The sequence below is a fragment of the Aethalodelphis obliquidens genome, unplaced genomic scaffold, assembly GCF_003676395.1.
Source record: "Aethalodelphis obliquidens isolate GAN/ISIS:26980383/991018 unplaced genomic scaffold, ASM367639v1 scaffold30, whole genome shotgun sequence".
Taxonomy (NCBI): Eukaryota; Metazoa; Chordata; class Mammalia; order Artiodactyla; family Delphinidae; genus Aethalodelphis; species Aethalodelphis obliquidens.
In genome coordinates this window covers 20146234-20216839 of record NW_020837974.1, presented here as the reverse complement: position 1 = coordinate 20216839, position 70606 = coordinate 20146234, and the positions used below count along the sequence as shown (strand labels likewise).

Sequence of the window (70606 nt, the reverse complement as noted above, 5' to 3'; positions counted from 1 at the left end):
AGCTCTCAAGTTTCTTCTGTTTTTATCACTTTCCTCCATATCTAATTTCAATCCCTTGCTGTCTTCCCTTTTTTGTTTTGGAAATTTTCAAACCTACAGAAAGTTGAAAAATGCTAGTGACCACCTCATGCTTTCACCTGGGTTCATCAGTTGTTAAACTATTAACTCCATTTGCTTTCTCTCACATACTTTATTTTGCTGAAGCATTTGACAGGCATGCAGACATCATGGCATTTCACCTGTGGATATTTAAGCAGCATCTCTGAAGAATAAGGCCATTGTTATACCTAAGTATGACACGGTTACCTCACCTAAGAAAACTAACATCAATTCAGCAATATCATCTAATATACAGATGATATGATGTTAGTAATATCACCTAATATATCTTCTAGAACTGTTCTTTCCAATCAATAATCCTTATGTTTTTGAGTCCTTCTCCCAAGTCTTGTATTTTTTTTTAAATGGCTTTTTTCTCTCACTTTAAAGTAATCTCCTCCCATATGTTTTTAATCTTAATTTCACAGTGACCCCTACTCTCTTTCGCTTCCTGTCATGAGTCTTGTACTGTATGTTACTGCAGCTTCTGGAGCTGGGGTTCAGGAGGAGGTTGTCAGGGAACTCGCGCCCCCGCTGGGTAGAGTCGCCTTGTCTTCTGATCACTCTGGCTTCCCTCCCACATCTAAGTCTGAGATTTAAGGACCCCAGGGGTCCGTGACTGAGGACTCTTGGTTATTGGTGACAAACCCAATTCACATGAATTACGCAAGAGGGTTTGGCTCATGTAACCAGAAAATCCGCAGTGTCAGACCTAGGCCTGTGCAGGCGCTTCAGTCTCATCAGGCGCCTGACCCTCCACCTCCTGGCTCTGCTTCGTTCTCTCCTGACTTAGCTTCTACCAGACTTGCAGCCCCAGGGGAAAGAGAATTGTTTTCTTCCGCAAGAATTCCAGAGTAGAAATACCACACAGGGCTCTTATTGGCTTGTTACTCTGCCCTCCACAAACACACAAACATAATAACCTTAGTGTCCGAGACGTGTTAGTTGACTTCCATTCATTGTGAGTCTGGGGCTTTCGGGTGAATACTGCGGACTGTAGAAAACGGCAGCTGTGGCAGACCACCCAGCAGGGATTGGACCTCTTGCTGTGTGCCAGGTAAATCACTTGGAAAGGACCTTCTTTAGGGCTCCAGCCTTGGTGAAGAGTGGGTTCCTCTTCTGGACCCTCTCTCCACGGGGGACTTGCTCTTAAATACTCTGCCTGCAAGTCCCGTAACGTCAGCTCCTTCACTGAGTCTGTCCATTGGCAGGCAGTGGGTCAGGTTACGCACACGCGTTACGTTGTCACCACTCCACCATGTCCCTCTTGTCAGCCCCACTTTACCCATCGGAGGAAACTTAGGCTTAGAGAAGTGACTTAGCCAAGGTCATATGCTTGTCAGTGACCAGGGCTGTGATTCAGAACCCAGATTTGCCTGATGCCAGAGTCTGCAGATGCTCGTGGTATTGAGAACTTAGGAAAGAACTTGGCTACTTCTTGTTTTGCTTTCATACTTTTTCTTCTTTTCTCTCCCCAGTTTAACGTCTTAAGGGCACTAACTTGTGTTTATGACTTGATTTTTAAACTTCAACCCTTGACATTTATTGCTTGGCTACCATTTAAAAAACTAAGACAGTAAGTAATATATGCACTTGATAGAGAGATTTCAAGGGGTAAGTCTCACACAGTTCTCCTAGTTTCTCCACCCCGGCTCTTCTGAAGGAAGTAGAATTCACTTTAGGCTTAAGCACTAAGAGGCCATCTCACGAGTGGAGGGTCAGTCATTCCCACGTAAATCCCTTATCAGAGGGAGAGGGCATCTGCAGTGGGAACTTCGCAGTAGCGGGGAACAGGCCCAGGCAAAGCATCTCACAAACACTCTGACTCCAGCCCGGAGTTTTTCTTGAGATCTGGCTCATTATCTGTCATCTGCTTGGGTATCCCACAGAAATCCATCGTCCCAAACTGAAATTATATCCCTCTTCTTTTTTTTTTTTTTTTTTTTGCGGTACGCAGGACCCTGACTGCCGTGGCCTCTCCCGTTGCGGAGCACAGGCTCCGGACGCACAGGCCCAGCAGCCATGGCTCACAGGCCCAGCCGCTCCGCGGCATGCAGGATCCTCCCGGACCGGGGCACAAACCCGTGTCCCCTGCATCGGCAGGTGGACTCCCAACCACTGCACCACCAGGGAAGCCCCCCTCTTTTTTTTTTTCAACTTTTTGGCTGTGCCACGTGGCATGGAGGATCTTAGTTCCCCGACCAGGGAATCGAACCCACTCCCCTGCAGTGAAAGCATGGAGTCTTAACCGCTGGACCGCCAGGGAAGTCCCTGTCTCCCTCTTCAATCTGACCCTCCTCTATTCCCTGTTTCAGACAGCAACTCACCCAGCACCAGTAGCCGAAGCCATAAGCTTGAGAGATACCCTAGACTTAACTTCCTCCGTCATCTGACCAAGTACTGCTATTTTTATCCCCAGAATATTTTTGCAGTCCATCTCTCTTTATCCCATCCTCCAAATCTGTGTCTTTCTCTTGGGTTCTTCTAGTAACCAGCAGACTCATCCCCTTCAGTCCACCCTCTGCCGCCAACCGCTGAGCTCAAGTATAGCTGTGTCTTCCCTGCAGAAAATCCTGCACCCACTGCCAACAAGTTCCTTACCAGACAGTAGGGCCCTACTTCGTGACCTGATCCCGGCCACAGCTTGAACCACAGGTCACCCCACCCATGAGTTCACGCTCCAGCCATATCCCTGCCTGAACAAATGACATCTGTGCACACGGGGCGCTTCCATGTCTCCTGCTCTTGCCATGGGGCTGACCCTGGCAGAGCCTTAGAAACTCTGCTCAGGCTTCACTGCCCAGGAACGCCTTTCTCAAGCCTCACTCCTCAGCTTCTGCTGAACTACTCTCAGTTTTCACAGATTTTTAATACTTCTGTTTTTCGTTTATTACACAAAACATGGTATTTATAATTTAGAAAATACTGATTAGTGAAAATAAGCCAATGTTATTTCTACCACGTGGTGGTAATCTTTAACATTTTGGTATGTGTTTTATGGAAATGGAATCATGCTGTTTATAGTCTCTTTTCACTTAAAACACCAATCTTTCATTGTGTAAAATTATTTCTATTTAACCAATCCCATATCATTGGATATTCAGTTGTATGCCATTAATATACTTTTTGTTACATGTATGTATCATGTTGAATTTTCTCTTTATTTTGACAAATTTCAAACAGGATAGTTGACAGTGGTACAGTGAACGCCCATATACATGCATATACCTGTCAGCTAGTCACCATTTGTTAACAGTTTTGCTACTGTTCTTTTTCCTGAACCATTTGAAAGTCAGCTGCAGACATCTTGATGCTTCAAGATGTAGTAAGTATGCATCTCCTGAGAATAAGGTTAGTTTACTACATAATACTGATTATATCTAAGAAATTTAACACTTGTTTTATCACCTATGTAGAGTTCAATTGTCCTCAAAATGTCTTTTTAAGTTTTTTTTCCCCCAAACCTTTCAAGCTTCACATTTCCCATGAAGTTGATGTCTTTGGTCTCCTTTAATTTAGTTACCCTGTCCTTTTTGTCCCATATCATTGGGTTTTTTTTTAAAGTCCCACCTTCTGGATTTGTTTCCTCATCAGTTTTATCAGCACCAGAGGTGACATGTCCTCAGTTTATCACGTCAGGTATTGGTGATGCTGAATGTGAAACATCATGTGGATTTTAACTGTCTCCCTTATTAGATGGCGAGCTACCTGAGAGCAGAGGCAATCTTATCCTTGTGTACCGAGGCCCTGCCTCGGGGAGTGTGCCGCACATGGTGAGCACATCGTTGTTTCACTGGGTACATGAGTGCACGGGCTGTTTGGGGGAGACAGAAGAGCGACGGGGCCACACACAGGTCATGACAGGCCTCCCAGCCACCCTCTCTCAAAGGGCCCTGCCTACAGCAGACACACTGATCCTCGACGATTGAAAACTATGCACACAATCCCATTTATTCTAATTCACGCACTTTGGAATGCTACATTTGGCCAGTTTGCTGCCTATGTATAGTGGCACACAGGTCTCTCAAAGAACTTTGCAGCAAGTTTTTAGACGAGAAAGGCCTCTGCTGTTGTCTGAACACCCAGATCTTTAATAGCATCATCAATGAGTGATGTGTGTGATTCAGTGAGCTTTTTTCCTCATTCTGGCTCCCTCGGGACTTAGAACAGCTATAGAATGATGTGAATGGGCTGTTTCACTGCAGGTGTATGGTTAAGAGGTTAGCAAGCAGTCATTTCGGTGGCAGTACTGCTAGACTTCATGATCTTAGGCAGCAATAAACACAGATGCAATTTTTGGTAAAATGTGCAGCTGCCATGGAGGTTAAAAAAATAGCGAGAAGGACATTTACCCCAGATGTTAAATTATGGTACATTCCCAGCAAGGGAGTCTTGTGCAGCCTGTTTTGTTGCCTGTTGGACCTCTAGTGCCTAAAAAGCACTCAAACTATTTGCTGAATAAATGCAGTTGTGAAAAAGAACAAGGCAGTGCCTTACGCTCCAATTTGGCAGTTTTCCAAGAATACCTTGTTAAGTATCAATATTAAAAAAAATGCAGTATAACAATGAATGCTTCCTATTACTGAAAAAGGCCAGAAATACAGCTGCCTGACCTTGTCTGTAGTAATTCTAGAGTGACACAGAAGGAACTGGCAACATTGGGTACCTCCAGGAAGGAGAAGCAGGTGGGAGTGTGGCCTGAACCCCAGACCAGACTGCAGAATCTTGCCATGTCATCCCTCAGCCATGAAGCTTCTCTGCTGGCTGAGGGTCACTCAGCCAGTCCCTCCACCTCTGTAACGCTACTTCCCACTTAACTACAAGACCTCGGTCTCCTCCCTCCTACAAACTAGAAGTTTCGGGAAAAGTAGAGAAGTATTTTATGATAGGTCTCTCAAGTTAAATCTCATCAAGAGCTAGGCAACTGCCTACATTAATTCCAAAGACCTAACGCAGTGCTAGGAATAAAAGGAGCACAAGTTAATACTGATATATGACAAACAGACACAATGTCAAAGTAATCTTCTAGGAGGAAAGAGAACCTTTTATCCTCCAAAATTGCTAAATTCCATTAATTCAGAAATGGATCCTTAGGTCAGGGATGAAAAATTAGTCCCACACGCTGGTGTCAGCTGATATATGGAATAATCAGTAAACTAATGGAGGCATAAATATATTTGAGGCAAAATGTTTTTTATCACTAATTCATTCCTCATGCTGAAGGTGATGTCTCCGGAGAGCAACTTGTTTCAAGTACCCTGCTGGAAAGTCATATTTTTGATATGCACGAATACCAATGACAAATCAGACAAATCTCTAAAAATGCCAAGCAACGTCAATATAAAGCAAGCACTTTAGAGACGTAATTAAAAAACTGAAGACAGAAAAACGTTGGTTTTATAGATTTATTTTCAACAGGCAAAAACACTTAAGACAATTTAAGTACAAGTCTAAACAGAATTACTCTGTCCAAGTCAGCAATGATGCAGAGATGCGTTCTCACTTCCAGACACTCGCCAGCATCTTCTGAGTCTTCTCTCAGTGAAGAAAAGGGGTCTGGCAAAAGATAAGTTCAGTGTTTCTCTCTGGTGCTACTGACTTTAAGTGATAATCTCTGAGGTGCTAAATCCAGGATGACTAAAGTTATAGACTCTAATAAAATGTTTTATTTTAAAAGTCTGATCAGTTGATTATTCTACAGCCTAAAGAACAATAGCCAATATTTATCATGAGGCTTCTTTACATCAAGCGTTGTATTAAGTGATTTACACACACTATTCAATTTTACCTTCACAGAAGCCCCAGGTAGGTCCTATCATTATCCCCATTTTACATATGAGGAAACTGAGGCCTACAGAGGCTATGCAGCCTGCCCAAGACCACAGGCTTACAGAATGTTGCAGAGCTGAGAATAAACTCGGGTGTCTAACGCTAGAGTCCATCCTCTTACTCACAAGGCCTCTCCTGCCTAATTAAGAGCCAGGCCATCTCAGCTTCCTGGACAGTTACCCTTGGGTGGGTAACTGAGGGAGGCAGAGGTCTCTGCTTCTGGGTCACCTTGCTCAGTTTTTTGTACGAGGCTGCTTTTACGAGGAGGGCTGACAGCAAGAGAGTCCTGTCCAGGAGTGAACTGCTGTCAACACCTCTGGAGGAGAAAGATGATCACTAGGGCTGGCCTCCTTGGAGTGGCAGATAACCAGAAGGTGCCAGCATTTTATAACCAGTGAAAATCTGTCAAGCACTTCCATTTTTCCATTTCTTCCCAAGTCTGTCTTTATTGAAGAACCACAAAGGGGTTAATTCTATGGGAGAACATAATTCCATAAATCAAATTATTTACCTGATATTTTATTCATATACGTCCTTCTTATCTGCAATGTAATCTACAATTTCTTGTGGGCACATTAACTTCTCCGCATCTATATCAGGAATTTCAAACCCTGAAAGTAAAATGTGCAACAATGCGTTAGTGTAGGAAATGCCAGTCCTTTAGAACTGAAAGTATCTAACACTTCAGCAATACCCAGAAGTACATCAAAAATTTCCAGCAACCCTGAATCCCATTTAAGTTGTGAGCCTGTTATGTTTCCAGGCAACATTTTAGATATAATTCACATATTAGAAAATTCCCCCATTTAAAGTGCAAAATTCAATGTTTTTTAGTATATACACAAGGTTGTGCACCATCACCATCATCTAATTCTAGAACATTTTCATTACCCCCAAAAGAAACCCTGTAGCCCTAACCAATGCCATCCCTCTAGTTAGCATACTCTCTGAGGAACGGTAAGTTCTGCTCTGTAGGAAGGCACAGAAGTCCCTTGGCTTCCACTCAGGCAATTCACCCCCAAAATGGGCTGTGGAACCTTGTAAAGGTCTCATTTGCACAACTAACCGTCCCAGACAAGGGTAAGTTGGAGTGTGCATGGGAGGCACTGCAGGAAACCAAAGCGTGTATGAGTCTGTGCACGCACACGCCCTATCCGTGGCACACCCAGCACTTCTCTAGACATTTAGGCCTAGCTCATCGGGGAGGTGGGGAGGAGGGAGATGGTGCACCGAGGTGTCATCAGCTTCTCCACAGGTGAGGCTATGCCCTCATCTTGGAGACCCACCTCAAGAATCTCCGTGCCACACTCCCCCAGGCCTCTTCCGGTCGCTTAGCCCTTGGTATTACACCAGGCACTCTGCGGACCTGCAGTAAGTGCTCTCCAAGTAAGTGCACTGTCCCTAATAATCACTTCCCCCGACAGTAAGCAGGGGTGGGGGAGGGGTGGGCACGACTGTTGCAAACCCCAATCAGGCTCCCAGCATTCCTCTGCATTTAATCCACCGAAATCAAGAGCCACGACAGGCAGGTCCAAGACTCAGCCCGTGTGTGTTACCAAATTCGTCTTCCATGGCCATGATAATCTCCACTTGGTCCAAACTGTCTAAGCCCAGGTCTTTCATAAAATGGGAATTTACTGAGAGCTGCAAGAAAAGAAACACCAAACGCAAAATTCAGTCTGTGAGAGCGTTTGTTTCTCAAGATAACTGAATGGTGAAATATCAGTCATTATACAGAAGATTTTTTAATATAAAAAGGCCATATTTTAAACATAAAGAGCCACAACTAACATTATACATTGAACGTGTGCCAACCCATACTTGGCGTGCTTTATATGTTAACTTACTCTACCTTATTTTGAAATGGTTAGCAATATATATAAAGCTAATGATGAATTCACTTTATATATTTTATGATGATCTCTGATCACTGTTCTGCATGACATCTGAGAGTCTGGTTTTTCTTGCTGCCTTACCACTAAGACACCACACCTTAGAAGTGAATTCTGCTCCCTCAAGAACAGCACACAGTGTCTATTATCACCCTGTCTTTAATTTAGACCTCAAGATCACCAGGAAGAATTCTTCAAAAACCACATCAAAAACAAACTACCCTACCCACACCACAGATTCTGTTATTAAAGAAGGAATGTTTTAAGGTAGGACTGTGAGAAAAACTCCAAGAAGAGTTAAGTTAAAAAAGCAAGGTGCACAACAGTATTTACAGTGTACTACCGGTTGTGTTTTTTTAAAAGGTTGGGAGATATAGATCACATAGTACATATAATATACATACATGTACTTGTGTGTGTGTGTGTGTGTGTGTGTGTGTATATATATATATATATATATATATATATGCCCTTCCATATGCACTGAGAATCTCTGGAAAAATACTCAAGAAGTCAGGTCAACTGGCACCTCCCAGAAGGAGAACTGGGTGCCTGGGGCGACTTTTTACTTAATGTCCTTTAAACCCTTTGGATTTTGTACCATGTGACTAAATACTCATTTAAAGAAAAAACATTTAAACCACATCAATTACCTTTTCTGGGTCAATCTTGTCATAGAGTTTCAAGACGTAAAGAACACGGTCCTTGATGCCCTCTAATGTCAAAGGGGGTGCATCACTATACTGGCGGCACAGCGGTGTAACTCCACCTGGAACCTAGACCAAGGGAGGGAAGCACTGCTGTTGAGCCTGAAATGCCTCTAAGTAAAGGCATTGGCCTACAGATGTCTTTCACAAAGCTTTCATGGGGTTAGCAAACCCATCTCATCTGATTCTGTGGCCATTGGGACACACCGAGGCCTCATGCTGGGTAGTGTCAGAAGCCCTAGCAGTTCAAGAGCATAAAAATGGATCTCCTTTCCCCTCAGAGCCAGGACCGGCCCCCTTCTTTCCTCTGTTCAGCCATCAGGCTTTGGACATTGGTTCCACTCAGTAACACTGCCACTAAAACCATCTAGGGCCTGCAGAAGAGCCTAAGGCTTCCCATGGCATCTTAAGCAGTGCACTGCCTCTGTAAGGCACTGCCACCTTTAATACCCAAGTCAAAATAACTCATGCCAAGAGCTGTCAGGGTGAACTGAAAGGCAGCTCACACTGAAAACCATACACTGGAAGGATCTAATTTGGCCCCAGCAGTAATTACACTAACTTTGGCCAAGACAAATGAAGCCAGTACCAACCCAAAGAAGAGGATGATGGAGCCTGACAGGCATACACTCCAATCTATTTTCCTTCCAAGTGGGCTTGCCTTGTTGCCACCAACTAAATAATGAGCCATTCTGATCTTTGCCATGATGGAGTAGTATCTCAAATCTCTCTCCCGCTGTGGAGCACAGGCTCCGGACGCGCAGGCTCAGCAGCCATGGCTCACGGGCCCAGCCGCTCCGCGGCACGTGGGATCCTCCCGGACCGGGGCACGAACCCGTGTCTCCTGCATCGGCAGGCGGACTCTCAACCACTGCGCCACCAGGGAAGCCCCACACTGCTCCTTTAACTCAACTTCAAGGTGACACTTTTAACCTTTTGATTCATCGATAAGACAATGCCCCCTGAATGAATCCACTACACTGTCAGTAAATCTTGACACTGGCTGCATAAAAGAATCACTGGCAACTTTCGAAAACCGATGACCAAGCCCCACCTCTAGAGATTCTAACTGATTTGGCCAGGGCATCCTTAGTTTTTATTCTCATATCTTAGTCAAGATTGAAACCACAATTACATGAAGTCCTGGAGTTTGAAAAGGGAATTCTCAACTAAACCTTGGGAGTCTATCCTACTTTAAGACGATAGTTCTTAACCTTGAGGCGCTTCAGAATCACCTGGGGAACTTAAACAAAAAACATGTCAGTGCCTCACGCAAGAGGAGTAAATCAGATGGGGAGGGGGAGAGCCCACGAGGGATTTATTTTTCTTTCTCTTTCATGCTACCCAGGTGACTTGAATGTGCAGCCAGGGTTGAGAATCACTGACCTAAGGAGAGTTTCAGTCTCAAAAAGGTTTCATCAGATTAAAAAAAAAACAAAACAAAACTAGATACTACTTGTTTCCTATCCTTCCAAGAGACCCAGAAACAGGCAAAAGGAGCCACAGGGAGAAATCCAGGGAGAGAACTGCTGTGAAGAAGGCTGTAGGCCAGGGTGTCTTCCTCTCTGCACCCCGTCATTATTTTTTCCTAGAAAGCTATCACGGTATTTATCATTATCACTACAATTAACGGCAACCAGTATTGTGAGAGCTTACCAAGCACCGCCCTCGGTACTTTACCTGTATGATCTCCTCTAAACCTCGCTGAAACTCCACAAGGTAGAAACTAGTATCCCATTTTTACGGTTCAGACTGAGGCTTAGCGAGGTTACAAGGCTTTTCCAAAGTTCCGGGGTCAGCTTTCGAACCCAAGGGTGTTTGACTGGAAGATCTGTGCTGTTGCCCGTAATGGCTAGGTCACCCGGGTCCCGGCAGGGATCAACCAAGCACCTTTAGGCAGTGGGACGGAGAGCGAGCAGGCGTCCCCGGGTCACCCCCGCCAACAGCAGCCACAGTAGCTGCGGCCCAGCTGCCTGGCCCGTCCCCACCACCCCGAGCGGGCCCGACGCCTGACCCCAGCCAAGCCCCCCCAAAGTCACCGCGAATCACCTGCGTGAGCACCGAGGCCGGATGCGGAGCCCAAGACCTCGCTCTGGCCCCCGCGGGGAACAGGGTAGTGCAGAGTGACCGGGCCGCCGCCAGCGTGGGGAGCCGGGGCAGCGGCGCGAAGGCGGCGGGCAGTCGGTGGACACAGACGCAAAGGACACGAGCCGCCATGGCTACGCCGACCCAGGAGACACTGCGCCGCGCCCTCCGGTCCGCCTCCTGAGCTCCGCACAGGTGACGCATAGAGAGGCACTGTCGCGAGCCTCCCGCGGTAGCGGCCCCTGGCGGCTCGTGGCTGCACTGCGCCCTCAGGGCGTGCACTGTCCTGCCCTCCAGGTCTGGAGGCTAATGGCTGCTAGAGCCAGAGCTAAAAGGGCGAAGATGTTCTTTCCCTAAACACTATAATCACTGACGCAAGAAAGGAACTTATTTTTGTTTATTCTCTGAAAGTTCTGAAATACATTTATTTAAAAGTTTTGATGCCGGGAATTCCCTGGCGGTCCAGTGCTTAGGGCTCCGCCCTCTCACTGCCGAGGGCCCGGGTTCGATCCCTGGTCGGTAAATTAAATCCCATAAGCCGCGGGACACGGCCAAAAGAAAGAAAAGTTTTGATGCCGCGATTCTTCCATAGAAGAATTTAAATTAATTTAAATTAAATTATTAAATAATTTAATTTATTTAATAGGTCAAAACTATTAAAATTATTTTTTAAATTATTTAATAGGTCAAAACTCAGTATAAAATAAGAATGTGAAAATATGAGTTGATGTAAATATATAACTAAGACTAATAAATGTGGGAATTACAATAAAAGCAATATACATATTTTAAAACTTGACAATATAAATAATATAGCTCACAAAAATGGGTAAGTGGGAGAAAGTTTAAGCGTGCTAATTCATTCATATTTCTCGGCAGTGAAATCCAAACATATAGAACAATGGCTCCAAACTCTGAATACTGCCTGGATGAACAATTCAACAATGCCTTCAGTTTCTTTTTACTTTTGTTAAATTCAAGTAAAATAAAAGGTAGTGCCTTTAATTTAAAATAGAATGCATACTATGATCCTACTGTTGTAATTTCTATTTATGTATTCATTAAAATATCCAGAATCTGTTATGTGCTAGTTGTTGAGGCTACAGCAGTGAGCAGGCCAGACTGGGCAGTCTATTTTCAGATTTTACATTCTAGTGGGAAAATGTACAATAAACAAACAAAAAAAATACAACCCCCTACCCCCCCACGGAAAAAAAAAACCCTCCAGGAAGTAATGATAAGTACAATAATGGACAATAAAACAGGGAAGGGGATAATGAGAGCTATGGGAGGCATGTCATTTTAGCCAGGGTGGTCTCTGAAGGCCTCTCTTTGGAGGTGATACTTGAGCCAAGACTTTCATCAATCAGGGGGATGGAAAAGAAACACCCCGGAATCACCCTGCTGTTGGTGATGCCAACCAGAGTCTCTATGGCCGTGCTAGCAGTCCACCCCAGGCTTCTGCTGCAGGCTGATTTAATCACCACCACTTCACTGCTTATTAAGCAATTGGAAGAGCAATTGTATCACCTCTTTGGAATGGTCAGTGAATAAATGGCCAAGCTCCACCTCAAGTAGCAGCCTTCCATTTCTGCAGAAAACTGGTGCCAAAAATCTGACTGGAGTCCAAGGATTAGGGCCGATAAGATCTGCTTAAGTCACCAGTGACACAAAAGCCTCTGATTACACCTTCCTGGCCATGCTCTGTGGCAGACCCATGGGCCAGATCTATGATGGTCTCAGAAGGAGCACTCAGGAAGAGCTTGATAGCCTACCAAGTTCATGTTTGGAAACCTCTCTTCCCATAACCTCTCTGTATTTCTGGATAACATTTAATTCTTTTGGTCAAACATAATAAATCACCTCTTTTAAAATGACATATTTTGGGAGAGCTACTTTTCCCTTCAGCAAACACATAAAGAGAAAATGTCAACCTAGATGGGCTGTAGGGGAAAAGGTTCATTATTAAGGTTGAGATCAAGTCCTTAGCAGCTGGGGAAGATTTACGGGAGAGCGCTGGTGCTTTTCAGTAGCACTCCCATCAAAGGATGTGTAAGCATAAACTATGTCAGCTTCTTGCACACATCACCCCACCAGCCCACCAGTCATCCCTCCCTCCTCCCAGCGCATTTGCACTACTGTCACATCCCTTCCTGTTCCCCCTGGGACCTTGTACCACCAGTCCTCTCTTCTACCCTACATCTTCAACCTCTCCTTTGCTTCTGGCTCTTTCCCTTGAGCCCATAAACATGCCAGAGTTTCTCCTAGCCTAAAAACAAGGCCAGAGACCTCCTCCAGTAGCCTTTGATGTATCTTTAATATCACCATTCCTCCTTCCTTTCATAGTCAACCTTCTTGAAGGAATAATCTGCTCTTTCTTTAATTCCCCACTTCCTATTCACTTTTTTTAAATTAATTTTTATTGGAGTATAGTTGGTTTACAATGCTGTATTAGTTTCTGCTGTACAGCAAAGTGAATCAGTTTAGATTCTTTTCCCAAGTAGGTCATTACTAGGTATTGAGTAGAGTTCCCTGTGCTATACAGTAGGTCCCCATTAGTTATCTATTTAGTATATAGCAGTGTATATAGGTCAATCCTAATCTCCCAATTTATCCCTCCCCGCCTCCTTTCCCCCTTGGTAACCGTAAGTTTGTTTTCTACATCTATGACTCTATTTCTGTTTTGTAAGTAATTTGTCCTATTCACCCTTTAATCCACTGAAATCTAGATTTACTTGACCTCCCACCCCCAGCACTAAAACTTGTCATAAACCTCACCACTGCATCTTAATTTAAGTCCAATAGACACAACTTCTCTGGCCATTCCTTTCCTGCCTTCTTCATGGCTTTATTTCCTCCGTTCATCATTTAAACATTGATTCTGGGGGTCTGTCCTTGACCCATTCTTGACTTCAAACATATAAGTTTTCAGAATTGATTCACTCCAGAGGTTTTAATTGCTACCTGCATCCAACCTGGCCTCTTCTCTGAGCTTCATAGTCCTAGATCCAATTGCCTATTGCCAGATGATCTATAAGCACTCAGATCAGTTCATTCCCCCTTGTGTGTTCCTTATTTCAATTGCTGACACCATCACCCCAGTAAGACAGAAACTGAAGACTCCTTCACCTGCTGCCTAATCATGCATTCACTTAGTCCTCCTGCTTCTTTTCCCCGCTAAATCTCTCTCTGATTCAGCTATTTCATTCCCACTGCCCCTGCCACAGGTCAGGCCCTTCTGGGCGTCTCCCTGCCTCTACTCTTGGCCTCCATAAATCCGTTATTCACTGTGGCTACAGTGGGACCTTATCGCCTCACTCCTCAAACCCTTCAACAGCCCCTTCACCTGCAGCATAAAGTCCAGGTTTGTTAACATGCCTCACAAGCTCCCTGGTTACCTTTCTAGCTTCCTAAGTCCATTCCCCATGGCATAATCATCTGGTAACCTGAGTTGTTTGTAGTTCACACCATACTGTCCTTGCTGCCTGGAATATCCTTCGCTTCTGCTCTGACCTCCTCACCTTGCAAGACTCAGCTAAGTTGTCATTCTTCATGAAGCTTTTCTTGAACCCCCTGTGTTGTGCTTGCCCATTTGAGCTTCCACAGCCGAACTCTGAACACACCCTTTCAATTTAAAACACAGTATTTAAATTAAATCACTAACCTGTGCACTTCTGAGGGGTGGGGGCCTCACGGCAATCATTTTCACACCTACTATGTCAAGTACGTACTCAGTGTTTGTTCTACTGTTACTAACTTAGATTTACTCAGTTTTCTTACCTCTTAAAATCAAGATAACATGTTTCCCAGGGTTCCTGAGTAAATTAAATCTTTGTGAAAGTCCATCTATTATCTATGATGTGCTTGCAAAGTATTAACTCATTTGAGGTTAGAGACAGTGAGAAAAGAATTAGTATAGGAGAGAAAATTAAATCTTTTATTCAAATGTATTAAAGGGTAGTAATGAAGTTAGCGAAACCCACTACAGTAATAGCATAAAAAGGTATCTTTAAAAGAGAATGGTGCAAGTAGTTACCTTATATAGATCATGAATACATACTCTTAATATACTCAAGAAAGTTAAGCAAATAAATACTTGTAGATTGGGATGAAGTTTCCAATGATACCACCAGATTAGGACTTTAAAACCTGCCGTCTCTCAAACCACTTAGGCAAAAGTGAAGATGATGTACTCAGTAAAGCTGTGTTGTTGACTCTAAGTGACTTGTGAAAATGCAGGCACTGGTATCAAGGGTGCACGTGAGAATGAAAAAGCACAACAGCATTTCTAAATTAGCGTTTCAATAGGCAGATATGTGAAAATAAAGTATTGTAAGTAGCATAAAAAGTAATTGCGTATTAGTATACTGAGTTAACTGAAATTTACTTTTACTATGCAAGCATCATTGACTAAATATTCTAGTTGTAAAATAATTAGTTCTTGTTTCTGAAAATGATCTTTATAGGATAGGAAAAAATATGCCAAACAGGATGTATCAAAATAAATATTTATTAACATTTGAAGCTTTATGTAGATACACCTTTAAAAGCAAACGTGCAAATGTGAGGAATTACAAAAATCAACCTAAAATCCGTTTCTCCCAAATAAGTATAAATGAACATTCAAGATTAGTAGGGCCCCTACCAATGGAGTAAAAAGTCTGTCTGAATGAATACAGGTAATTACTTTAAATGACTTCCAAATAGTCTCCTTTATAGTAACAACTCCAAAAAGTACTAAGAGACCGAAAATATCCAGAACACGGTGTTTCAACCTTACCCTAACTCAGTAGTAGCGGTATACAAATATATTTCCATCTTTTTGTCCAGCCAGCAAATGAGAATCTGCACCCGACCATTTAACAAAAGACCAGTTCTGGTCAGAGACAGGTGGAAGGAGAGCAGTGCAATGACCTAGGAGTAAGTCCCAAATGGCAATGGTTCCAGAAGTTAATACTGCTGCTGCAAAATGATCTTTCACGTCACCTTCCAGGAACCTAACAGCAAGCAGAGAAAAGACAATTCAGACCACATATCAAAAAAACAGACAAACAGAAAAAAACATGAAAAAAAACAGGCCCAAACCATGCTCTCAGGAAGAACAAAATTACCTGGAAATAGGAATGCCTGTGTTTGCAATCCAGGACTGCTGGCTATAATCACTAGAGACCCTGACTGTCTCTCTGATGCACCTCTGTATCCCCTGCACACCAGCTCACAGGGGCCTGCCTCCCACTCCTCAAACCAGCTGAGCTCCGTCTCACCTAATTGTCTTCGCTCTTGCTCTTCCCTCTCCTTGGCAGCTCTAACCCCAGAGCTTAGCCTGGCTGGGCTTTGGTCATCATTCAGGCCTGTCACCTCCGTAGAAAGGTCATACCTACTCAGAGATCTGAGAGCGCACACACACATACACTCTGCTCCCTCTCTATCGCAGCACCTCTGTTTATCTTCACAGCACTCCTCACTATGGGAGATTCTCCTATTTCCGTGTTTGGTCCCACACAAACATCATAAACATCATAAAACAAATCTGGTTGTCTTTTTAAGACAGGGCTCTGCAGTCAGCTACCGGGGTTTGAATTCTAACAAAGTAAGAGATGTGCAACCCTGGCAAGTCATTCCACTTCATCAGTAAAACAGGGATATGATGATATGAGTACCTACTTCATAGGATTGTTGTGAAGTTTAATGAAACAGTTGATATAAAAAGCTTAGCACAGTACCTAACACACAGGAAGTGCTTAATAAAAATTAATGATTATTCCTTACTGCCATATCACCAGCACCTTGCACAGAGCCTGGTACACAGTCAGCCCTCAGTGAATATTGTGAGTGAACTGAATGATATATTTTATCTCTGGCTCGCACCCAACTTTGTATAGCTGATTCCTAGCCCTTCTTTTGAAAATCCATCAAGTTTTCCTTGACAGTCTCTCCCCAACCCTCCACTGCCAATTAAGGTGCCTTTCCATCCTTTGTGCTCCCCAAAAGTGCAAGCCTCATGGCATTGTGTGCCCTGAAGAGCAGTCACTAGTTGTTTCTTTTTTGAACAGAAAAAGGTTTATTGCAAAGGCCAAGCAAGGAGAACAAGTGGCTTGTGCTCAAAAACTCGAGCTCACTAGGTTTCTCTTCTAACTTCCATGAGATTAGAAATAGTAGTGCTTCCTACAGGATTGGCACCAAATAGGCTTTCAAGATTTACTAAACAAATGGGTTTGAAAAGTGACAAAGGAAATGTTTGACCAGGTAGTTATCTGTATCCTCAATTTCTAGGCCAATGACTATGGTTCTCTCTTTATATCCAAGAAAACAAGTATTATGCAAGCATATATTGCAGATGAGAGTTCTGAGGTTCTTGTTGACCTAAGAGCATTTGCAGAAATGCCACAGCTGGCTAAGTACATAGGGAGAGAGACTTTAAGAACATGCCATGATCTTGCAAGCTTTGCACAAGATCCAAAGAAACATAGAAATATACATTGTAACTATCAAGGTTCCTTACCCTTGTGAGTTACTAAAGCTAAACTTTGTGATCCTGATTTACCAGGTCTATTTTCAAACATTAATAAAGGCAGTCTTTATAAATGATACCTTCAGATGTTGCTCGGTTCGCCTAATATCAGCACTACTTCAGAGCTTTACATAGCTCAGAAAACTGTTGGGATGACAGTAACTGTGGCATTGGGAAATAGATCTTCTCATCAGTCAACAGATAAATATTTATCAAAACATAAGTATCAACTGCCTCCATGATGGAGATTCAGTCAAGATTTCAAAGTAAAGGTGTCTTTGTACATTTAAAACTTCCTTGATTTAGGTTTCATGAAAAGAACATAAATTATAGTAAGTTTTTTGTAGAGAATATTAATTACTTTGTATTTGAAATGTTTTTGGTATGGGAAAAAACAGGGCTTGAAAACACATAAGATACCTATCCAGTGCCATACGAGTGGGGATCATACGATGTAGGGAATCTGAGGTTTGACTCAGATCTACTAAACTTCATACTTCATCCCACTTCTTTTTTTTTTTTTTTTTTGGTAGTACGTGGGCCTCTCACTGTTGTGGCCTCTCCCGTTGTGGAGCACAGGCTCCGGACGCGCAGGCTCAGCGGCCATGGCTCACGGGCCCAACCGCTCCATGGCATGTTGGATCTTCCCGGACCGGGGCACGAACCCGTGTCCCCTGCATCGGCAGGCGGACTCTCAACCACTGCGCCACCCGGGAAGCCCCCCATCCCACTTGTTAACGTTCTTTACTATGATCTGTAGTATGTCATGTTTCCATTCATGTCAGTGACACAAAAATATCTGGTTTCTGTATTTGCACAAATGCTTCTTAAAATGTCATACTCATTAAATGGCAATAACACACTTGCCTTCCAGCCTGCCCATGAGGAAGGCAGTAGAGCATCACGCCCACACTCAGGGTCGTCTTTGGGTTAATCACAATCAGCTGAAACACAGGGCTTCCCAACAACTTGCTCTCTTTGGCACAAGGGTGACTCAGAACAACAAACAGGAGCCCCTGATTTAGGAGAAAAATTAATAACCAAGTGAATCATCAAGAGTATGTGGGGAAAAAAGCACTGGCAGAGACAAAACTAAAGAATTACAGGAACGGTCAACAGGCTCTTAAATTTCCAGGATTTAATCCCTGGCTCACTCTTTTCCAGGCAGAACTGTTGAGGGTATCCCTGAGCTGGACTTCTGGCTTCTCCAGCAGAGGGCTCCCCATGACATTACAGCCAGTCTTTGCAGGCATGACTAGCTGACTTATCAGCTTCCTCCACTTTACAGCCTACTAACATCTCATGCCATCTCTTTGGGAAAATGCTGGCATAAGAAAAAAGGGCATATAAACACACGGAGGGAGTCCTCAGACTAGAAATGTTCATCTGTAAGTTGGTTTTTGAAACTTCAGAAGACATTTTCCCATAAAAACAACCTTTTAAGTGGTGGCTGCATTCTCAGGCCAGTCTGCAATAGCCTGTTTATTTATAGAGTAAAAACGACCAAGAAAAGACACCATCACCTATAGTTGTTTCTGTGGGAGAATGTGGTACAGACCTCTCCTGGCTTTAAAATTACATGTTCTAATAATAACATTATTGTGTGTGAAAATATATGTCACACATACATGTATATACACATATATATGTATGTTGTACATTGAAAGTAGTTATTTTGGGGGGTAAAATAGGGAAAATTAATTATAGGGCCATCTTAAGATTAATAACATTCATTTCTAATTCATCCATTTCTATCAATAGAATGACTGAATTCTGAGAATGAATTACCTTTATAATTAAAAAACAACCAAGAGTCAAAAAATGTTACATGCTATACACTTAACTAGGGGTTGGCAATCCGTGGCCTACAGGTCAAATCTGGCTCAATGCCTATCTTTGCATGGCTCATGAGCTAAGAATGATTTCTGCATTTTGAAATGGTTGGAAAAAAGAGGAAGAACATTTTGTGCCACATGAAAATTATATGAAATCCAAGTCTCAAAGTTTTATTGTCCAAAACGTTTTATTGGAACATAGCCACATGATTTGTTTACGTATTACCTCTGCTGACTTGGGGCTGTAGTGGCAGAGTAGAGTAGCTGCAACAGAGACCATGTGGCCTGCAAAGCTGAAAATATTCACCATCTGGGCGTTTACAGAAAACGTTTGCTGATTTCTGTACTGAACTATTATTTCTGGAGGTTGGCTTCATGGAGAAATTTTACTTCCTATCTTATACATTTCTGTGTTAAATGTTTTAATATCAAATAGGTATTAATGTTGTAATAACAAAAATGTAAAATTATTTAAATGCCTAGTAGGTATATTTAAGCATTCCAGAAATAAATTCAACCCTCTTATTTTAAGATGAAAAAAGTTAGCCCCTGGGCTTCCCTGGGGGCGCAGTGGTTGAGAGTCCACCTGCCGATGCAGGGGACACAGGTTTGTGCCCTGGTCTGGGAAGATCCCACATGCCGCGGAGCGGCTGGGCCCGTGAGCCATGGCCGCTGAGCCTGCATGTCCAGAGCCTGTGCTCCGCAACGGGAGAGGCCACAGCAGTGAGAGGCCCGCGTACCGCAAAAAAAAAAAAAAAAAAGTCCCAAGATAATGTGATAGATTATCTAAGATCACACAACATTTTCTTTGTGGCATACGGGATCTTAGTTCCCTGACCAGGGATTGAACTCATGCCCCCTGCAGTGGAAGCGTGGAGTTTCAACCAATGGGCCTCTAGGGAAGTCCCTAAGATCACACAACTTTTGAGTTCATTTCCACAGATGCTGCTAGACCAGGGAAAGATGCATCCTTTGTGTTCAGAGCTTCTGGGTGCTGATGCTCACAGAGCTGCCACTGCGGCTGGGCCGGTCAGTCTCCACACAGCGCTGAGCTGGCTGCTTCTGCCTCTGCTCATGGATCAACAGTGGATACTCAGGCAGTTATCCCTGACTCCTGGACAAATACCTTCACCCTGTTCAGATGTTAACACTGGACCGTAAGCCAAATCTATTAATGCAATGGCTAAGAAGCTGTGTTGAGTTCTATATGAGAATCCTAAAGCCTCAGAGAAAAACATGTCTAGGACCACTTAATCATCCTTCCTAAGGGCATGCATTCACATCATAAATCATTTATGGCAATGTGGTTGGGAGCCAGGTCTGATAATAGGCCTACTATTTCCAGGTACAAATTCACAGCTGGAAATCAAGGTTTGCCCTTAAGTCATACAGCCAGAAATTTTACCCAGTCATATTGTGCCATCACTTATTTTCACTGATAAATTTTAAGAAAGAACAAACACTGCTATCCAATTTTGAAAAAATAATAGGCACCAGGAAGGGTCAGGTAATTACTACTTACTAAGTTATTGTTCTCACTCAGTGAGGCCAACAGTAACACACAAAGTGGTCCCAGCAGATCATTACTTACCATTTCAGAATAAGCTTTGTGACAGACTGAAGCTTGGTAGGAATCACCAATGTGCATCTTTTTCAGGAGTTGACCAGTTTTTAAATTCCTTGGACACAAAAAATAAATAAGTTGTAATATTCTTCCAGCAAATTGGTTTTGACATAATGTTCTCTTATTTATCACAGAATCCTTTAGGAGGTGACCAAGGGAAAAACTAAGAGACACGGCACCTTAGTTTTGTTTAGCCACCAATTTAGCTAAAAATAAAACTATAGTTTAACTTTGCCAACAGTGTAATTTAATAGTTTAGCTTTAGATCGAATCTGCTATGCCACGAGGGATAAATCTTTTCACATTCCATGAGAAAAGTTTTCCATTATCTCATTTTACTTGTATTGAAATTAGGCACATGGCATAGCTCTATTATTAGGATTTTATCACTCTTCTTGTTATGCCTATATTTTCCATGGAAGACAATGGTCAGGAAACCAAATTTGGTTAGGGGAGAGACTACACCTAAAATAGACTTAGAATTATGTCTCTATAATATATGTTTATACTAGAGCTAGACCAAGATAATGGAGAGAAAAGATAATGTGGCTAGTCCAAGACAATGGAGAGAAAATGGACTGAGATGGGATAAAAAATGGAAAAAGGAAGACAGGAGAGGGTGAATACAAAGAAGAAAAAAATAAAGTTTGTTGGAACCACTCCTTAGCTTTATTGAGGATTTGTGACACTGATTAACTGTTCTACCATGTGACTCTACTGGTGAGAAACTTTCAATTGGCTCCCCGTTAGCCACAAGATAAAGTCCGAATTCTTTTTCATGGTACTTATAACCCTCGTGAATCCAGCGCTGCAACACTATACTACTCACTGCTCCCTTACTTGAAAGCTTCTCATTGTCTGGACAAAATATTGTGCATATTCCTGGCTCTATATCCTTGTTCAAGCTATCCCTCCCAACGCGCTCCCCATTACTGACTAATTCTCATCCCTGTTATTGACAATGCCCATCTATTCCTTAAGGCCTAGATTATGTCCCATCCCCTCCCAGCTGTATGAGCTCAATTTAGATTCCATCACTCCTCCCAGTCTGCACCAGTCCACAGAAATCTCCTCTCCTCCAATTCCCTATAGTACTATCCATAGGCCTCATTTTTTATTTAATATATACTGTAATAGGGTATAATATATTCATTCAACAAATACTTCTGAAGTTTCTATGCACCAGGTACTATGTATAAAAACTGAAGAAAGAAAACTAAATTCTCATGTACTTATGCAAGGTTTTCCTCATATAAAGAACACCAGAATGGTTTATTCCTTACAAAGGTTAGTACAAGTTCCATATTTAGTAACTGCGTTTTCCCCAAATCCCAAAGCACTTTGTTTAAATCTCTATCACTTTGACCTTATGTAAATTGTAAAGGAATTATATACTTTGAATTGCAAAGCAATCTTATTTCCCTACTAGATTTTAGGGGGCTTGGGACCAAAATTCATATCTGATTCATATCTGCATCTCTCACAGAGAATGGTACATAAGTAGAGATTCAAATACCTAGTAAATAATTGAAAGATGGGTGCTCTGTTAATATAGCTTGATCAAGATTAAATATTTAGACCTTCAGCAATAGTTTCAAAAAGGACCACTGAACCTTGATTATAACATGAATCACTTTAGACATCTAACATATCAGGTCAATAGGGAAGGTGAACAACTACTATATGTAAATGTAAAGTTATACAGAACCCAAAAGGTAAATGATAGATTTTGATAGACATCTATGAGTAACTACTCTAAGCAAGGAGCTAAGACAGACACTGAGAATAGATATAAGATACAGTACCTATATTCAAGGACTTTCATAATACAAGGTAGTATATGCTAAGTTAAAAATAAGGGCAATATGAACTCAGAGAGGAAAACATCAATGAGGGCTGAGGTGCTACAACAGAACTTAAGGCAACTTAAGGCAACCTTAAACTTAGAATTTAAACTGATACTTACAGGTTAAGTAGAGAGGTCCCTTCCTAGCCTCAAATTCCACTGTGATCCCTTATCTATGAAATGCCAAAGGCTATTATTATTAGAAGGGGGGAACTGAAGGATGGAATGAAAAAAGGGAGTGAAGGAATAGGGAACAGGTGGAGAGGAATTTTTGTGAAGCATAAGGGAAATGAAAGCTGCAAAAAGCAAAATGGGCCCCCATTGAAGGTTTTATTTTTGGCGGCGGGAGGTAGGAGGACTGCGAGGACGAGTATTTATAAAGTAATAGTATAAAAGATGATCTGGGGGCTTCCCTGGTGGCGCAGTGGTTGAGAGTCTGCCTGCTGATGCAGGGGACGCGGGTTTGTGCCCCGGTCCGGGAAGATCCCACATGCCGCGGAGCGGCTGGGCCCGTGAGCCATGGCCGCTGAGCCTGCGCGTCCGGAGCCTGTGCTCCGCAACGGGAGAGGCCACACAGTGAGAGGCCCATGTACCGCAAAAAAACAACAGCAACAAAAAAAATGATGTGGAGGTTGAATATTGATTGAGGGCAAGGAGACCAATTACTAGATTATATAAATAGTATAGGAGCCAAACAATGAAAGTCCAGACTACAGAAAGAGCAAAAAGAATAGAAAAAACAAGTTTTATTAAGAACACTGTTCTCAAACAAGACCTATGTGTGGAAACCCTGAGGAAAGTGCCTAAAGTGGAAACCTGCTCCTTGAAGACAGCAGGACATCTGAAAACAAAGTCTTCTGGCAGATTAGGTCATGGTCAAATTCCAGAGGCTCCCTGGTGGGGAGGGGACAAAGTTTCTCTCAGGGGTCATGCTTTCCTCGTTTATTCCTAGAGGGTTAGGACTGGAAAATGCAGAACAGGCAGGTAGCAGTGACACTAATATCTTAACTTTCTTTCACCAAGACCCATTCTGGCCCCAAGGGAATAGTTAATGGCGAAGCCTTCTGAGAAAAAAAAAAAAATCAACTTCTTCTCCTACTACAAATTAACCTTACAAATGCCTGTGGCCGGGTGTGGTTCTCTTCCACGGTCAGGAAAGAGAGGTGGCTGGGGACTCTTCGACTTCAGTTACCCTACCACAAATGTGTTAATTTGAATCTTGAAATCATGCTTTATACATCTAGTAATTCTGGATAGTATTCTAGACATTATGAATGACACATCACATAAACTCTACATTCTGTTAGGTTCCTCTGAAAAATATTGATTTTTTTCCCCCTAGTAAACAGTGAAATTGGCTAAACTCAAATTCCAAATGCCGAAAACCCGGTTCAGTTCTTTTTGCTTTACCTGGGCTGCTTCAAGTCTGTCCTGCATACATGCAGTTTAAAGGTCAGCCAGATATTTAGGTAGAGAATATAGCCAGAGTTTAGGGCTCCTTCTCTGGTTCTCTACTTTTTGGGATTTTTCTTCCTCGCTTTCTAGCTGCTGTAGTTACCTTGATCTCTATCCTTCAGTCCTTTAAGCCAGCAGGACAGAACATTTTCTATCAGGCTCTTAATAACTGAGTGTGCAGACTGGGGCCTGCCTGCTGAACAGGAGATTCGCCCAGTGACATTTCCTTCTTCTAAGTATTGAACTTCCTCCAGCATATTTCTTTTTTTCTTGCTCTCTAGTGCTTTCAGATAGTTGATTTTTATATTTTGTGCAGAGTTCATAGGTATTTTAAGTAGGAGAATTAGTCTGAGAAAGCTACTCAGCCATTAACTGGAAGCAATTTTTTTTTTTTTTTTTTGTATTTTGGCCGTGCGGCGAGGCACGTGGGATAGTTCCCTGACCAGGGATCAAACCCGGGTCTCTGCAGTGAAAGCGCCAAATCCTAATCACTAGGCCACCAGGGAACTCCCAGCAGTAGATTTTTGTCAACAAAAAAAAATTTCATTTATTTTAAAATTGTCTGCTTGGACTGTCTGAATTAATCTTGTTAAGACAAGTATATAGCATTTGATAGTAAACAAACAAAAACACAATCATATTTACAGAGTCTCTTATTTAATCTTAATAACCCTGTGAAATTAGAGGTAAATCCTTATATTACAGATGAGGAAACTGAGGCCCTCGAGGGAAAGCTTACCAAATAACAATGTTGTTCATTACAGTAGTACCAAGCAGAGCTTCCTGCATCCCTTGAACCTCAGCAAAAGTTAGTATAGTCTCTTCAGGGTGCATCAAAAACTGTTTTTCTTTGCTTCTGCATTAAAAACAGTATTAAAAATCAGCACTTTCTACCAAAGCAGTTTCTAAGCAGCCCTTCTACATTATTATTGAACTATGCATAATAAACACTAACCTAATGCCAGAAAAAAAATTTCAGCCAGAAAACACATGTATTCTAAACTTTCTACAATGAACATTTATTACTTTCATATTACCTACCTGGATATATTGCAAGCACCTCAAATTCATCATATCCAAAATTAAACTCACCAGCTCTCTCTTTAAACCTTGTGTTTCTTTCTGCATTGCTATCTCAACTAACCGTTCCACCACCCACCCAAGTGAGCAACCCAGAAACATGGACTTTATCCTTGTGTCCTTCCTCTCTATTTACTCAATCACCAAGTCCTAATGACTTTATCATCTCATCTCTCTCAAATCCATCTGTTTCTCCCCATCTCCACTAATGCTTTCCTAATTTAAGCAAACAATTATTTATCTCTTGCTTATTTTACTGCAACAGGTCATGGATTAAATAAGACAAACAAGGTCCATGCCCTCCGTTATTAGGAAAGACAAATAAATAATTACAATAGGGCTTCCCTGGTGGCGCAGTGGTTAAGAATCTGCCTGCCAATGAAGGGGACACGGGTTTGAGCCCTGGTCCGGAAGATCCCACATGCCTCGGAGCAACTAAACCCGTGTGCCACAACTACTGAGCCTGCGCTCTAGAGCCCGCGAGCCACAACTACTGAGCCTGTGAGCCACAACTACTGAAACCCGTGTGCCTAGAACCCATGCTCTGCAACAAGAGAAGCCACCGCAATGAGAAGCCCGTGCACCGCAACAAAGGGTAGCCCCCACTCGCCGCCACTAGAGAAAGCCCACGCACAGCAACAAAGACCCAACACAGCTAAAAATAAATAAATAAAATAAATTTTTAAAAAATCACAATAAAGTGTAACAAGTGTATAACAGACATAGAGGATGCTATGAGTTCCATTTTTAGCATGTTGAATTTGAGGTAACCACGAGATGTCTAATAAATAGGCATGCAGGTCTAGAGGTTGAGAAAGAGCTCAGAGTTAGAAATATATGTTTGCAAGTAGCCAGCATCCAGATGGTACCTGAAGCAATGGAAACTGAGTTTGTGAAACCAGAAAAGGGTATAGGATCTTGAGGTATTTGTAATACTTAAAGTATACACAGAGATGTCAAGGGAGACTGAAGAACAAACTACACTTGCTGAGCCTCTCTGCTCCACTGCCTTCTTCCCTGCCATGTCTGGCTCCATTCCTCTGAACTGCTTCTATGTTATAGCCCAGTATTGAGGCAGAACCTGCTATACTACACATATAGCAGAGAAAACAAGATGCTACTGATTCAACTTTCTCTGAAACCCTGTGATAAAATCATTCTTGATCTAATAGTTAAAATCAACCAATGCTTTTCTTACCCTCCATCTTCTGCAAACGTCATGATTTCTACTTGTTGATCACAAAGGGTCCCACTGCTACTGACTAGCCTCCTCTTTGTCAGGCCAAGCACAGCTTTTATATTTCCAGAACTCAGGAGCACTTGCTTTTCACTTTTACCATCAGGAGAACAAAGTAGTGCCCTAAACCAAATATAAGGAAAAATGTAGAGAAGTCAGGAGTAAGTCTTTAATATTAAAGAACTAGGTTCAAACCTTAAAAGGAAACTTCAGTTAGGGATGTCATTGATAGTTTTGTTTGTTTGTTTTTTAACAAATCTCTCTTTAGACTAAATTTAGATTCTTTCAAGACTGAAGACTAGGTTATAACTTGTGCTCAAAACAAGCTGAGGGGCTTCCCTGGTGGCGCAGTGGTTGAGAGTCCGCCTGCCGATGCAGGGGACACGGGTTCGTGCCCCGGTCTGGGAAGATCCCACATGCCACGGAGTGGCTGAGCCTGTGAGCCATGGCCGCTGGGCCTGCGCGTCTGGAGCCTGTGCTCCGCAACAGGAGAGGCCACAACAGTGAGAGGCCCGCGTACCGCAAAAAAAAAAAAAAAAAAAAAAAAAAAAACAAGCTGAGAAAGATCAAGGGAAAGAAAAGAATACTCCTTGAGAATTACATACCTGATTTCTCTGATTTCCAAGTTTCCCAAAGCCACACACACAAGATTACAAACATCAGGCACTAGAACTATCTGTAATACTGGGACCTAAATAAAACAAAACAGCCAAAAATTATATTTGGTTGTTTCATCTTTAATTAATCTAAATTTTCCAAAATTTGTCACATTCCTTTCTAGTGTCATTATACCAGGATAGTTTCCAACATCTGAACAAATGTGAAAACGTTCAGCAAACACCCTCTTTTTATAAGCTTAAATCCAAATAAGCTATGTGCATAATAGTGTTTACTGTGGCATTTATTTAACACAATCTATGCTCTAGCAATGGGAGAATAATTAAATAAATTCTGGCATGTGGATGAATGGAACAATCTGTAGCCATTTAAAGTAAGTTTATTCACTGAATGAATATTTATTGAGCAACACTCTGCAAAGCACAGTGCTAGAAGCCGGGGTATACTGGAGAACAAGAATGAAATCTGCCAAGACAGTAGTAAATCTTAAGCATTCTCACCAAGAAAAAAAAAAAGGAAACTGTGAGGTGATAGATGTGTCGATTAACTTGATTATAGGAATCCTTTCACAGTGTGTATGTATATCAAATCATCACATGTGTACATCACAAATGTACACTTTAAATATATTACAATTTTATTTGTCAACTATACCTCAGTAAAGCTGGAAAAATAAAATTCAAAATAAACAAATAATTAAGTATGAAGAATATGTAGAAACCAGGAAACATGTTTATATGGTAAGAAAAGGCAGGCTTAAAAATTTTAGGCACACTAAGATTGCAACCATGTAAGATACGTACAAAGGTAGACAAGGACAGAAGAAAGTATATACAGAAAAAAAAGCAGAAATAACATTTTGGTGAGAGGTAAGGAACAGAGGTATCAGCAAGTTTAGAAGTCAGAATAGATATGAAATTCCAAGCTCCTCCAGCAGATCTAGCATAAAAATGCATCTCTGGATAAATATATGATAAAGCAAATAAAGTACAGTGTTAATTGTTGAGACTAGATGCTGGGTATATGGGTGCCCCCTGCACCACTTTTCTGTATGCTTGAATATTTTCATAATAAAGTGTTGGGGAAAAACCGCATCTCTCTGCTCTGTCTTGCATAGTCATAGATCCCATATTTTTGGTAAGCTGCACATCTATATTACCATGCAAATGATTGGAAAGATCTCTTTCAGCTATAATATTCTGACTTACCTCTGCGAAGTGCCAGGAATAAATTTTTTCCCACTGCCAAGTATCCAGAGGTTTCCAAAGAGAAACTACGTATTCACAAGCAGTTATGATACACCGTTCTTTGAAACCAGCTATTTCCCACCACATGGCACTCACATCCACAGAACAGGAACCTGAAGGATTCTAACACAGAATGGCAACAACAGTTATGTTAAAGGGATCCTTGGGGGCTGCTTAATAAAAAGAATAAGTATGAAAAGTAATGGATTACAAGGATTAGATGAAATACCAACTACATGTAATTAAAATTTTATGCAGGTCAAAAGAAAGAGCTTTGTGGGTCTTACGGAACTACAACAGTTGTCCATACACACTTACAATGATAGATTTAAAAACATGTAGCTCCAGACTGGAAAAGATTCAGATTTAACCACAAAAAAACAGACCATAAGAACTAACTGGAACATTAATTAGCTCCATAAGAACCTTTGGAAATGAAACATTCTGATGAAGCACCCATGGGTTGAAGAGGGAACAAAACTGAAAGAACATATTATTTCTAAACGAACATGCAGAATCTGGTGGCCAAAGCAGTATGCCCCAACCCCCCGAAACAGAAAAAAACACAAAAACCTATAATTATAAAGGTATTTACAAAGTAAGCAAGCAACTCAAGAAGTTAGTAAAAGAACAATGAAATAAGCACAATGATAAACAGAAGGAAGGACTTACTAAGGATAAAAACAGAAAAAAAAATGAAATAGGAAATCAAAAAACTCAATTAACAATCAACACAACCAAAACCCAGTTTTTTTGGAAGACCTATAGGATGGACAAACCTCTTAAGTCTGATATAGGAAAAAAATACTTTTATATAGAAATGGGGAGTGAGAAGAGAGAGGCTTAACTGCATATACACAGACCAAAAAGCTGTAAGAATAATAAATAACTTTTTACCTACAAATTTGAAAATACGAATGAAATGGTTGATTCCTTTAAGAAACTAAGTTATTAAAACTGATTCATGAATAGCTTTGAAACAACATAGGTATCATTATGTGTTTTTTATAGAAAAGGAATCTGGGGCTCAGAGGCTAAATGATTTGTCCCACGTCACACAGCCAGTGATCCGGAGAAATAGTTTATGTGGATTTAAAGCTCTTTCTTCTACACCAGTTGTTCTCAACTAGAGGCAATTTTGCAACCCTCCCCTGGGGGAGAGTTAGCAGTATCTGGAGACACTGTTGGTCATCAGTACTGGGAAGGGGGTATTACTGGTAGATACCAGGGCTGTTGCTAAATACCATACAATGCACGGGCCAGTCCCCTACAGGAAAGAATTATCCAGCCCCAAATGTCAACAGTACTGAGATTGAAAAACGTTGCTCTACACCATCCTACTTCAAGTATAAAAAGTTAACCAGGACAGGGGTCTAATCCACTTCTCTGGATTTACCAAAATATCATTAACAGAGTACTATAATTTATATTTCTCAGAACCATATATAACACATAGCATATGAAAATTAACCATTCATTATGTCATAACCTAGAACTGCTACCCATTTTCTTACAAATCACCACAAGTGATTCTTCTAGAAATACTATATCATTTGGGTAGGAGAGTCATGAATGACCCCCCTCTCTCTCTGTCAAAATACCTGATTTAAAATTTAGATACAGAGAGTTAAGTTGTTCTTGGCAATAGCTTGACATATAAACTTCTTCAGAAGATCTCAAAATATATTCACAGGTAAATATTGTGGAAAACAAAGAATTTAAATCTGTTTTTCTGAATCTATTCTATCAAGTTTTTCTAATGATCAAATTCTTCTGCATTTTCCTATCAATTCATCACATTTTTCACATGTAAGACACAAGACATATTGTAAGTTAACAGTCTTCCGACCTTTAACTTTGAAACCAATTGTAGGGTGCCTGGGTTTAAGCTATCACAAGCAGGAACGTCTGCTATTTCAGTCTGTGGAAACAAAAGTCACATAATTAATTTATACTTTATGTATGATATCAGGCTGCATCACTCACTCATCAAACTATTTCCTATGTTTTATTTTCTATGGTAACAGCGGCAAAGTTCCAAATGCAACAGCTTCATTGATAACAAAGAGAACAGGATCCCTTATATTTAAAAATATATATTTTTTAATTAATCCTAATTTCCCCAGAATGAACTTAATGTTTATAGTGAAGCCATATCACAGAAACATGTTAAAACATTCTCAAACACTGAGGAACTGATGTGTAAGGTGGTCACGCTGTCCATATTCACTAAGATACTTCATTTCTTCGGAGAAAATTTCACAAAGGAAGCAGTCTGTACCTGTTCAGTGGAATGTTTCCGTAATTCCTGGCACATGTTTCCACGGAGCTGATTTTCTTTGTAGGTTGATGACTCGATGGGTAGAGCTGTTGCTTGCAGACCAGAGTCACAGTCACGGGAAGGCTGTCCTTCCCTTCCTGCCACATGCAGGCTGCTATCTAATTTTGGTGGGCTGCTCCAAAATTGTTTATGGTCACTAGCAAGGCTGACTGCGGCTTTTAAGTGAGAAAGCTGGGGTGTAGAGCAAGCTTGTCCAACAACCTCTGCAGACACCTTTTCTCCATGGGCTTGGGAGCCAAAAGCTGGAGTAGAGCCTAAGACGGGGAAAGCAGGTGAGCATAGGTCTGCTGTCGGTCTGTCATTATCATCAGATGCAACAGTATTTACAGGAGTGAAAAGTAAAATGGATGAAGAAAGGCCCTTCTCCTGCGGCTGGCTTTTTTGGTGTGGCATTTTAGGATGTGCCTTTCTTGGCAGGATGATCAGTTCCTCTTTCCCATCCTCCTTCTCTATAGTGATTTGTTTAGCGGTCAGTTGCTCCACAGCAACACAATTTCCCCCTTTAAGATGTCCCTCTCCATATATTTTTGATCCAAAAGGCTCCATCAGCTTTTCTGAGCAAGACTTCAGTTTTTCAAGCTTAAGAGGCCCAAAGTCTTCATCAGGTAACTGGAAGTCTGTGATTTTGAGAAAAGGCGACAGATGCTTTAAATTTAGCGTTTCACTCTTATGAACTGGAGAACTGAAAGCATCATCATCCAAAGATAAATACACGTAATTACTGTAAGAAAGGGAGTCCTCTTTTTGACAATGACCTTCCTTCTCTAAAACAGAAAGCAACAGAATACCCAACAAGAGACATTAATTCCCAACGAAGAGTGAGATTCTAAACTCCAATATAGTGCAGAGTTCATCACTTTTCCCACCCATGACTCTGAAATCTCAGTGAACAGTTCAAAAATCAGCCATAGGTTAGTGGTTAACTAGCAGCTCCTCCTGTAGGAGCAAAATCAATGTGGTGCTGACAGCACTAGCTAGAAGGGAGATGGGGGTGGAGTCCCAGCTCTGCCACTGATTCCCTGTGTTACCTTAGGCAAGTCAATTCACTTCATTTTCTTTGTCCCTCCTAGGGGAACTGGACTAAGAATCTCTAAAGTCCTTTCTGATCCAGAACTATGATTCCAACAGGCTACCAGAGTACAGTCTACAAAATGCTGGCCCTTCTCACTGAGGAAAACTTAGTCCCCTTTTCAAGCAAAGAGTAATTTACTAGACTTAAAGCGACAGGAATTCTGTATCACTCAAAGTGTAGCTGCATCCAACACCTAATAAACAGATAAGAAAGCTGTGGTTCATGTATACAATTGAATATTATCCAGCCATAAACTGATACAAGCTACAATGTGGGTATATCTCAAAAACTAGCTAAGTAAAAGCGGCCAAACACAAAACGTCACATATTGTATAATTTCATTAATATGAGATACCCCCAAATAAGTAAGTCCACAGAGATAGAATACAGATTGGTGGTTGCCAGGGACTGACGAGAGGAAATGGGAAGACACTGCTTAATGGGTATGGGGTTTCCCTTTGGGGTGATGAAAGTGTTTTGGAACTAGATAGCGGTCATGGTGACACAACACTGAGAATGTACTAAACGTCACTGAATTGTTCACTTAATTTAAAAAGTTATTAACTTTATGTTATGTGAAGGTCACCACAAGAAAAAAAAATTTTTTAATGTACCTGCAGGTTACTGAAATCACAGCAGATTATTTCAAAGTATACAAAAGAACATTTCAAGTTTATTATTAGATTGCCCTACATTCCCATTCCTTTGTTTTCTTGTTGGCCTAAAATATGATGATAAAAAAGTCATGATTATTATTTTTAAATTAATGAATCGTAGCTCATAGACCAAAGCCTGTGTCCAGTGGTATAGAGCAGCTGGCTGCCTGTTGTGTAAATAAAATTTTATTGAGACGACCACATTTACATATTGTCTATTGTTACTTGCACACTATACTCATGTAGCTGTGATGGAGCACAAAGACTATACTTCGTATCTGGCCCTTTACAGAAAGTTGCTGAGCTCTCACACAGAACTGGAGTGAATGATCTAGATTTTGTGCTCAGCTTATCAGATATAACTCCTGAGTAAATGAATAAAGAAGTTTAAATTATAACATGTCACTTGATATCCTTCAAAATCTGTGTCCTACAAACCTCAGAGAGACTGTATTAGGTATTTTACCCCCAAAAGTGGCTCAGAACAACTTCATTTTGCTAGACAATCATCCCCAAGAGTTTGTCAGGGGACTCTTACTCTGACACAGATTTAATTTTATTTCAAAAACATTTCCTATATTAGTTACTTCTCCCCATGGATAAAAGATTGTATGGTACCTCAATAAACACTAATTTTAGGTAAATATCCAATGTATTTTCCTTCTAAGTGTCAACTTTTTCACCCATATTTGTGAACTCTGGCACCATCCAGCTAGGGTTGAATTCTGACTCTGTCATTTTAAAGACAGAGTACTTTGATCTCCTTGCCTTAGTTTCCTCATCTGTAAAGTGAAGATAAAAATAGATTCTACCTCATGTACAGCTGGTGTGATGATTCAGTGAGTGTATGTACAACATTTAGAAAGTGCCAGGTACATAGTGCTAGCTACCACCACCATCAACCACAACTCAATTTACCTTTACCTCTCTTCTTACCATGAATAATTGCTTTTTCATTCTGATCTCTGTGCAAGGCAACTTCTTCCTTGGACCTATTAACACCTGATGTGCCAGAAGTTGGCAAAAGTAGTTCATGGTGATCTAACAGAGGGCTGCAGACTGACTTTCTTCTTCCTTTGCGTTTTCTACCAGATGGCTGGGTAACCGCCTTCCCAGAAAAGTCATTTTTAGTGGGGCCAGCGGGAGAGTTGACCTCAGTTAACGAGAGAAGTTTCTGAGGACTTTTTGAACTTGGTTGTTCTGCGTACGTGTCCGACATCTTAATTTCACTTTGGTTAGTTTCTTCATTGGAAACGTTTAACTTTTTAGCAGATTCCTTATTTTTATTTTTAAAGTCCTTTTTTCTGACATCCAAATGACTTTGTATTACAGCCTCCAGGGCTACTTTCCTCTGGCAATCTGACATGCGTCGTGTTGTTCTGACATAATACTCTGCAGGAAATAGAAGGCCTTCAAGCACTGTGCAAGAATGTGTTTGATTTTCTGTAGAAACGGGAGAAATTACTTCTAGGCTAAGACTCTTAGACTGACTTGGAACTTCTTTTTCCAGACGACTTTCGTTTCTACCACCAAGAGCATTATTGGGAGATTTAAAAGACATCTCTGTGTGATTTTGTTCTTTTAAGTTTTGGTTTTCATTTGCCACTAAGTTATCGTAGGTGAGTTCATTTATAGAACATGAATTATCTGCCTCCAAGTTAGGACTTCTAGGCGGCTGGTCACTTGCACTTATACTTTTGTTTACCTCTGGGTTATCTGTAAAGACAGTCATTTTTTTGTTTTGTGTCTCTAAGTTTACAGGCGAAGCAGGGCTAATGTTTTCTAAACTGTGAGTAGTAAGTTCACAGTTACTTTTAGGAGGCTCATGCTCGAGGTGCTGACCACTACTGCTGACTGATGGAACACGCAAAGGAAGAGTAGTCACGCTGGGGAAATTATTTCCTCTTAAGAGTGCATCAACATCTCTCTGCGGTTTGGCGTTTGGCAGAATTAATACACTCCCTACATTAGTTCCTGTAACTGGTACTGGAGAATCGGGAATGTCAGACTTAGGACTTGACGGGTAAGTTCTTATCTCAGTTACAGGTTTCTTAGGATTTTCTCTATTGATTTCTTCCTGTTCCTTTAGTCTTTTTCCAGAGAGTATGAGCGAATCAATATCAAAGAAAGACTCTCTCTCCTGTGAAATAAATGTTCTCTCCTGTTTCTTTCTTCTCCCTAGCAGCTTACTCTGCCTTTTCTTACCATCAGGGCCACTGACCCCGTACGGAAAATGTTCTTGGATATCATCTGATCTTTGTATGCGTGATCCTTCTGCTGGGATTCGTCCAGGGCTAAAGGACTCAGGCTCAAGGTCAAGTGTGATAGGTGTCTTTTCTCCAGTTTCTTTATCGACGTGGGTGTTGATTTGCAACGTGTCACAAGGAGATACTTTATTTTTAGGTTCTGAGAAAAAATTATATAGTTAATATTTTCCTTTTAAAATGACACAAAAACTACCCCATATTTATTTTTAAATATTACATATAAATACTACAAAACATTTACTTAAAAAAAGAGTCAATGCTATTTCGTTCAGACAGATTAAAGTTCAAGGGTTTTTTGTTTGTTTTTTGTTTTTCTTTCTGCGGTACGCGGGCCTCTCACTGTTGTGGCCTCTCCCATTGAGGAGCACAGGCTCCGGACGCGCAGGCTCAGCGGCCATGGCTCACGGGCCCAGCTGCTCCGCGGCATGTGGGATCTTCCCGGACCGGGGCACGAACCCATGTCCCCTGCATCGGCAGGCAGACTCTCAACCACTGCGCCACCAGGGAAGCCCGAAAAGATTTATTGCAATCATCTTTTCTCTTAGTTTTGTCTTCCAGCTTCATTGAAGTACAACTGACAAATAAATATTGTACATATTTAATGTGATGTTTTGATATATGTATATATTGTGAAATGTTGCTACAATCAAGCTAACATATCCATCATTTCATATAGTTACAATTTTTTGTGTGTCATGAGAACACTTAAGGTCAGCTCTCTTAGCAAATTTCAAGTATACAATAGAGTATTATTCCTTTTTTCTTTTTTTGGGGCCGTGCAGCACGCAGGACCCTAGTTCCCTGACCAGTGATCAAACCTGTACCTGCTGCAGTGGAAGCGTGGTGTCTTAACCACTGGACCGCCAGGGGAGTCCCTACAAGGGACCACCAGGGAAGCCCCATGTCTTTTTTTGGCTAAAGTAATTTTCATATCACTTTTCTTTTCTTTTTTTTTTGCCGCACTGCACGGCATCTGGTATCTCAGTTTCCTGACCGGGGATTGAACCCATGCTCCCTGCATTGGAAGCGAGGAGTCTTAACCACTAGACCACCAGAGAAGCCCCTCATACCACTTTTCTACTTCATTAGCTTCCAATTTATGATTATAAATTACCTGACTTCTAACATAAGAAATGATTATTGTTTTTTATTAAAATGTTCCCAGCCAGACTTTTTTCTTTGTGCATATATAATTTAAAAAAATCATCTTTCCAGGCTTCCCTGGTGGTGTAGTGGTTGAGAGTCCACCTGCCGATGCAGGGGACATGGGTTCGTGCTGTGGAGCAGCTGGGCCCGTGGGCCATGGCCGCTGAGCCTGTGTGTCCAGAGCCTGTGCTCCACAAAGGGAGAGGCCACAGCAGTGAGAGGCCCGCGTACTGCAAAAAAAAAAAAAAAAAAGTCATCTTTCCAATATTTAAGCAATAAATATAATTGCTAAAAGTTAAGAGAGGAAAAGAGCAACTAAATATGCAATCCAACTGAAATACAGTTTACTGTTCACAGAATGGGAGAAAATATTTACAAATCATGTATCTGATAAGGGTCTAATAGCTAGAATATATGAAGAACCCTTACAACTCACCAATAAAAAGACAAATGCCTAATTAAAATATCGGCAAGGACTTGAAGAGATATTTCTCTGAAGAAGATATACAAATGGTCAACAAGCACACAAAAAGATGTTCAACATCATTAGTCACTAGGAAATGCAAATCAAAACCACAATTAGATACCACTTCATATCTACCAGAATGGTTATAATCTTAAAAATAGAAAATTACAAGTATTAGCAAGGATGTGGAGAGACTGGAACCCTTGTGCATTGCAGTGGGAATGTAAAATGGTACAGCCACTGTAGAAAAGTTTGGCAGCTCCTCAAAAAAGTTAAACATAGAATTATCGTATGACCTAGAAATTCCACGCCTAGGTACATACCTGAAGGAACTGAAAATATATGTCCACATAAACACTTGTACATGAATGTTCATAGCAGCATAATGGCCAAAATTCATAATAGCCAAAAAGTAGCAACAACCCAAATGTCTATTAACTGACAAATGGATATACAAATTATGGTACATCTATATAATGGAATATTATTCAGCTGCAAAAAGGAATGAAGTACTGATGCATGCTTAGATGAACGTATAGATGGATGGATGACAGTTGAAAACTTTATGCTAAGTGAAAGATAGTCACAAAAGCCCACATATTGTATGGTTCCATTTATATGCAATGTCCAGGATAGGAAAACCCACAGGGACAAAAAGTAGGTTAATAGTTGCCCAGGGGTTAACGGTAGGATGGGCACAGGGTTTCTTTTAGGGGTGGTGAAAATGTTCTGTAATTAGATAGTGACTAGATTATACAATTTTTTGAATATACAAAGAACCACTGAATTGTATACTTTAAAGACTCTACTGCTACTGCTTATCTTCTGACTGTGAGAAAAAGAACCACAGCCAAGTTTACCTGGGAAATAAATAATAAAGCAAGTATAAGTGAATGGGCTCGCTTTACCTGTGTCGGTTAGCTGCGTTGAAACTTCCTGCTGGAGCGAGGAATCTTGTCCTTCTACTGTTCTCTTAATGGAATTCTTAAACTTCTCAGCTCTCTGGGCACGCTAGAGAAAACAAAAGCAGCTCACAAAACAATTTTACAAAAAAGAAATAAATTTTGGTTAAAAGCTTTATTAAACGAAGAGCTGTTTTTATATTCTTTGTACCACAATACCAATTTGAGAGAATAAGATTCACTTACCTGAAGGCGGGCCAGTGTCTTGCTGTATTCCCTTTTCAAGAATGCTAATTTTTCCTTCAACTGGAAGAAGAAAAACACCAAACAAAACTGAGCAGGTGGAAAGGAGGCATCAGAGAGAAGGGATGCAGTGCCTATCAGACACAAGCATGCGGCGCCCAGCTGGCCCTTCATCTAGAGGCAGTGGACGAAGCGGCACTGACTCATTCTACTTTCAGTTCTCACAGAACATCAAGCTCTATAACATCTCAGCATCTCTGCATAAGTTGTTCCTATCACCTGGAGCATTTCCTCCCCAACTCACTTTGCTAATTCCTACTGATTTCTCAAGACTCAGCTTAGATTTTTATTTCCCTGGGGTAAACGTCTAGGTCCTTCTCCAAATCCAAGTTAGGCATTCCATCACTCCTCTGTGCTTGCTTTATCACAGTATTTATTACACATATTGTCTGTTTGCTTCTGTTTCCTCCCATCTCACTGTGAGATCCTTGAAGGTAGCAGGGGCTGTCATCCTCAGACAGTCATTCGACTAATGAATCAGTCATTGGTCCAGGTATCTCCAGCACCTAGAACAATAACTGATACCTACCGTGTGTCAGTTCCAGTTCCAGGGGCTAGGTATACAGAGTGGTCAAGACCCCTGCTCCCAGGCAGCTTACACATAGTGAGGGGTACAGATAATAAACAAGGAAACAAATAAACAGGTGAGATGATTTCACATGGTCATCAATACCTAGACAAACAGGGTGATGTGAGAGTGTCTGGGCTACAGAAGAATGGACTACTTTAGAGACAGTGGTGAGGAAGGCATTTCTGAGGACTACCATTTGAGCCCAGACCTGAAGGAGGAAGAGCTAGCTTTGGGAAGATCATAGGGAAAGCAATTCGTCCAAGACGACACAATTCATAGGCATGATTCACACCTAGACTGCTTCTCACAGCTTCCTACTTATCACCATTCTTATCAACGTCTGGGAATTAGCTTGTTGACTTGTAAATGACCTCTGTCACCCCCACTGCAAGGCAGAATGGGATAAGAGGACTGATGAGTTATTGTGAATGAAGAGTTTCAGCACGATGCTTGGAAGAGCCAGCCCAAGATGCATTCGAGTTAACATTCGCCGGCCCACGTACAAGGTGTCATGTATAAGGATATTCACAGCAGCACTGTCATAGAAAGAAAAGCTGCAAACAACCTAAAAGGCTCTCGACAGAGTAATATGTAAAGAAAAGGCGGCACTTCCACGCTGCAGGATACTATAAAAAACTTTTAAAAATAAGGTAGGTGGGCTTCCCTGGTGGCGCAGTGGTTGAGAGTCCGCCTGCCGATGCAGGGGACACGGGTTCGTGCCCCGGGAAGATCCCACATGCCGCGGAGCGGCTGGACCCGGGAGCCATGGCCTCTGGGCCTGCGCGTCCGGAGCCTGTGCTCCGCAACGGGAGAGGCCACAGCGGTGAGAGGCCCGCGTACCGCAAAAAAAATAAATAAATAATAAGGTAGGTAAACATGGACTAATGTGGATGTTAAACACGGAGAAGGAAAACGGAAGTTGCAGAACCATCCGGATGATACCATTTACGAACATTCACCTTTCCAAAAAAATGTATTACTTTTTGGTGGTTAAAGAACACAACTGCACCCCTCCACACCCCCACCGCCCGTTCAACACGCGCACACGCGCGCGCGCGCGCGCACACACACACACACACACACACACACACAGGTGCACAAAAAGGTCTGAAATCCAGATTCTTAAGAGATTTACTTAAGGGGGTGGGGTGGGAGAAGCCAAGATTGAGAGTATGCAAGGTGGGCTGGGGAGGGTGTCAAAGCGAACTTTAGCTTTATCTACAGTTTTACATTTTGTACTTTTGCATTTCTGCTGTAAAGAAACTTCGTTCTTCAAACGCCACCACGGGAACACAGGGCTCTCCTACACTTTCACTTCCTGTGCCCCCTCAGTCCAGGGAAGTGGGTGAGAGGTCACTGCCGCCCTCTGATAGTGGAGGAAACAAAGACAGGCCTCAAATCCTGGGAAAGGGGGTCAAAGTTCTGAGTCAACCCTTCCCGCATCCCCGGCACCTTTTCCTTCTCCTCACAGCTGAGGGGCTTCCCAGGAGGCTCTTCCATCTGGCCGGCGGCCAACAAAAAGAGCATCTGTCGCTGGCCCCGGGCCTGCGGATACGAGGAGCCCGGCTGGCCCTAGGCCCCGAGGCTCCCGGGGAAGGTACGGGGTGCCCGGGATCCAGTCAGCCCACGGTCAGCCGGCCCACGCGGGCTGGGTGCACCAATCACCCTTTCCAATTACATCCGCCACTCGGCCTGCGCACGCGCAGCCAGAGACCGCAGAGCAATGGAGCGAGGCCAGCTAGCGGAGAGCCGAGCTACGGATGAGACCGCAGACCGCCCAGAGCGGAAGTGAAGGAGCAGCCGGAAGTAGCCGGAGTCTGAGGCGGAGAGACAGGCGGACAGACTTTGACAGGAGCCGGAGCTGCGCAGGGGGGTTGGTGGCCATGGAGTTGGGCGAGCTTCTCTACAACAAGTCCGAGTACATCGAGACGGTGCGCGTGTCCAGACATCTGCCCTCCCCTCTCCAAGCCTGCATCCCCTGAGGCCGCCGTCTCCATCCTGTCCCTGCCCCACCCCAGGTCCCTTTGGCGTTTAGTCCGAGATTACGCAGTGAGAGTTCATGTATGGTCTGGCTTCGTTATGCATTCCTTGCATGGCCAGTTTAGGCTTTTTAAAATTTATTCCTGATTTCCTCGTAGAGATAAAACGCCTTCCAGAAAGCAGGACAAGTCTCATCCATCCTGATAATTACAGCTCTGGGCTTCAGGCCTTTAAAAAAAAAAAATTTTTTTAAACTAACGTGTCATAATTTATTACTACGTGCTAAAGACTGTTAGGTTCTTTTTTTGTTTGTTTGTTAGGTTCTTTATAGTCAATACAAACTATATGTAGATGTGTGTTAATTGCTCGAAACCAGGTTAGTGCTTTACCAGCATTACCCTTTATTTTTTCATTGAATTCTCACAACTCTATGCTATTGGTAAAGTCATTATCCTGTTTTTAGGGCTGTAAAACCGAAGTGTAGAAATGAGAGTCGAATCTGCTGCTGCTAGGCTATAGACGTATCACATCCAATTTCTGGGTCTGTTCCTTGAATCCCTAAGTTCCTAATTCATCCTTGCTTTTTTGATATCCTGACTCATTCCATTGCAGACGACACCCCATTGCAAGTCCTTTTCTCTCCAGTATGAGCTTTCTTGATGGAAACCTGTAGCCCAGAACCCACTCAGTTTGCTCACCTCGTTTTTCTGCTCTTTCCTTTCAGGCATCTGGGAACAAAGTTAGTCGCCAGTCTGTACTGTGTGGAAGTCAGAACATCGTTCTCAATGGCAAGGTAAGGGACGGAGCCAGCTCCGGGATGCATATTTCTGCTTTCTTTCCACTGATTATCACATTAGCAGGGCAGATGAAATGTCCCCAATTTATTGCTATATATGCTAAAATTCTCTCTCTCTCTTTTAATGCTCCAAATTGGATTTACTGAATACAAAAAATATGCAGTAAAAAGAGGCAACAGAAAGCCTTTTTCCTGTTATTCCAGGCACAAAATACAATGACACCTAGCACTGAAATTACTGGACAGTATTGTAGTGTGTCCTGTATTACTGGACACAAAACATAAATAGACAGCACAGTATTTTAGTGTAGAAACTAAAGTGATACTGATATAATTATCTGTTTACTAATTAATGATTCATTATTAACTGAAACTTAATTTGAGAATAGGGAAAGATAACTAAAATCTGAAATGCATTTGAAAAATGGAATGTGAAAGGCTCAGAATCTTGTAGTCTGAATAAACTGAAATAGCACAGAGATGAGCATAAACCTGGGTTAATATTAGAACACTTTAGAACCAGAGAAAATATCAAGATATATTTGAGCTTGACAAACACTGAAGTCCATAGTTTCTTCCTGCCATTAGGAGCACTCAATTTTCCTTGAAATATTAAATCTGTAACTTCTAGAGGTAAAATAATCTCATTGTAATCAAAAGATCACAGATATTTTCAGTAGAGACACAATTACTGTGTCTGTTACCCCATCATACCATGAGATTTAATAGAAAAGAAATAGAGTTTGGTAGTTAGATATAATTAGTAATTATAGATACACTGTTTTAGTACAAAATTAGAAAATTCAGTTAACTCCATCTGACTCGTTAGCAAATATGTGGAGTTTTTTTTGAAATCCTTCATCTAATTCCAAACCATTTTCTGTGATTTTGTAGGGAAGATATGTGTGTGTGTGTGTGTGTGTGTGTGTATTTATGACAAAATACGCCACTTTAAGCACTTAAGTATACAGTTCATTGACATTAATTATATTCACAGTGTTGTGCAATCATCACCACTATATCTATTTCTAAAACATTTTCACCACTCAGACGGAAGCTCTGAACCCATTAAGGAATAACTCTCATCCCCTTTCCTCCCAGACCCTGGTAACCTCAATCTACTTTCTGTCTCTATGAATGTGCCTATTCTAGATATATGTCATTTAAGCACAGTCATGCAAGATTTGTCCTTTGGGCTGGCTTATTGCACTTAGCATAATGTTTTCAAGGCTCATCCACACGTATCAGAATTTTATTCCTTTTCATGACTAATATTCCATTGTATATATGTATATTTTGTTTATTTATTCATCTGTTGATGGACACTTGGATTGTTTCTACCTCTCCACTATCGTGAGTATTGCTGCAATGAACATTGGCATACAAGGATGTATTTGAGCTCTGTTTTCAGTTATTTATTACATACCTAGGGGTGGGGGTGTCTGGGTCATATGGCAGTTCTATTTTTCAGCTTTGCGAAGAACTGCCAAATTGCACCATTTTACGTTCCCACCGCAATGCAAGAGAGTACCAATTTCTCATGAACACTTGTAATTTTCTGGGTTCTTTTTTTTTTGGATGTGTATATGAAAGATATTCAATATTCCATTGTGTGTTTTTTTCTTAATTAGTTACTTTATTTATTTTATTTTTGGCTGCGTTGGGTCTTTGTTGCTGTGCGCGGGCTTTCTCTGGTTGCGGCGAGCGGGGGCTACTCTTCATTGCGGTGCGCGGGCTTCTCGTTGTGGTGGCCTCTCATTGTGGAGCATGGACTGTAGGTGTGTGGGCTTCAGTAGTTGTGGCACGTGGGCTCAGTAGTTGTGGCTCATGGGCTCTAGAGCTCACGTTCGGTAGTTGTGGCACACTGGCTTAGTTGCTCCGCGGCATGTGGGATCTTCCCAGACCAGGGCTCAAACCTGTGTCCCCTGCATTGGCAGGCGGATTCTTAACCACTGCACCACCAAGGAAGCCCCTCATTGTGTTTTTTTTTTTTAATTAATGTTTTATTGGAGTATCATTGATTTACAATGTTGTGTTAGTTTCTGCTGTACAGCAAAGTGAATCAGCCATCCATATACATATATCTACTCTCTGCTAGATTCCATTCCCATATAGGTCATTACAGAGCACTGAATAGAGTTTCCTGTGCTATACAATAGGTTCTTATTAGTTATCTTTTATATATATAGTAGTGTTATTTGCATTTCCCTAATGTCTAATGATGATGAACATCTTTTATCTTATTGGCCATTTGCATATCTTTGGAGAAATATCTATTCAGTCCTTTGATCATTTTAAAATCTTGTCTATTTGTTGTTGAATTGTAGGAGTTCTTTATATTCTGGGTGTTAAATCCTTATCAGATTTATGATTGCAAATATTTTCTACCATTCTGTAGGTTGTCTTTTTACTTTCTTGATAATGTTCTTTTTACTTTCTTGATGATGTTCTTTGATGCACAAGAGTTTTTAATTTTGATGAAGTCCAGTTTATCTATTTCTTCTTTTGTTGCTTAAGTTTTTGATGTTGTATATCTAAGAATCCTTGCCAAACCCAAGATCATGAAGATGTACTCCTATGTTTTCTTCTAAGAGTTTTATGGTTTTAGCACTTGTATTTAAATGGTTGTTGATCCATTTTGAGTCAATTTTTGCATATGATGTGAGGTTGGGGTCCTAATTAATTAATTTTGGGGGGGGTGGAATTCTACTTGTCCCAGCACCACTTGTTGAAGAGATTGTTCTTTCCCCATTGAATGGTCTTGTCATCCTTATAGAAAATCATCTGGCCACAGATGTATGGGTTACTTTCTGGACTCTCAATTCTATTCCATAGTTGATATATCTGTCCTTATGCTAGTTCTACACTATTTTGGTTACTGTAGACTTCTAGTAAATTTTATAATCAGGAAATATGAGTCTTCCAACTTCTTCTTTTTCAAGATTGTTTTGGTTATTCGGGGCCCTCTTTCTTTTTTGAAAGGTGTTTTATTTGGCAATATTTGGTGCACACAGAAGACTGGTATGTGATATATATGTTATGAAGCATAAAAATTAAATTAACACCATGAACCCACCACCCAACTGAAGAACTGGAACATAATCAATGCATAATAATACAGTACAGCCTGAAGTTCCTCTCCCATTTCTTTCTTCTACCTCCTTCCAAGAGGATACCACTATTCTGAACTTTTTCTTATAAATTCTTTATTTTTCAAAACAAAATTTTTACCACATATGTGTGTATTTCTAAATAATTTATATTGTTTAGCTTTACTTGGTTTTCTGTGACTTACTATTTTTACTCTCAGTTATTGTAATAATGACAATAGAAAACATATATTACATTTAGTAAGTAACATCATTCTCAGCTTAGTTTCTAAGATTCATTGTGGTTTATGCATTTTCACTGCTGTGTACAATTCGGTTTATCCCGTCTTTTATGGGTGGATAGTTATTTTGTTTCCAGCTTTTTGTTATTATGAACAATCCATTTTTGTTTCCAGCCCCTGCCCCTTTCAGAACTTTGACATTTCTGTTTTCCATCGGGTGTCACAGTGCCTGCAGGAAGAGACAGGGATCAGATGAGCAAAGAGGACTGGGTGTAAACCAGAATGGTGGGGCCTAGTGAATTGGAGAATACAGGACCTAGCTAAGCTTGGGCTGATTGTTGCCATTGGGAGTGCAGACCTGTACTTGCAGAGCTTCTGATTTTCTCAAAAGAAACTGGAAATCTGGATTTTTTTTAAATGTAAAATGTCCTACTATTCACATAATAGCACCTAATTTAAATGATAAAAATGGCTGCAGAGGCCAGAGAAAAACATTTCTAGGTACAGCCCTCAGACCCCCAACTTGCCACCTCTGCCTTGTCCTTGTTGAGTTCGGTGAAGTCTGCTTTAATACTGTTTTTCTCCCTGAGAGGTCTTTTTAGGCACGTCCTTTCATTTTAACACCCTGTTGCCTCTTTTGTTTTGTTTTGTTTTGTTTTAAATACAGTACATGGCCTCTCCCTGTTGTGGCCTCTCCCGTTGCGGAGCACAGGCTCTGGACGCGCAGGCTCAGCGGCCATGGCTCACAGGCCCAGCCGCTCTGCAGCATGTGAGATCTTCCCGGACTGGGGCACGAACCCGTGTCCCCTGCATCAGCAGGCGGACTCTCAACCACTGTGCCACCAGGGAAGCCCATGTTGCCTCTATTTTTAATCTGACTTCTCTTCTTTAGCTCCATTCTTTATGAGATAGGAAACCAGGGTTTGAATACCACTTGCTAAATTTCTTTGACCATCTGTGATATCGTTTCTTTCTTATGTTTTTTGTGTGTTTGCTTCCTCAGTGGGAATGTAATTTAGGCTGACTGAGGGACTTATATGGATTTTCTTTATTTCTAGATTAAGATTGTTATCTTTACTTAAAACACAATAAAACAATAACAGCCATTACCAAATACTCAGAACTCTTGGTATTCTGTTTTCTTCCAAAAGAAAAATAAGTCATTTTCTCTGATTGTAGATGGAAACACAAGCTGAAAAACAATGATTGAAGTAAATTAAGGATCTCAGATGAAAGAATTATGTACTAGAAATAGACATCTCTCTAAGCTTGAAGAAGATAGCTTTTAAAAACCAAGAGAGGAATTCCCTGGCAGTCCAGTAGTTAGGACTCGGCACTTTCACTGCTGGGGCCTGGGTTCGATCTCTGGTCAGGGAGCTAAGATCCTGCAAGCTGCATGGCACAGCTAAAAAAACAAAAACAAAACAAAACCAAAAAAACCAAGAGGACCTGTAATACTTTACAATCAGCAGCAGATGTGAAAATTTCTTTTTACCCATAGAGGTTTTATAGACTGAACATATGTGGGTCAGATTGGTAAACTCTTCCAGGTGTGAGCCCATTTCTTTTTCAGTATCTTCTCAGAGCCTCATGTTCTGGCTAGTGATTTATCTAAATTCACCTATATTTGAGGTGTTCCCATCTACTTCTCTAGCCTGACCTTCTATCTTGGGCCCCAGACCTTTATTTACAACTGCCTGTTGATCATCCCACAGATTCCACAAACTCAGAATTTCAAAATTGAATTTATCATCTAATCCCCAGAATTGCTCACCCTGTCCTAGATTCTTTTTCTCTTACCCAACATCTAAACAATGACCGAGTCATATAAAATCTCTTCTTTTTTTTTCTTTTTAAATATTTTATAATGGAACATTTAAAAAATCATTTTTAGGACTTCCCTGGTGGCGCAGTGGTTAAGAATCTGCCTGCCAGTGCAGGGGACATGGGTTCGAGCCCTGGTCCGGGAAGATCCCACAGGCCGTGGAGCAACTAAGCCCGTGCGCCGCAACTACTGAGCCTGTGCTTCTAGAGCCCACGAGCCACAACTACTGAAGCCCACGTGCCTAGAGCCGAGCCCGTGCTCCGCAACGGGAGAAGCCACTGCAATGAGAAGCCCGCACACTGCAACGAAGAGTAGGCCCCGCTCACCGCAACTAGAGAAAAGCCCACACACAGCAACAAAGACCCAACGCAGCCAAAAATAAAATAAATAAATTTATTTTTTAAAAAATCATTTTTATTTAGGTATATTACATACAATAAAGTGTACCCATTTTATTTTATTATTTTTTGTGTGTGTGTGGTACGCGGGCCTCTCACTGTTGTGGCCTCTCCCGTTGCGGAGCACAGGCTCCAGACAGGCAGGCTCAGTGGCCGTGGCTCACGGGCCCAGCCGCTCCGCGGCATGTGGGATCTTCCCAGACCGAGGCACGAACCCATGTCCCCTGCATTGGCAGGTGGACTCTCAACCACTGTGCCACCAGGGAAGCCCAAGTATACCCATTTTAAATATGCAGTTTGAAAAGGTTTGGCTGATGGGGACATCTATGCAACTAGTACCACAGTCAAGATATAAAATATTTACATCACCCTAGTTTCCTTGTGTCCCTCTGCAGTCAAGCCTTCTTCTAGCTTTGCCCAGGTAACCTATGTAAAACGAATAGAGGTTAGTTTTGCATTTTCTCAAGTTTCCTGTAATTGGAATCATGTACTTTTTTTGGGGGGGGGGGGTCAGCTTCTTTCCCTCAGCATAATGTTTTTGAGATTTATCCATGTTGTTGGATATATTCATGGATTAGTAGTTCATTACTTTTTATAGATGAGCAGTATTGTTATGGAACTTTTAGGACACATTTAAGAGTAGAGAGAACAGGGCTTCCCTGGCGGTGCAGTGGTTGAGAGTCCGCCTGCCGATGCAGGGGACACGGGTTTGTGTCCCGGTCCGGGAAGATCCCACATGCCGCAGAGCGGCTGGGCCCGTGAGCCATGGCCGCTGAGCCTGCGAGTCCGGAGCCTGTGCTCCGCAATGGGAGAGGCCACAACAGTGAGAGGCCCGCGTACCGCAAAAAAAAATAGAGTAGAGAGAACATATAATGAGTCTCTATATACTCATTCACCAGCTTCTACAATTAGCAATATTCTGGCATTCTGGCTTCATCTCTATACTCACCTGCCAAGTTCAAACCAATTTTGGAGTGGAATATTTTAAAGCAAATTGCAAGCATAATATTATTTTACCCATAAATATTTCAATGTATATCACTGATATTTAAAGGCTTTAAAAAATGTATAGAGGACCGTTATTATATTTTTTAAAAAGCCAGTCATTCCCTAATATCATCTAATCTAATCCTCAGTCCATGTTCAGTCTTTCCATTATCTTTTTTTTTTTGGCTGCGTTGGGTGTTCGTTGCTGTGCCCGGAATTTCTCTAGTTGCGGCGAGTGGGGGCTACTCTTCATTGCGGGGTGCAGGCTTCTCTTTGCGGTGGCTTCTCTTGTTGCGGAGCACAGTCTCTAGGCATGTGGGCTTCAGTGGTTGCAGCACGCAGGCTCAGCAGTTGCAGCACACGAGCCCTAGAGCGCGCGGGCTTCAGTAGTTGCAGCGTGCAGGCTCTAGGGCTTGCGGGCTTCAGTAGTTGTGGCACATGGGCTCAGTAGTTGTGGCACACAGGCTCTAGAGCGCAGGCTCAATAGTTGTGATGCATGGGCTTAGTTGCTCCGCGGCATGTGGAATGTTCCCGCACCAGGGATTGAACCATGTCCTCTGCATTGGCAGGTGGATTCTTAACCACTGCGTCACAAGGGAAGTCCCTCCATTATCTTAAGATGTCTTTTTACAGTTGGCTGGTTCAAATCAGGATCCAGACAAGGTCAGGTACACATTACTGTTTGATTGATGTGTTTCTTAAGTCTCTTTGAATCTGTAACAGTTCTCGTTCCCTGCCTTGTTTTTCTCCGCATGCCATTTATATGTTGAGGAAACTGGCTCACTGTCCTGCAGTATTTTCAAATTTCTGAATTTGGCTGATTCTTTTTACACAGTGTTGCTTAATGTGATCTCTGTCCCCCTCTCCTTCCTCTAAATTGGTAGCTGGATCTAAAGGATTGCTCAGATTCCTCTACCTCTGATTTATTTCTCTTTCCCTGATGCACAGCTTTTGCCTTAGGTAAGGCCCACCATCTCGTTTCACCTTGATCCATCTGAAGGGTCACATCCCCTCCAGTCTTGCCTGCCTCCATTCAGGCTCCAGACTGCTTCCAGAGTAATATTTCTAAAATGAAGCTTCGCTTGTGTTAATCCTCTGCTTAGAATCTTTCATTGATTCCTTATACCCGCTAGGGAAAAACATCTGAACTTCTGTACTCAGCACAGGTAATTCTTCATGATCTGGTCCCTTGCTTACTTTCCCAGCCGCAACCTCAGCCACGTGCACTTTTTTTTTTAAAACCTCATTTATTCAGCAGACATTTCAAGAATGCCTACTCTTTACCAAGTATGGGGCATTAGTTCCCCCCAGTTTCTGGGTTGTGTTATTCAGCCCCTCCTGGCAACCTCTGGGGAAGCCAGATATCACACCTTGCAGTGTAGCACATAATCTAGGTCCAGAAATTGGGAGAGGAAGCAGAACCTCAGTGGGTCCACCTCTGGAGCATGAAGTTGGAGATAGTACTGTTAGGAGATTAGACAAAGGTGGGAACAGCCAGGACTCTCACTGAGCAAGCAGCCAAGGCTTGGGGGCAGGTGGAACCAAGTGCATCTGAGGAGATACACAGACCAGGTCTGCCACAGGTATTCTCAATAAATGTTTGTCCATCCATTGAGTCCTATTCATGGGATAATAAGGGCAAACCCTGTGATGTACTGGGAACATCTTGAACTGCAATCAGTATTATGAGGGCAATTCTCTTTACCTTAAAAGTTATCCCTTTTGACAGAACAGGTGATTCAGTAGAATATAGCATAACTCTCAAACTGTCTGGTTTCCTACTCTTTTTCATTATGTTTTAGGCTATGTTAGTAGTTTTTTAAAATATGCTTTGTTTTATAGACCATTGTGATGAATGACTGTATTATTCGAGGGGATCTGGCAAATGTAAGAGTTGGACGTCATTGTGTTGTGAAAAGTCGGAGTGTCATAAGGCCACCATTCAAGAAATTCAGCAAAGGGTATGTAATTTAATGACCTGATTCAGTCTTGGGCAAGATGCTGCTACTGGTGGTACTATCCATGCGTTGAGTTGTGAGGGAAGGAGCAGGTCTACGCTATTGTTTGGGACACTGAGTAAGAATTCACCATAATGAACACAACTCTGGTGTTGGTTGTCTTAGTCTAGTTGGTGGTTAGTTGCCAGAAACAATCCACTTAAGCTGGCAAAAGCAAAGGGGGTTCTGATTAACAGCCACAGGCATATTTGATGGAATTTAAGGGTAGAAAAAGGGGTCAGGCTTCACAAGGGACTAGAACCTGGAACTGGACAGCTAGCCAGAGTCAAGACCACTATTCTGTCTGACTGCTGCTCTGTTACCAAGGTTATACTGTTTCTTAACTGTTCTTCTCTCTGCACTTCTGCTTCCCTCTTTTTTCTTTCAGCTATATCTTCCGGCTTTTCTAATGGAGCCAACCTTGCTGCCTCAGCACGTTTTTTTACATCACTTCTCCATTTAGGCTTCCAATGGATACCAACCAGAGATTTTAGGTCCTATCAACAAAATGTTGGGAGAGAGAACACCCCCAGTCTAAAAACAGCCCACCCCCAGTCTAAAAACACCCAGTCTAAAAACAGCTTTGACCCAGAGAGCAGGGTCAAGTCAGGCCCCCTGATCTCTCAGTGGGCATAAGGATTGTCTAAGAAAGGGCATGGACAGGGCAGGAAAACCGACCGCTATGCTTGATATGATGGTATTCTCTTTGCCTCTCTCTCGCTTTGCCCTCCTCGTTCCTACCTATGGCACCATCTGCTTTTCATCCAAGAATTCAGCAAGCATTGATTGAGTGCTTTCCTTATGCCAGTCACTAGGTTATAAGCTGGGCATATACAGATGGATCAAATAGGGTCTCATAACCCAGTGTTAGAAGTAAAACAAACTAGTGAATGTAAAAAAAAGAGACTCACAGATATACCGAACTAGTGGTTACCAGTGGGAAGGAGGAGGGGCAAGACAGGGGTAGGGGATTAAGAAGTACAAATTACTACATATAAAATAAATAAGCTACAAGGATATGTTTTACAGCACAGGGAATAATAGCTAATATTTTATAATAACTATAAGTGGAGTATAACCTTTAAAAATTGTGGATCACTGTGTTGTACACCTGAAACTTATATATTGGAAATAAACTATACCTCAATTAAAAATACAACAACAGGGCTTCCCTGGTGGCGCAGTGGTTGGGAGTCCGCCTGCCGATGGAGGGGACACGGGTTCGTGCCCCGGTCTGGGAAGATCCCACATGCCGCGGAGCAGCTGGGCCCGTGAGCTATGGCCACTGAGCCTGCGCATCCGGAACCTGTGCTCTGCAATGGGAGAGGCCACAACAGTGAGAGGCCTGCGTACCGCAAAAAAATAAAATAAAAATAAAAAAACAACAACAATAACCTAGTGATAGAAAGAATTACATAAACAGAAAGCTACTATAGAATGTGATGCTGTAACGTGATAGCCACTATAGAATACTCCTGTCACTATAGGATACTCCTGTCAATGGGGCATGAACATGGTTAGGGAGGAACAGAGAAGAGGGCAGCTAACTCAGACTACCATACCTGGGTGTATATCATGCAGGAATCGTCCTGCATTTCCCATAGTGATGTTGGGCTCCAGGCTTTTATTATGTACAGGAATTGGAGCAGGGAGTCATTGTAAATCGTATGAAATTTAGATGAAAGCATTTGCTCATTAGCTCAGAAAGCTATTTTTTTTTTTTTTTTTTTTGGCCGTGCTGTGCGGCATGTGGGATCTTAATTCCCTGACCAGAGATCGAACCCGGGCCCCCTTCAGTGGAAGCGCAGAGTCTTAACCACTGGACCACCAGGGAAGTCCCTCAGAAGACTGTTGAGGGGAGGGGACTTCCTTGGTGGTCCAGTGGGTTAAGATTCTGTGCTGCCAATGCAGGGGCCCCGGGTTCGATCCCTGGTCAGGGAACTAGATCCTGCATGCATGCTGCAACTAAGAAGTCCACATGCTGCAACTAAAGATCCCATGTGCCACAACTAAGACCCAGTGCAGCCAAAATATTAATAAATATTTTTTAAAATTAAAAAAAAGGACTATTGAGTGGAAATCAGAAAACCCTGTGACACCTTTTCATGGTTTCATACAGTGACTGATGCTCTGCTAGAGTTGTTGACTCCACCTCCTGATAAAGGCATTATTGGGCTGGATATGGTCCAGGAAGAGGACTGAGAATGAATAAGAAGCTTATTGGTGAATGGAGGGAAGTGTAAATTAGAATAGTCCACATGAGAAATATAGAAATATGAAAGTGTAAATAGCAACACGTGAATAGAAGGTGAATGTCGATTTCCTCCCCTGTATATCTCAATACCAGGACCAGCTGATAGTATAAAGTTTGGAGTTTTTAATTTAAAATTAAGGAGTTGATAGTACTGTTGTAGACTATGATAAGATCAAGGAATCCATTGCCACACAAGGGGTCCAGACCAAAAATGCAAATGAATTAAGGAAGATTTAAATAAAGTATAGGTCTGTGGAGGACAGGTATCATCTCTGACAAAATATTCCTGATAAAATAGAACACAGGACTGGAAAGAGCCAATGAGCATCCAGCTGCTTTATATTAGTTCCAGTCCAAATATTTTACATCCCAAGGTACCGAAATTTCTTGTAAATATGATCACAGACCACAGTCAATGACATTTGAGGAGTCCTGGAGAATGGGAATGATGTCACAAGTCTGGAGAAAGCCGACTGACTCCTTAAGTCCTGGCTTAAATGTCACTTTCAATTACTTAACCTCCAGTCTGAGTAAAGTCTCTGTTATATGCTCTCATAATGTGTTATTTTTCCTCTGTAGCACTTATCACAGTTGTAACTAATTACTTATTTAATCATTTATTTAGTCTCTCTTTTCTTCTCTTGTTTGTAAGCTCCATGGGCATGATTGCATCCGTTTTGCTCACCATTGTATTCCCCAGTTCCTAGCACAGAGTCTGGCATATAGTAGACTCTCAATAAAACCAGTCAGTATATAAATTTTTAGCATGTTGAGAATTATATCCCATGAACCTCACATCAGTCCCCTGAAGGATTATAGAGCAGATTAATGAAAATGTGATCTGTGGGCATTTTCAAAGGAGGCAAGAATGAGCAAAACATTCATTTGTTTTTATTTGGTGCCAGATTTTTTAGCTTTGAAGGTTTTGCTCTCACTGTTCTGCTATTTCCTTTCAAATTTCCTTGGTCTAATATTTCTGATTTTGATTTAGTAGTCACATGCATCTTCTTCAACATTATAGAATTCGTTAAGCCTGAGGATTCTTTCCTTGCTAGGAACAGTCTTATTAAGAAAAGACGATGGAGTTGAGATTACGATCTTTAGTTCTATAAACCTTGACCAAAAGTACATCACGTTGACCTTTCTTTGTTCATCTTCTTTTTCTTCTATAGCGTTGCATTTTTTCCTCTACATATTGGGGACCACGTCTTTATTGAGGAAGATTGTGTGGTCAACGCAGCTCAGATTGGCTCTTATGTTCACGTTGGCAAGAACTGTGTGATTGTGAGTATGGTGACTTGGCTGGCTGAGCAGCCTCACTCTCTCTCTAGCTCGCGTCCCTCACATCAGTGGGCTTCTGCTTCTGTCATCAAGCAGGGTAGAAGTCCTTTCTGGTTTACTGGTCTATCAGAATTATTACTGAATTTGGAGTTTTTCCTAGGCATTAATAATCATGGCTAACCTTTATGGAACCTCTTCCATATGATGTTAAACTCTTACCTTTGATTATTTCATTTTATTCTCACAACCATCCAAGGATACTAGGTACTGTTATTATCCCTGTTTTCAGGTGAGGAGACTGAAGACCTTCGATATTAGGGGATTTGACAAGGCTAGTAAATGGTAGTGCTGGGATTTGAACCCTAGTGGTATGAATAGCCATGCCGCTATGTGACCTACCTGTTGCTTCACCTCAAGAATCTTACAGTCTGGTGGGGGTGAGGGGATCTTGAAGGGTGCATCAAAATTGGCTCCTAGACCAGAGGAGAATGAGTGTTTCAGGGAAGACATTGGCATGTGTAAGGGTCAAAGTCACCAATGGGCATGACGTTAAGGGAGCTGCACGTAGTTCAGGGTGCTGGGTTTGCCAGGTGCGAGGGGGCCCCTCCCTCAGCAGAACCTGTAGGACCCTGGTCCACAGGTGCCTCGATATCAATTTGTTTAACCCAACCAAGGCTTTCCAAGGCTGAATTTCTTGATATTTCATAGATGAAGAGGTTGATTTCAGTTAGGATTTCTGAGACCATCCTGAGTAAGAATGTTAATGATCAGAGCCAAACTGCCTAAATTTTCAGGGAAAATGTCTCCTACATTTTAGATTTGTCCCTCAGATTCTGGGAAAAGCCAAGACCCCTTTCATACATTTAAATGGCCACTCCCCTTAATTTAGAGTCAGTTCTCTGCTCTGGATAAGACTAGGACCCTAAAGTATCAGAAAACCTGCAGAAGCCATGCAGTCACATTCCAGGAGCCATGAGGGCACAGCAAAGGTGGACAGTGCAATGGAGAACCCCACTGCTGAGAAAAACATTCCAGTCTGACTTGTTACTCAGAATTAAGGGGAGTAGTTGTTTTGCCAAATATTCTTCTCCAGGGGAGTCCCTTAGTATGTATTAGAGACAGAATGTCTGTGGTTCGGGCTGACGTTGAGAAAAGGGAGAAGAAATCCATCCTCTCCCCTCACTCTGACTGTTTGACCAAAGCTGGCTTTCCAAGCCACAGCTGGGTTTTCCTGATATTTTCCTCAGCAATGTGAAGACATCACCATAGTAGCCTAGTCCTTTAGCCCCAGAGCCAAATGTCTGAACGGTTAAAATCCAAATGCTATTCCCACAGCTTAGGGAATTCTAGTCCTATTGTTAGGTGCTCTGCTTTTTGTATCACTTTTCAATACATCAATTCATGGTATTGTCATTGTTCAGTATTGACAGGGCTTATTTGCTGAGCCTTTAAAAATTCCCAAGTAATCTCAGGAGAATGATCCTTTGAGAATCTCAGAGCTAGCAGGAACTCATTTAGAGTCCAACTGTCTTCATGACACACGGATCCTTCCTGTAGCATCTCATGTGGTAGTCTAACTTATGCTTGGATATGTGAAGGTGTGGGTGTTAATCAGAATTGCCCAAATGTCTGCAGGAAAAGCCTAACAGGCAATATTAATAGGCACTGTTAACCATGCCATGAGTTTTACTTTTGTCTCTAGTCTTGACAGCATCCCTACGGGCTTGGTTTTATATCCTATTTCACAGGATTTAAGTAACTTGCTAAATAACTTGCATAAGGAGATATGGGTAGCTATAATACTAGCAACATATAGTTCTTAACTCCTTCTTGGAAAGTTCTCCAGGAAAGAATAAAGAAGTAGTTTCAGCTTTTTATCTCCTCAGCTATTGCCAAGCCATTCATGCCTAAGAAGTACCTGCATTTTTTATTCTGCTGCCATGTAATTGATCAGTTTACCCAGAATTCTCTGAAACCCAATTGAGCACATTTCTCTGAGTGGGCAGAATGGCCAACTCTAGAAAGCAGGTGCCCTCAGGCTGTGTGGTGGCTGGTAGTATACAGTGAGAAGGTTCATTTCCACTGTCCCTCTCTTCCAGGGCCCTGTGTCTGCAGGTCCCTGTCTGTGAATGTGTCCTGCCATACGCAGCACACTCCTTTTACTCAGTGCCCCATGTGCTTAGTCTGAGTTATTAGGAGCTTAGGCGTCATAGGACATCTTTGAGTTAATTTGGGAGTCACCAGGGGAGCTGGCCATCTGCCCGATTTTTGATGTTGCCAATATAATAGGTAATTCGTGGAAGAAAACTTTCCAAGGAGAAATGAGCTGCAGTCATAACTTGCTTCTGACCTAAAGATGTTGCCCAACTTGGCTGTTACCACCCAACTGGAGACAACTTAGTTAGCCACTAAAGAAATTCAGACCTTAGAGGTATAAGCTTTTTAAAAAATTCATTTGGCAATCTACCCAGGAGTTCCTGGACTTACATAAGAGTTAGGTATTTAATACTGGGGAAAAATTTGAACACAACCAAATCAAAGTATCTTTCATATTCTTTGGTAAAATCTAAGATCTAGATGGGTTAGCATTATCCTGGTATTTGTTAGGTGTTCCGCATCTTCAGCCACCTGGGGATGTTTTATCAGATCATCTGACCAGAACACAAGTAAACTTATAGACCCGGATGATGTAAATGCAATCTTTCATTTACTCAGCAAGTTGTCTGAGACATAACTTTAACTGTATACAGAAGCCTCTCCTTTCCCTTAAGCCATGAAAGAGATGAAGTTCCCAGACCTTATTTCTTGCCCCCAAAATGCCGTGGGTGATGGCAGAATTGAAAAGTGATGACAGTGGATAAAGTCAAGCATTATGTCCAGCCTAAACCTTCTAATAACTACCACTTACCCATGGGGGAACAAATGAACTAGTAACTTCATATCCAGAAGAATTTGCCAAGACTTTTCCAGTTGGAATTGGCAAAAGAACAAACAGACCTTAAATTGGTAGGTTCAAAGCGAATGTACTGGCTAATATGAAGCAAGGGTACAGAAGTAGATCCTAATTTCATACATAAGTGACTCTGGGGGTTCAGTTGATGTCATGAGAATTAATCCCCTTCCCTTTTTTGTTTTCCTCTGGGAGTCTCTCAGGCAGGTCCTTTCCTCATGGAAACCAGTGGCTGGTCCAGGATTCTGTCCTGTCCTCTAAAATCCCCATTGGAAAGAGTGTTTCCCTGTAGTCCCAGTAGAAGCCCTGACATTGAGATTCATCATCAGCTCATACGCCGATTGCCTAAACCAGTGACTGTGGCCAGGCTTGGGGTTCATAGTTTGGGATGGGAGGTGAAGCACATGGACTGAGATGGGGATGGGGCGGTATCCAAGGAAAATATAGCTTCTGTTACCAGAAGAAAGGGAAGTGGATGTTGGACAAGCAAAACAACAGATATCCACTAAATTATTAAAAAAAGGAAGAAAGAAAAGTAAACAGAATTCTTGAAGATTGAATTTCATGTAGTATGAAATGCCTAAGGTAACTTGAACTGTCCCTAGTGTATGACCCCCACCTCAAATTTGTACACACTCACATTTTTACCTCCTGCTTGTCATGTACCACCTGCAATAGGGAATAGTAGCCAAGCCTCTTGTCACTGTCCATGACTATTGTATGATATCATGAATAGAGAAAATATAAATATATTCCACACAGCAGACAAGACAACTTTTACTCCCATTTCCTGGTCTATCTCCTGTTAACAAAATTTTAATTTCAGGGGCGCCGGTGTGTGTTGAAAGACTGTTGCAAAATTCTTGACAACACAGTATTACCCCCAGAAACTGTGGTCCCACCATTCACCGTCTTCTCAGGCTGCCCAGGTAACCTTGGGTGTTGATTATTAAAACTCAAGTTTATTTTCTTTCACAAAAGTAATGCATGCGATTTCTATCTCTAACAGTATGTTGATCTAGCTAACTTAAACATTCTCCTGGTACAGAGTACTCAGAAATACTATCTAAAATATAACTAGATAAATCTGTCACCAGCACAGGAAAAGTATGAGGAAGCATGTCTCTCCTGCCTTGGGCTCTGGGTGGAAAAATAAAAAGTGTGTCCAGAGAATTCTATGGCCTTACCTTCACATTGGGTGGGGTTTGAACTTGTACTTCCCGCCCTGCCCAAGAATGCCCTAACTGAAAAGTTACCATAAAACATGCTCTAAGACCAGTGAGAGCTCTAGGACACCTGAGAGAAGCAAATACATTATCTTTTGACCTTTGCCCGTAGGCAAAGCCCTCATGAGCTCAGAGTTCCAAATTACAAACATGTGACGAGACAAAAGCAATCCATGCTCATGCTAGAGAGCTTGGAAAACACCAAAAAGCAAGAAGAAAACCTCACATTTCCCAACCCCCACCTCAAGACAGTCTCTTTTCTTCTACATGTTGTTTTATGCAGTGGAAATCACGTAGCTCATGTAAAGGCACATCACAGATTCACAGATGGAAGATGATATGAAGAGAGAGATTTGACAATATATGATCTCTAACCACTGGGTGGTTTATTTGTTATTCCAATTTTTAAAAATCTCATTACTCAGATCACTGAATGCAAATTTCAAAGATGTACAGAATCATCCACTAGGATTCTTTGGGGAGGAAATGGGCCATTCTGTTCTTTCATGCACCTCTGTTTGCAAAGGAGGAAGAGACTTTTATTTAGTAATTCTCCCCATAATGAGTTCCCACTGTGAGAAAGTTTAATAGTTCTTAGCAAGTGCTATATCAGCACGGTCTTGGCGATTGTTTTAGGAGTTGTGAGACAAGCATCTGAGCTGAGATGAGAAGTGTATTGCTGACAAAATATCTTAATCTCTTTTAACTTATTCAAAGCCCTTAGAACCAATTTATGGTCTTTGAGCACTGATGGCGTATGGCAGGGAAGCACTGCTAGATATTTGAAATCCAGATAAACACTGTGTGTGGAGGTTCTGCCTGGGACCTTAGAGATCATTGTATAGGTGAGGAAACTGAGGCCTAGGGAGGTTGAGTTGTACGACGTATCGGAGCTAGCTGGGGGGAAAGCTTTGACAAGCACTAAAGACTCCTTATTTATTTATTTAAAAAAAAAAATTTTTTTTTTTGGCCCCTCGGCTTTTGGGATCTCAGTTCCCCAGCCAGGGATTGAAACCGGGCCATGACAGTGAGAGCACTGAATCCTAACCACTAGACCACCAGGAAACTCCCAGAGCTCCTTATTTAGAGTTCAGTACTTTTTGCACTGATAGGGTACTTCCCATGTTTATTTTATGTGACTTCACAAACAAATGCTAACCATCTAGATACTGCTGTTGGCAATCTCCCCCTTTAATGAAGAGGCATAGGGTTGCAGGAAAACTAGTATATTTTTGGAAGGCTCCACAGCATGAAACTGAGTCAAAATGAAAGGCAAACCGTACAGAAAGGATCTGGGTTAGGGACCAAAAACTCAGATGTCCACAGGAGCCCGGCAGATCATGTAAATGATTGAAGTAATAGGCTATCATAGCTGTTTAAGAATACAGGCATGATATCATGAGAACTTCTGGTGTTTCATGAGGAACTCAAAATCTGAATTTTTGTATGGTATTTCTGAATTTTTAATTGTTGAGTACTAATTTTTTTTAGGAGATTAAATACTGTACAGACTAAACATATATTTGGAAATCTGACATGGGCTGCTAGTTTGTAAAAGGTGCCTGTGAGAATTGTGTATCTTTTAAGACCATTTTTTCTATCCTCCTTTCTCTTTGTATATATACAAGAGCATATGTGTGTGTTTTTATATGCGTATGAGTGTATAGGTATGTGTGTTTATATATATATTTGTGTATATAATATGAAACTGTTTTTACATGTGTAAACAGAATCATACTCTGTTCTGTTAGGAAACTTGCTTCCTTAACAGTATATCTTGGGCATCTTTTCTTGTCAGTATGATGAGATTCACCTCATGCCTTTTAATAGTTTCATGGTTTTCATTGCATAAATGTCCCACAGTATAACTAATCATCCTCTGGCATAATGGATCAAAAGAAGTTGCACCTGGTTTTTCATGATTAGAAACTTTGCTGCATTGATGCTTTCGTACATATATTGTGCAATTGGGCAAGATTATCTGTAGAATAAATTCTTAAAAGTTGGATTATCAGGTCACAGGGTATGAACTTTTAAAAGTTTTGCTAAATACTCCTAAATTGCTCTTCAAACGGTTGTATGAGTTTACGCGTCCACCCAGAGTGTGTGAGAGTGCCTCTTTCCTAGAAATTCTTACACAGGATTCCTGCATCTTTTGTCTTTCTATAAGGTGTTTCTGTTCTACCTCCATTTGTGATTTGAATATATCTAGCATGTTCGGGCCTTGGATTCAGTTTCATTGTATGAATAGCAGGGCAGTTTCTTCCCTCAAGAGCTCTCACCTTGGCTTGCCCAGCAGGCGTCACCCCAGAATCCAGGGGATGGACGAATCCTTGCCTGGAACAATGTCTGATGTAGTCAGATTTGCCTTAACTTTTCAGGTTATGCCATGATGTACTAACCTCTTTTACCTGGAATATATTTCTCTCTTTTTTTTAATTTTTTTTTTTTTTTTTTACTTTTTTATTTTTGGCTGCATTGGGTCTTCGTGGCTGTGCGCGGGCTTTCTCTAGCTGCAGCGAGTGGTGGCCACTCTTTGTTGCGGTGCGCAGGCTTCTCATTGCGGTGGTTTCTCTTGTGGAGCACAGGCTCTAGGCATGTGGGCTTCAGCAGTTGTGGCTCGTGGGTTCAGTAGTTGTGGTTCGCGGGCTCTAGAGCACAGACTCAGCAGTTGTGGCGCACAGGCTTAGTTGCTTCATGGCATGTGGGATCTTCCCGGACCAGGGCTTGAACCCGTGTCCCTGCATTGGCAGGAGGATTCTTAACCACTGTGCCACCAGGGAAGTCCCTGGGATTTATTTCTGCATTTTGGGAAAGTATTAGTTGTTTCTCTCACACACACACAAATTCACATCATCTTGAAGATATGGTCAGTGGAAATATTCTGTTAGCACCAAAGATGGAAAACGTAGTATTTAGACATTCATGACTAAAGAAAGGAGACTTCTAGAAACAGAAGTCAGAGCTGCATGTGGGCCTCCTCCGGCTCCTCGTGGTTGACCAGGTCTTTCTTTCCTCAGGACTCTTCTCAGGGGAGCTCCCAGAATGTACCCAGGAGCTGATGATTGACGTCACGAAGAGCTACTACCAGAAGTTTTTGCCCTTGACACAGGTCTAATGTCTCTGCCTTGTGTCTCAAATTCGCTTGAGCTCTAAGATGAACTTGGGGACAAAGTGAGCCAGTCAGCATCTACAAAGAGCTCTTGTGTCTTTGACACCTGCCGCCCTCTTTCTTTCTTTTTTTTTTGGTTTAATTCTTTAGAGTTTCTCAATCCTCCCAGGCTCTAAGCTCTTAAGACTTAATAACAGAACGTCTAGAGGAGTTGTCTCCAAATGCTGTGCTTAAACCGTATCTATTAACAGTCACTCCGTACCGTTATGTGTGGAACATGGACTCATCTGTTTCCAGCACTGCCACCCCTTGGTCCTGTGGGTGGCCGGATGGAGCAGTGCATTCTGTCCCAGTGGGGAGGTTGTGATGCTCTTGAGCTGCCCATGGCCATGAGCTACCACAGTGAGCTCTGCTCACAGGGATCACTCAGCTTCCCTGCTGCTCACACATTTGACCAGTTGCCACAGCTGCTGATAATCTGGAAAAGTGTTTTGCGACTTTTCAGAGCCCAGATTCCTGTTGGCTACTAAAACTTGAAGGGAGGGTAGTTAGTATTTCTCTTCTTTCCAGAGTGACCTGAACTGTCATTTTAATTCAGGGTGACTAATAAAAGACTTTCTAGCATCTATTCTAGGGCCTTGGCTTTCACTAAAAGGGGGGCCCTTAGTGTCCAGATTTTATTTTTGCAAGGTCCCAGGTTTGAGTCTCCCACGTGGGTGGACTAGTCTGGCAGCCACTCCTTGCCTCATGGTGTTTGGGGACAGCAGTATATGCCTTATTTCACTGGAGATGTAGCATTTGTGACACTTGCTCCCTGGCCTAAAACCATTCAACCCACCCTTTCTTTGCCATAACCTCACAGTTCAGACCAAAATATCTGTACTTGGGCCCAATCTCATATGTACATGGGGGCCTCTTAAAATCATTCTGGGGGCACAGAGCCCCAAGGAGTAAACGAAGTTGGCAGGGCCGTTCTTATCTTCTGGATAATAGCACAACCCTTCCTGTTCTGCTCTGGCCTCTTGGCTTAGTAGGAAGATATAGGAGTGAAGACCTGAGAAGGCTGGCCTTGCTTGAAGCCCTGATGCTGCTGTGAATGGGGTAGGACAGTTTAGCCTTGAAGGTTAGTATCTAGCAGCAGCTGTCTTGACTTAATATCTGGTTATGGGGTTTGCAAAAAGAGCTGTATGTAGTCATCTCTGCTAGTTCAATGTAAAACTGCTTTCTGGTTTGTCACTTTTTATGTTTGTACATTAGAAGACTGGCACATGAAACAAGTCACTTGAGGGTGATCACTGTCCACCTCCAGCGATGGCAGCCTCTCGTGGGCACTTCACTGTGTGCCTGGTGCCCTTCTGCGGGCTTTATATTCACTTGCCTACCTAGGGCTCACACCAACCCTGTAAGCTGGACGTTATCCCCACTTTACTGATGAGGAAAAAATTCAAAGATATTAGATAACTTGTTCCAGTCTTCGTGGTGAAGAAGTGGCTGACCCAGAAGTCACATACATGTGTGCATGTCTGCCTGGCTCTGCAGCCCACACTCTTCAGGTCTGTCCTGGTACAGTGGGACAGTCTGCTGTGTCCTGATACCAGCAGTCTGTGATGGTTGCAGGTTTTTGGGGAGCCATATCCGCCAGCTCCCTTCCCCTTTTGTGCCACCAAAAAGGTGGATCTTGTAGTTGGCAGAGTTTAGATGTGCCCTAGGCTAACCTCTTGCTTCCTAGAGAAATCTTCCAGGGCGTGTCTGACAGATTCCCTTCCAGCCTGTGTTTGAATACCTGCAAAAGGAAGCTTGCCACTTTATACGACTAACTGTTCGTTTTCTTTTTAAATTTATTTATTTATTGAGATATAACTGACATATAAGCTTTTGACTGTCCATTTTGTTGGTGAACAACCAAAATTAAGAGAAAATGGGGTGTTTTTTTTCTGAGTATTTTAAAAATCTTTAAGTAATTTGAGTACATGATTCCAAAAATCCAGTCCAGTTAGTAAAGAAGGGACCTACAATGAAGTAGATTTTCCCAACCCAGAATCCAGTCCCATGTTCTACTTCCCAGGGACAACTACTCAGAACAGTTTTGTGGGTTTTTTTGCCGTACGCGGGCCTCTCATTGTTGTGGCCTCTCCCGTTGCGGAGCACAGGCTCCAGATGCACAGGCTCAGCAGCCATGGCTCACGGGCCCAGCCGCTCCGCGGCATGTGGGATCCTCCTGGACCGGGGCACAAACCCGCGTTCCCTGCATTGGCAGGTGGACCCCCAACCACTGCACCACCAGGGAAGCCCTCAGAACAGTTTTTTTCTTTTCTTTTTTTTTTTTTTTCAGAACAGTTTTTGATCTGTCCTACCAGTGGTTAGTCTGCGCTTGGCACAAGCAGATACACACATACACACCAACCTCTGTATTCATACAGATGCGAGCACATGCTAGATGTGCTGTCCTGCACCTTGCTGCTTTTACTTAACAGTACCTTAGGATTGTTCCGTTTTGACACAGACAGGTGATAAAAATAACAACTGTTAACGTTTATGGTGTTTACCATGTACCAGGTACTCTTCTGAGTTCTTACCTTTGTTAGTTCCTTTAATCCTCACAATAACCGTGAGGTAGGTCCAGTTTTCCTCCCCAAGGAACAGAGGTAAAGTAAATTGCCCACACTTCTACAGCTAAGGTGATGGTGAATCCAGGCATTCTGGCCCTAGAGCCCATACTTTGAATCATTATGCAGGAATCCCTCCATGTTCTAATACCTTTCATTGCCCAAATTGGATCATTTGACCAGCCCTTGCTGTACAGAAAGCATTTTCAGGCAGGCAAGGAAAAGGGGGTTGGGAATGGGTATTGTTGACCCATCCGGCAATGTCTGCCACAGGCAGGAAACCTAATGCTCCCTCTGAGAAGACTGTCTTCTTGCTATGGGCCCTGTTGTCTTGCAGCTACAATTGTGATCTGACTAGTTAAATGGGAGCCAGTTTCTTGGGAGAATTATCCTGCTTGCAGCCATTAAATTGCATCATACAGTTCTGTACCACATGGTTGCACTCTATAAAGGAACACAGAAACTAGATTAGACAAAAATCCAATTAGAACGCTTGTTGCAAGTGGCAGAAATCCAGCTTGAACCAATTTAAGCAAAATAAGAGGCTTTATTGGCTTACACAACAAATCACGGAAAAGACTAGCTTGAGAAGCAATGTAATGTGAACCCTGGGCAAGTTAATTAATCTGTCTATGCCCTCCCATTGTAAGCTGTACAGTAGGAATGACAGTAGCACCCCATAGAATTGGAATGGATTAAATGAGGTACTGCATGTAAACATTGTGGGCAGTTCCTGGCACTTAGAAGCACCCCATAAGTGATAACTTATCATTGCAGGGACAACTATATCCAAGGATTTAAACCCCAGCAGGGCTCTTTGCTTTTATATCTTTTTCACCTTCACATTAGTAGTGGTATAGATTGGGCTGCGAACCATCAAAATACAGAAGATTATTTGAATATGAAAGAGAAGGTTATTTTTCACTCACCTAACAGTGCAGCAATAGGCAGGTGGTCCAGGGAAATGTCATCAGGCACCCAAGTTTCTACTGTCTTGTCATGTGGCCACATTTAGCTGCCAGAGAGGCTGTAAATTTAGTGTCTAGCTGAGCAGCCAAAACTCTGAGGAGGGAGGTTCTGGTAGTAGAAGGAGAGGGAGAGAGTGGACGTGGGGAGACAGCAAGCCGGCCCCCCCAGGCCTGTGTGTTGGCTTCCTTTTCTGCTGCTGCAAGTGGGCTTTCTCCATGCATCAGGGCACGTGGCAGCTTACAGCTCCAGATTTGCATCCTTCCAGCTTGGTGACCCTGAAAGAAAGGTTTCTTCCCTCCAGTTCTAATTTGGAAAATTCCAGAGAAAGGTTCTTACTGGTTTGTCGTGAGCCCACTGTGGCCAAGAGTGTGTGGCCCTATGATTAACCTGATCTGGGTCATGATCTTTCTTCCATCCCTGCATTGTAGAGAAACAGCAGAGCCCATTTCCAAAACAAGGTGCTGGGAAGACAAAAACAATGGCTACTACGAATAGCCAAGGAGTCTATAATTATGGACTGATACTGTTTGAAAGTGTGTTGACAGTTGTCTGTATCCTAGGAAAAGCCAGCTGGACTCTGTCTCCATGGTGGCTCTCACCCCAGGGACAATCTCTCACCAGACAATTACTTTATAACCCCAGAGAAGAGAGTCGCTTTGTCCTCAGAATACTCCTAGAAGAGTGGAGATGGAAGAGACCTTGGTTGGGACTCTTTCCAGTTGGCTTAGGGCAGAGAGGGGATTATTGGCTCATGTAGCTGATAAGGCCAAGTCTAGAGCTGCCCTTGTGCTGGATCCCAGCACTCACAAAAGCGTCATCAGGAACCTGTCTCTCTTCAGCTCTTGACTTTGCTTTTCTCTGAGTTGGCTTCATTCTCAAGCCTTCACAATGTGATGCTGCAGCTCCAGTTATTGGTAGAAAGAGCTCCCCTTCTCTGACAGAACCCCTGGACCTGGCTCTCACTGGTCCAGATTGGAGGTATCCAGCCTCAAGTAGCCACTGTGGCCAGGAAGATGGAATACACTGATCGGCTGGGCCTGGGGCACATACCCACATGGACTGAGAGTTGGTGCCTGGTGGCTGTGGTGGGGGTGATTTTACCAGAAGAGGAGATGAATGGGTGCCAGGCAGTAAAAATCATCAGGTGTCTAGTTCAGACCTTTTCCCCTTCTCCAGATGTCTTCTTTGCCCAGCCTTATCCCCTGCCCAATCTCTCACTACTCTTGGTCTTAGGGAGTACCTCCTGAGGGGTACTTGGGCCTGGATTGGGGGCACAGAGAGGATGTTGCTTAGCCAAAGTGGAGTGTTCAATAAAGAGCCATTTGGAGGATGCTCCTCTGCCTGGAGCTGCTTCCTCATGGGCCCCATAGCACCTTATGGAAGGGCCCTTGTCAAGGTCTCGGTAGAATTCTAGTTACGTACCTGTGCTCTTGTCTGAGTGCATGCTACCTGTGAGCTCCTGAGGAGGCAGGCGTGAGCCTGTGTGTATCCGGCACATACTTCATGGTTGATTACCTGGATGTGAGTCCCCCTACCCCTGGTCCCCACCCTACCCCAGATAAGTCTCACATTGCAGGATCCTGGGTGCAGGGAACAGGTTGAACAATTGACTTGTGAGCCTCCTGTTGACCGATTCTGTTTCACGTGGCTGCACAGGGCCCTTGTGGTTGGTTGGGATCTGTGGTGGCTTCTGAATTAGTCACTTCTGCATGAGCCAGTTCACTTAGAGCCGAGGCCACAGTGCCTTTCTTAGTGACTCTGGCCCATCTGGGTGATGACAGACTTGAAATGAATCAGACAAACATTGCTCCTATTAACACATCCTTGGAAGTTTCTCAGCTATAAAGCAGCGATCCTGATGGCTAGGGAAGCCTCCCTTGGTGTCTTGGTCTGGCTGGTGTGAGCCCACAGTGTGTCCAGAACGTGGAGCTCCAGCCACGTTCTGACTCACCCTAAGCCATTTGCCAGGAGAGATTGCATCTAACAAAACTAGGGGGTCATATCTAGCTGGCTGATATCCTATAGGTAGCTGCTGTGGAGCTGCAAGACCCTTGAAATGGCATTGGCAATATTGGAGCAATGTGTTCAGAGGCCTGGTTATTTCAGAACAGGTGTCAGCAAAATGTCCTGCCAGCTTGGACCAGTTCCCATAAGTCCATGATCACTGAAACACTTCTAGAGCCCCAGTGATGGGACTGTGTTTTTGTAGAATGTGTACTTGCTGCCCCTTGGGGCTAGGAGGGGGGCGCCCTGACCACAGGCTACATCACTCATTTATTCATTTAACAAATACTGAGTGTCAGGCACTGCCCTAGTGGAGAATGAGACGGAGCCAGTCCCTGCCCATAGGAATCTTACAGCTTAGCCCAGAAAACAAAACAGAGTTCTCTGATGGAGGCCTGAGGGGCCCTTCTTGAGGGTCACCATAGTGGTGAAGAGTGTGGATGCTGGGGGCAGCAGATCAAATCCCACCCTGCTGTTTTCTAGCCTTGTGACTTGGGGCAAGTTATCTCACCTTGTGGAACCTCAGATTTCTCATCCTTAAAATGGGGAAGATGTGTAGGGGTCATTATGATGCTTAAATGCATTCGTACATGAGACGCATGAGTACGGGCTCCGGGTAAGCACTCAGTAAATGGTAGTTACGACTACTATTATTAGGAATGATACACCTTATAGTATACTGGGTGTACTATACTATTAGGTATACCTTATACTATTGATATTATTAGAAAGTGAAACTATTGTATAAGGTGCAGCATTCCTATATATATATATTTTTTAATTAAAAGTGAAATTAAGACCATCTTTCCCTTTATAATCAGTTCACCAGAAAGAGGAGTTGGGAAAAAGAATTGACCCTTCCTTGCTTTGCATCTATGGGGTGCCAGGCACTTATTAGAAAACATTTACTCCTCCCAACTGTCAAAAAAGTAGGGATTTTTACAGCCCATTATACAGACAAGGGAGCCGATCTTCAGAGAGGTTAAGTAAATTTGCCCAATGTCACACAGCTAATAAATGGCTGAGCTGGAATCAAAGCCAAGTCTTTTTTTTTTTTTTTTTTTTTGCGGCATGCGATCCTCTCACTGTTGTGGCCTCTTCCATTGCGGAGCACAGGCTCCAGACGCGCAGGCTCAGCGGCCATGGCTCACGGGCCTAGGCGCTCCACGGCATGTGGGGTCTTCCCGGACCGGGGCATGAACCCGTGTCCCCTGCATCGGCAGGCGGACTCTCAACCACTGCGCCACCAGGGAAGCCCCAAAGCCAAGTCTTATCTGACTGCAAAGTCCATGTTTTATGCAGCAAAGCACTTGGCCCTGAGGACTGCACTTTCTGCTCTGTCGGTGTTAGTCCTTTGCTTTCCTGAAGTTTTTGCTGGCGGGTTGGCCACACCTGCTTTCATTATGCACTCTGACTTGGACCCTGAAGTAAGAAGAGGTAGCACAGGACATCCTGCTTCCCCGAGGAGACTAAATAGCTTGCTCTGTATCTCCAAGGCCATTGGGCATCAGGCACATGGTTCATGCATATGAAAATCATTCAAGAAAGAGAGACACAGGAATGGAGTCCACACCTCTGACTTTCAAACCTTAGGTCTGAAGCCCGTGGGTTTTCTTGGCCCTGCCAACTTGTCTCTTCAGCTGCATTCATCTCAGCCTTTGGTGTCTGCTGGGTGCACTTTCTGATTTTTGATGGAAGTAGCAAGAGCCTGAGGTAGCAGTATGGCCAGAGGAGAGGGAGAACAAGAAAATATGAGAGACCCAGGAACTGAAAAGTCCTGTTGAAGACTCTTTTTTTTTTTTTTTTTTCTGTTGAAGACTCTTGAGCTCCCTGGGAATAGGTACAGGTTCTTTTTATTTCAGTAGTAATAATAATAATAACAACAACAACAACAGCCACGTGCTTGGTATTGTTTGAAGTACTGTCCTCATAGAATCTCTTCACAAAAACCCTAGGAGATAGGCATGTCATCTCCTAGTTGGAATCCTAGGAGATGGGCACAGTAATTATCCCCATTTTATAGACCTGGAAATTGAGGCACAGAGAGGTTAAGTCACTTGCCTGAAGTCACACAGCGTTTGAACCCAGGGTTTCTTAAGTTCATGAGCTTAACCAACACATTGTATTTGCTTTTTGGTAGGAGTGAATGAGCAAGTGAGCGAGTGAACCAAATGAGTCTGGGATTTGGTTCTTGCCAGAACAACAAGGCCCTGAGAGGCAGTGTACAGACAGGTGTGCTTTGGAGTCAGCAGAGTTGGGTTGTAATTCAAGCTCTGCTATCTCCTGGCTACATGACCTTGGGCAAGTAACCTAATGTACAAGTGCTCATTTCCTCATCTTCAAATGGGAGTAGTAATCCTTTTCTTCTAGGGTCTTTGTATGGCTTAAATTAGATCATCTCTGTAAAGCTCTTAGCCCCGTGCCTGACGTATAGTAAGTCCATAGGGCTCACTGTTAGTAGTAGTATTACTGGTACCATGCAAATAGATTGTATTAACATGGCACACTTGCAGCTATATAAAATTGAAAGTCCATGTTGACAAGGACTAGAAGGGAATATGAAAACAGCTGTTAAAGGATGAAAGGGAATTAAAGTTTCTTCAATGCTTCATCATTTTTTTAGTAAATGTTCCTAAATGGAATAAATAAAACATACATGCAGTAGGTACTCAACAGGCCTTTGAATATATGCATGAAAAACAGTCTAACTTTAAAAAATTTTTAAATTTTGTTCGGCTGCGCTGCATGGCTTGCAGGACCCTAGTTCCCCGACCAGGGAGCGAACCCACATCCTCAGCAGTGAAAGTACAGTCCCAACCACTGGACCACCAGGGAGTTCCCTGACTTTTTTTTAATTGGTTGAATCCATTCCTTATAAATCATACCTTATGATAGTGGATACCCTTGAGGCGTTGTAATTGAAAGGGGGCCTGTGCAGAAAAGAGTTAACACTGCAGGCCTGTAATGATAGCCCTATAAATGCTGAATTTCCTACTAGGGGTTTGTGTAAATTTGCAATGAGAGAAAAAGGGAAGTTTTTAAAAAATGGCTTTGTATTTTGTGGTTCTTGTATCTGGATATATGATAAAATTGATTTAAAATGTTAATGCTTATAATTTCATAAATGCTAGAAGAACCATCTCAAACATGCAAAAATGAAGAAGGTATTGGTGGGGTACAGCTTCCTTGCTTTTACCATCAAGGGGTGGGTTGGAATTTAAATTCTTTGGGTATTAGAACTAGGACAAGTCTCTGTAACTGATGATTTTTCCTATGATTTGTGTCTGTTCGAGCCTCTGGAAAGAGGGTGACAACATGAAAAGAGAGGCAGTCTCTGGATGGAAATACACATTTGGATTTTGAAAAAGCAGTTAAATTGATAATAAGCCGTGTTGAAATCAAATATCTGACCCTTAGAGCCTGATGGCTGTCCAGTTTGATGTGCATGTTTTTGAGTGGGTCAGTTTGGACTCTGAGACTGACAAGATAAAAAGGAAGCCTTGCTTGTCACTTGGACTTGGACCGTGGCTGTTCGGCACTGCAGCACGCCTTTGCTGGTCCTGAAAGCACCTGGCTTGATTGGAATCCCAAATTCACTGATCCTAATTGCTTGGACCTGACTCTAAGCTGAAACCTGACCCTGGCTGTCATGCAGTTTCAGCCGCAGCAGGAGGTGTGCTGCGCTGAAAGCAGACCCAGGCTCCGTGAACAGGACTCAGACCCTGGGACCACTGGAGATTACGACCCCTTCTGTGGAGCTCTAAACGATGAAAATATACATCGTGGATGCTGGCTGCACCAGCTGGGTCACATACAATACCCGTAGGAAGGGGCCTGTTCTCTGATGGGACCATCTAAAATCAAGCTGCTGATCAGCTCTTTACATCTAATGCAGAGGCTAATTGCATCCTAACTTGTGATCCCTACCACAGTCTGCAAGTTGGAGGACGGCACGTCACAGGGACTTCCACCCCTCTGCCTGCTTTTGACAGATCAGACTCTGGGCCTTCTCTGGGGGGCAGCTCACTGCTGTTGATTTGTGTGTTTGGCGTTCTGGATTAGCTGCAATTTACTGCGATGGGCTGATAGCCTTACTCTACCTCCTCACGTTTCCCTCTCTACACACACCTTAGTAAGGTAGATGGATTATTCAGATGTATCCGTCTCTGGAAAGGGATTGATCTTTTCTAGGCTTTCTCTGGATAAAAGGGGTGGGAGGTTATATAAACCCACTTTGAAATGTTTTAAATTCAGGATTTCACCCTCTGTTAGTTTGCTAGGGCTGCCATAACAAAGTAGCACAGACTGGATGGCTTAAACAATAGAAATGTATTTTCTCTGAGTTCTAGAGGCTAGACATCCAAGAGCAGGAGTTGGCACGTTTCTCCTAAGGCCCCTCTCCTTGGCTTGCAGCTGGCAGCCTTTTCACTGTGTCTTCACATGGTTGCCCCTCTGTGAGTGTCTGTGTCTTAATCTCTTCTTATAAGAACACCAGTCATATTGGATTAGGGCCCACCCAGATGACCTCATTTTACTTCAATCACCTCTTGAAAGGCCATATCTCCAAATACAGTCACATTCTATACTGGACGTTAGGGTTTCAACATATAAATTTGGGGAAAACACAATTCAGTCCATAACATATCCTGATCAATTCCTGAATATCTTTCTGGTTAAACTGTATTAAAATATTTATCTGCAAAAATATTCTGTACCTCTTGCATACAGGTCTCTGGATGAAAGGCCTGGATGAGAATAAGAGATGATTGAAAAAATGTAAAGTTAGGATTGCTGATCTGCGGGGCGTGCTGATTTTGAAACAATGAGAAAAAACAGAACCTGGCAGCTAGGGAGCTTTGGGGAAGTGGCAGGGTGGTGGGGGAGTGGGTGGCGGCGGGGGGGGGGGGGCATTTATGATCTTTGTTTCTCAGAAACAAAGGAAAAGGAAAGCTCCCAGTGCTGCCTTTCCATGAACGAAAGGCATAACTGAGATCTATATTGCAGGTTGGTCTCACCCTTTTGTATGGGGTCCTACTGATAATAATTTTGCTCTAAAGTGGATTTGGCCCTTAAGGGCCAAGGAGGTGGACTGTGCAGAAGA

The 70606-nt window shown here is 42.4% G+C and overlaps 3 protein-coding genes and 1 long non-coding RNA gene across 15 annotated transcripts; 2 read left to right on the top strand and 2 right to left on the bottom strand.

Annotated features, from left to right (window-relative positions):
- Nucleotides 1-2289: 2289 nt before the first annotated feature.
- On the top strand, nucleotides 2290-5775 carry LOC113630774 (uncharacterized). The gene is made up of 2 exons (XR_003437085.1): nucleotides 2290-3872; nucleotides 5323-5775. It is a non-coding gene; the product is annotated as an uncharacterized LOC113630774 (long non-coding RNA).
- NDUFAB1 (NADH:ubiquinone oxidoreductase subunit AB1) lies at nucleotides 5490-10782 on the bottom strand. 2 transcript variants are annotated; one of them, XM_027126634.1, is made up of 5 exons: nucleotides 10577-10782; nucleotides 8474-8596; nucleotides 7485-7572; nucleotides 6440-6539; nucleotides 5490-5655 (listed from the first exon to the last, which is right to left on the bottom strand). In XM_027126634.1, exons 1-4 carry the CDS (start codon nucleotides 10742-10744, stop codon nucleotides 6448-6450), a joined length of 471 nt encoding a protein of 156 aa, XP_026982435.1. In that variant the 5' UTR covers nucleotides 10745-10782; the 3' UTR covers nucleotides 5490-5655; nucleotides 6440-6447. The 2 variants fall into 2 exon arrangements, with proteins under 2 accessions (XP_026982435.1, XP_026982436.1); XM_027126635.1 differs by lacking the exon at nucleotides 5490-5655 and having other exon boundaries at nucleotides 6451-6539; nucleotides 7394-7572; nucleotides 10577-10777.
- A 3748-nt stretch (nucleotides 10783-14530) lies between these two features.
- Nucleotides 14531-39426, bottom strand: PALB2 (partner and localizer of BRCA2). 11 transcript variants are annotated; one of them, XM_027126623.1, is made up of 13 exons: nucleotides 37162-38500; nucleotides 36922-37024; nucleotides 33071-34540; nucleotides 30347-31170; nucleotides 29915-29986; nucleotides 28027-28188; nucleotides 26806-26891; nucleotides 26162-26323; nucleotides 24623-24739; nucleotides 20550-20637; nucleotides 17991-18139; nucleotides 15393-15609; nucleotides 14531-14854 (listed from the first exon to the last, which is right to left on the bottom strand). In XM_027126623.1, the coding sequence occupies exons 1-12, from the start codon at nucleotides 37330-37332 to the stop codon at nucleotides 15399-15401; spliced, it is 3615 nt and encodes a 1204-aa protein (XP_026982424.1). In that variant the 5' UTR covers nucleotides 37333-38500; the 3' UTR covers nucleotides 14531-14854; nucleotides 15393-15398. The 11 variants fall into 11 exon arrangements, with proteins under 11 accessions (XP_026982424.1, XP_026982425.1, XP_026982423.1 ...); XM_027126624.1 differs by lacking the exon at nucleotides 14531-14854 and adding an exon at nucleotides 39242-39426 and having other exon boundaries at nucleotides 15105-15609; nucleotides 37162-37221; XM_027126622.1 differs by lacking the exon at nucleotides 14531-14854 and having other exon boundaries at nucleotides 15105-15609; nucleotides 37162-38499.
- Nucleotides 39427-39564: 138 nt separating this feature from the next.
- DCTN5 (dynactin subunit 5) lies at nucleotides 39565-60555 on the top strand. The gene is made up of 6 exons (XM_027126621.1): nucleotides 39565-39720; nucleotides 40494-40562; nucleotides 48949-49067; nucleotides 52530-52641; nucleotides 56415-56517; nucleotides 59835-60555. The coding sequence occupies exons 1-6, from the start codon at nucleotides 39673-39675 to the stop codon at nucleotides 59930-59932; spliced, it is 549 nt and encodes a 182-aa protein (XP_026982422.1). The 5' UTR covers nucleotides 39565-39672; the 3' UTR covers nucleotides 59933-60555.
- Nucleotides 60556-70606: the final 10051 nt, after the last annotated feature.

Excerpts from the sequence above, each read along its gene's own strand:
- PALB2 (XM_027126623.1), bottom strand. The coding sequence starts at position 37,332 with ATGAAGGGCCAGCTGGGCGCCGCATGCTTGTGTCTGATAGGCACTGCA. Across the intron at positions 28,189-29,914 it reads AATTGGTTTCAAAGTTAAAG|AATCCTTCAGGTTCCTGTTC; the intron begins GTCGGAAGACTG and ends ATTCTGTGTTAG. Across the intron at positions 24,740-26,161 it reads ACGTTTGCAGAAGATGGAGG|AAGCAAAGAAAAACAGTTTT; the intron begins GTAAGAAAAGCA and ends TTTTTAATGCAG.
- DCTN5 (XM_027126621.1), top strand. The coding sequence starts at position 39,673 with ATGGAGTTGGGCGAGCTTCTCTACAACAAGTCCGAGTACATCGAGACG. Across the intron at positions 39,721-40,493 it reads AGTCCGAGTACATCGAGACG|GCATCTGGGAACAAAGTTAG; the intron begins GTGCGCGTGTCC and ends CTTTCCTTTCAG. Across the intron at positions 49,068-52,529 it reads TTCAAGAAATTCAGCAAAGG|CGTTGCATTTTTTCCTCTAC; the intron begins GTATGTAATTTA and ends TTTCTTCTATAG.
- NDUFAB1 (XM_027126634.1), bottom strand. The coding sequence starts at position 10,744 with ATGGCGGCTCGTGTCCTTTGCGTCTGTGTCCACCGACTGCCCGCCGCC. Across the intron at positions 7,573-8,473 it reads ACAAGATTGACCCAGAAAAG|CTCTCAGTAAATTCCCATTT; the intron begins GTAATTGATGTG and ends CTTTTCTTGCAG. Across the intron at positions 6,540-7,484 it reads GGCCATGGAAGACGAATTTG|GGTTTGAAATTCCTGATATA; the intron begins GTAACACACACG and ends TTTTACTTTCAG.